The 72,089-nt window shown below is 43.7% G+C and overlaps 1 long non-coding RNA gene across 1 annotated transcript; it reads left to right on the top strand.

Annotated features, from left to right (window-relative positions):
• Nucleotides 1-35,927: 35,927 nt before the first annotated feature.
• On the top strand, nt 35,928-63,698 carry LOC117354122. Its single transcript, XR_004538124.1, has 3 exons — nt 35,928-36,039; nt 59,995-60,104; nt 63,525-63,698. It is a non-coding gene; the product is annotated as an uncharacterized LOC117354122 (long non-coding RNA).
• Nucleotides 63,699-72,089: the final 8,391 nt, after the last annotated feature.

Genomic DNA, 72,089 nt, shown 5'->3' with positions numbered 1-72,089 from the left:
GGATAGCTTGTTTAATTACTGCTTTGCTAGCACTGGTCTGGATGTCCTAGTGTCCACTGAAAAGGAGGATAAACATCTGTTATTTGTGCAATGGAATATTAACAGCCTCTTTTACAAAGCCGTGCTAGCGGCTGCCATGCGGTAACAGCCCCGAAGCCCTTTAAATCTCTATGGGCTTCGGGGCCTTTAGCGCGGCTTTGTAAAAGAAGCCGTAAGTGTTGAAAAATCATTAACAAATCAAGCACAATAAATCACAACACATCCAGTAAATTGAGAGGTGCTAAATTTCTTGCAGTTTGGAATTTTGCAAGTTTAGAGCCAATGCCATTATTTTTAAATTGTATCTAGAGGCAGGTCTCGTCAGACAAATCTGATCAATTTCTTTGACTGAGTTACCAGAGAATTAGATAGACGGAGTGTACTAGATGTGGTGTATTTAGATTTTAGCAAAGTCTTTGACAGTGTTCCACACAGGCATCTAATAAATAAATGGAGTGTCCTTGGTATGGGCGCCAAAGTGACAGACTGGGTCAGGAACTGGTTGAGTAGAAGGCAAGAGAGGGTAGTGGTCAATGGAGGTTCTCTGAGGAAAGGGATGTTACCAGTGATGTGCCTCAAGGTTCAGTTCTTGGGCCTGTTCTTTTTAATATTTTTGTAAGTGATATTGCTGAAGAGCTGCCAGGTAAGATTTGCCTCTTTGAGGATGATACCAAAATCTGCAATAGAGTAGACACCCCTGATGGGGTGAATAGAACAAAGAGGAACCTAATGAAGCTTGAAGAATGATCTGAAATTTGGCAGCTAAGATTTAATGCTAAGAAATGCAAGGTCATGAAATTGGGATGCAAAAAACCCAAGGGAACGGTACCGTTTAGGGGATAAAGAACTTTCGTGCATGAAAGAAGAGTGGGACTTGGGTTTGATAGTATGTGATGATCTTAAGTTGGCCAAACAGGTTGATAAGGTGACAGCAAAAGCTAGAAGGATGCTAGGGTACTTATGGAGAAATATGGGCAGTAGAAAAAAGGAGGTATTGATGCCCCTGTATAAGACACTGGTGAGACATCATTTAGAATATTGTGTACAATTCTGGAGACTGCACCTTCCAAAAGATATAAATAGGATGGAGTCAGTCTAAAGAAAGGCTGTTAAAATGGTCAGTGGTCTTCATCATAAGGCATATGGGGACAGTCATAAAGATCTCAATACTTTGGAGGAAAGGTGGGAGAGGGGAAATATGATAGAGGCATTTAAATACCTATGTGGCATAAATAGGCATGAGGCCAGCTTCTTTCAGCTGAATGGAAGCTCCAGAGTGAGAGAGCATGGGTTGAAGTTAAGAGGTGACAAGCTCAGGAATAATCTAAGGAAATACTTTTTTACAGAAAAGGTGGTAGATGTGTGCAATAGTCTCCCAGTAGAGGTGGCGGAGACAAAGACTGTGTCTGAATTCAAGAAAGTATGAGGCAAGCACATGGGAGAGGAGGAGATAGTGGATGCTGCAGATTGGCAGGCTGGATGGACCATAAGAACATAAGAAACGCCTTCACCGGATCAGACCGAGGTCCATCTAGTCTGGTGCTCCGCACACGCGGCGGCCCATTTAGGTACTCCTTCCTGGAGACCCGACTTTACCATATCCCTCAATATGATATGCCAGAAGGTGTGCATCCAGCCTGCGCTTGAATCCCAGTACAGTAGTCTCCGCCACAACCTCCTCCGGGAGTGCATTCCAGGCACCCACCACTCGCTGTGTGAAACAGAACTTCCTGACATTTGTCCTGAACCTGCTGCCACTCAGTTTCAGGCTATGACCTCTTGTCCCTGTCACATCTGAAAATGTTAGCAATGCTGCTTCTTGGTCTATTTTATCAAATCCTTTCAATATTTTAAAAGTCTCTATCAAATCCCCTCTCAGTCTTCTCTTCTCGAGGGTAAACAATCCCAGCTTCCTGAGTCGTTCTTTGTAGCTCAAACGCTCCATTCCTTTGACAAGTTTTGTGGTTCGCTTCTGCACTTTCTCCAGCAGAGTTATATCCTTCTTAAGGTATGGAGACCAGTGTTGGACACAGTATTCCAAGTGCGGTCTGACCATTGTTCTATAAAGAGGCATTATGACATCCTCAGATCTACTCGTGATCCCCTTCTTAATTATGCCTAACATCCTGTTTGCTTTCTTCGCCGCCGCCACACATTGTACCGATGGCTTTAGGGTACTGTCAATCAGTACCCCCAAATCCCTTTCATGATCGCATTTTGCTAATGTCACCCCCAACATCTTGTACTCGTGTTCTTTGTTTTTCTTTCCTAGATGCATCACCTTGCATTTGTTTATGTTAAAGTTCATCTGCCACTTTGTCGCCCACGTTTCCAGCCGGTTCAGATCTTTCTGGAGGTCCTCGCAGTCTCTTTGAGAGCTAACCGCCCGACATAGCTTTGTATCATCCGCAAACTTTATTATATTACATGTTGCTTCCTCTTCTAGGTCGTTTATAAAAATATTGAACAAGATAGGCCCAAGAACCGAGCCCTGGGGCACGCAGCTAGTCACTTTCTCCCAGTCCGAGAATTTCCCATTTATGCTAACCCTCTGCTTTCTGTTTTCCAGCCATTTGCCGATCCATCTGTGCACTTCTCCTCCTATTCCATGGCTTAGTAGTTTCTTCATAAGCCTTGCATGTGGGACCTTGTCAAACGCTTTCTGGTAGTCCAAGTAAATTATATCCACTGGAACTCCACTGTCCATTTGTTTGTTCACTTTCTCAAAGAATTGTAGTAAATTTGTCAAACATGACTTCCCTTTTCTGAAGCCGTGTTGACTAGCCCTTATTAGATTGTGATCCTCCAAGTGTTGTACAATGTTATCTTTTATCAGTGTTTCGATTATCTTCCCTGGAACCGATGTTAGGCTCACAGGTCGGTAGTTTCCTGGGTCACCTCTTGATCCTTTTTTGAAAATTGGGATGACATTTGCTATCCTCCAGTCTTCTGGTATTTGCCCAGTTCTAATAGACATGTTAGCTACGGATTGTAATAATTCGCCAATTTCCACCTTAAGTTCCTTTAATACTCTTGGGTGAATTCCATCCGGTCCAGGGGATTTGTCGCTTTTTAGTTTGTCAATCTGATAGTATATCATGTCCAATGTCACATTTACTGTTGTGAGGCTTTCCTCTATGCCCCCGGTGAATATCTTCCCTGTGGTTGGCACTGTTGAAATGTCCTCATTTGTGAAGACTGAGGCATTTAACCTTTATCTGCCATTGTGTTTCTATGTTTCTAAGTGTAACAAAGTGTAGAAATTCAGAATAAGAGAGTGCCTGTAAGAATAACAAGAGATAGTGTGCATGTGAGGATTCTTAACAGTGTTTTGAAGAGGCAGTTGAGATCTTTTTTCAGAGCTGTATTGTTACTGGTGATTTTACTGGTGTAGTGAGTAAATATTTTAGGTTTATTGGACAGTAAATTGAAATGTTTAAGTTTATTTGACCAGGAAGTAATTTGGTTGAAAGCTGTGTAGAAGAAAAGTTACTGGATGAAGAAGAATTTTCATGTTCTTTTGTGAGAAACTTAGAGGAACTGGATAGAGAGGCTTCTAGTTTTAAAACAGAGACTGAATAAATTTAAAACAACTGTTTAAACACTGTCCTGTAGATAGTGACAAATTAAAAATATTTTTGGTAAAGCTTTAAAGGAAGCCTTATTTTAAAATTGAGAATTTTTGTGGACTGAACTTTAGATATTTATGGTTAATACCAAAAATAGAGGCTAATTTAAAATTGTCTCTGGAAAAGCTCATTTTGGTATGAAGTTTCTGGACTAGTGCTCAGGGAAGAAAAGCTTTAAAGTAAAACTGTCATGGAATGTTGGGGAAGCACTACTAAGGTTTTAGCTGTGCTGCAGTGATGCTGATACCAATTGAAGCTGTGTTTCAAGCCATAGCAGAAAACTGGAAAAGAAGTTTTATAACATTCAGTTAGGTAATTTTTGAGTAGCTGAAAAGCTGAGGAGATTAGTATCAACTGGACTGAGTTAACAAGACTTGAATGTGCGTGACAGTGGTGACGGTTCTCAGGGTAGGAGATTTATAATAGAGAACATCCATTTTAATTTTTTATACAATAGCAAGAGATACACAGCTTCACTGCCTAAGAAGATACTGATTAAGATTTGCACACAGAGAAAGGGGTTTCGCCTCCTTTTAAGGAAACATAGGCCAGATCCTGAGGTCCTAGTATCCAGTTCCAGTGCAGCATCCTGGCAGACTTCCTGGTACCCTATGCATCTGAGGGCATGAAAAGAAAGAGTTAAGACTACAGTTCCAGTTCCAGCTGCTGCAAGTGTTCCTTTTCCAGCTTCAAGGTGCTCCAGTACCAGCTGCTAGCCAATTCAAGAAAGCCTGCAATCAAAAGAGAGGTTTTCTTTAGCTTTATTTTTTTTTCTGTGTATACACAGTGGGTTAATTTGATTTTTTTATATACTTACCTGGGACATTCTCAGTAGACACCTACTAAGAAGAGAAATAGTTATTAAGTATTAATAGTATTACCTGCAATACTCTTGATTGTTTATTTGAATAATTTTTATGTTTAATTTTGTTTTGTACAATAAACTGTTAGCTTATATATATTATTAAAAGTATTGGTCACTTTCCTTACTGGTATTTTGCTGGAGACTACACGTACCCTGAAGATTCCTAAAACCTCAGTAGCAATTTGGTGGAAGTGAGCCTTGTTTTAGGGATGTCAACTCAGAATAAACCACCATTGTGACACATTTTCTATTTCTGTGTGATAAGACAAGGCTGCGCTGAAACTGAGGGGTGCTACATAAGCAGGGAGGACCTTTGCCTACTTTTGCTTCTTAGAGGCCTTATCTGTGGCTCACTGAATTGATGCAACCTGGATTTGTCATTGCATCATAACTTCTGCCCAGAGCATTCTACCAAGGTAAAGTGCCTCCTTTAAACATTGTGGTGCCTGAACATGCTGGGGACTACCAGGAAGGAGTCAGGGTTCCTAGAATTCCCTTGAGGTGACGTTAAGGGGATATTTCTGAAGATGTTCTTCCAAGATAAGCCATGGGTCCAGAGGGTATATAAAAGCATTCTCGGAAGACTCAAGGGTCCCTGGCTACTGCTCTCACTGAATGGCTATTCTGCTGGTTTCTGTTCCTGAGACCTGTTGGCTAGGCTTTGCCAGAGCTACTAAAAAGGGTATATGACAAAGGACTGAAGCTATAGCTAGACCCAGGCTGCAAGTGTTCCAGTATACATGTGCTCCTGAGCTCCTATTGCCCAAGAGACTGGGTTGGGCAGTGATCCAGGTGTCATGCATTGCTCCAGAAGCCTGAGAGACATCTCTTCTACACTAATCTAATCTAATCTTCTATTTGTGCATCACTCATACCTATACAGGCTCAGGAGAGGAGAGAGGGGAGAGGAGGGAGAGAGGGGAGGAGAATAGGTAGGGGGGAGAGGGAGGGGAGAGATAAGAGGGGGAGAGGAGGTGGGAAGAGAAGGGGAGGAGAAGAGGAGAGGATGCAGGAGATTAAGGGCTCCTTTTACGAAGGCGCGCTAGCAGGGTTAACACGCGCAACTTATAATCACGTGCTAACCCCTGCGCTGGCTGAAAAACTACCGCCTGCTCAAGAAGAGGCGGTAGCAGCTAGTGCGTCCGGCGGTTTAGTGCACGCTATTATGCACATTGAACCGCTAACACGCCTTCGTAAAATGAGCCCTAAGTGTCAAACAGATGGGTTTTCAGTTCTCTTTGGTAGATGATGTGGCAAGGTTCAATTCTGGTCATTTCTGTAAGGCCATTCCAAGTTTTTACTCCTAGAATGGTAAGCATGGAAAGCTAACAGGTTGTAGCAGCTCTTGTGTATTCCGTGTGTTTACTTCCCAAGTAATTAATACAATAGTGGGTTATTGTATTTCCTATGCATCCTAGCTTGTCCAGTGTTGAAGTCTCATATCTAAATTGCATTACCTGATCATTATATTCTGCCACTTGCTGTTATAATAACTATTCTTTTTTCTAATACATAGCCTGGTTTATTGCTTGTTAGGCATTATATTTGCACAGGGGATTTTAGATTTGGATATATTGGGGGAATATAGATAAATACAGTTTCATATTCCAGAGTATTACTATATCAGAGACTCTGTATCCTACATGCCCTGGGTTTCCAGGTCACATAAGCAACCCCTGGACCACCAAGTTTACACACCCTTGGAACACTAGAATTGCTGATATATTGAGCAGCATTTTAGAAAGGATGTCAAATTCCATCTGTACTCATTCCCTCAGTGCATTGATCTCTTCCCATGGTTTTCAGTATCGCCTCTATGCTAATGAATCACAGATCAGCCTCTCTACACCAACAATTTCTACAGGAATCCTAGCCAAAGCCTCAAGCCTGCCTGCCCGCCCGACATTGCTGCCTGGATGTCTCATCACCATTTAAAACTGAACACGGTCAAAACTGAGCTTCTTATCTTTCAACCTAAACCCACCTCTCCTCTTCTCTATTTGCTGTGGATAACACTCTCCTTTCCTATCTCATCAGCTCGTAACCTCAGAGTCATCTTTGACTCCTCTCTCTGTATAAATCCAACAGACCGCTAAAGACTGTTGTTTCTTCTTCTATAATATCACCAAAAACCAGCCTTTCCTTTCTGAGCACACTACCAAAACCCTTATACACACTCTTATCACCTCTTACTACAACTTGCTTCTCACAGGTCTTCCACTAAAACATCTCTCTCCCCTTAAATCTGCGCAAAATTCTGCTGCACAAATTATATTTCACTAGAGCTGCCATGCTCACATTAATTTTCTCCTCAAGTCACTTCATTGACTTCCTATCCATTTCCGCCTACATTTCAAATTCCTCTTATTGACTTACAAGTGCATTCACCCTGCAGCTCCTTAGTATCTCTCCTAATACTCTGTTCATTGGGTAAGTGTCTCTTATCTGTCTCCCTTCTCCTCAACTGCAATCTGGATTCAAAAGCCTGAAACAGACTGCGTGAGTCAGTATGTCAAGCTCCATCTCTGGCAGTATTCAATTCTAGGCTAAAAACCCACTTTTTTTAGAGGCTGCTTTTAACTCCTCCCACTCACTTATAATGTACCCATGTCTCTTTTATCATTCCCTCTGTAAGAACTCCCCTAAACCCTTTTTTTTTTTCAATTTGTCTGTTTTAATTAGATTGTACATTCTATTAAGCAGGATTGTCTCTTGCATCTCTAATGTGCAGTACTGCGTATGTCTAACAGCGCTATAGAAATGATAAGCAGTAGTAATATGGATTCCAAGTCTTGTATGTCTACCTCATACAGCCTGTTCTAAAATACACTCTCGAGGAACGTAGGGAGAGGGGAGACATGATCGAAATATTTAAGTACCTCACGGGACGTGTCGAAATGGAAGATGATATTTTCTTTCTCAAGGGACCCTCGGCCACAAGAGGGCACCCGCTCAAACTCAGGGGCGGAAAATTTCATGGCGACACCAGAAAGTATTTCTTCACAGAGAGAGTGGTTGATCATTGGAACAAGCTTCCAGTGCAGGTGATCGAGGCAGACAGCGTGCCAGACTTTAAGAATAAATGGGATACTCATGTGGGATCCCTACGAGGGTCAAGATAAGAAAATTGGGTCATTAGGGCATAGACAGGGGATGGGTAAGCAGAGTGGGCAGACTTGATGGGCTGTAGCCCTTTTCTGCCGTCATCTTCTATGTTTCTATGTTTCTATGTCCAGCATGAATATCTATTTTACAAACATTCAAATATTTGAACGGGGAAACAAGGGACATGAAACATATTTGTGGCAATATAGGAACAACCAGTTATAAAATGGTCAAAAAGAGGTCAATATAGAGCAGACGGGGCTTAATGGTTAGAGAAGTGGGCTAATAACCAGGGGACCTATGTTCAAATTCTACTTCATCCGTTTGTGACGTCTTTTACACTGGGGGCTTTCAGGCACAGAAAAATACCTACGCATTTGAATATACAGTACTTTTCTTCAGTATCCTTCAGGCTTACAGGTTCCATATATATTAAACAACCTGTCTTTGAAGGGTTTCCAGTTAAAATAAAACGCACAAAGTGCTGAAGAAGGATTTGAACCTGGGTCCTTTGGTTTTCAGGTCACTGTACTAACCATTAGGCTGTCCCTAATCTACCTGGGAATCTTCTAAGTTAATTAAAAAAATTAAAAATAAAGATTTTTATTGCCATGAATGTCCATAGTTCCTCAAGTTGTAATAGAGCCCCGTCCGTATCCCTTCGTAGTTTCACATTCAGGGGAGGGATGGGGACAACAACCAACAGGGAATTAAAGAGATGACTTGCCTCAATCCCTCCAGCAGTGTCTCTCAAACTTTCTTGAGCCGGGGCACATTAAAGGTAGTGACCAGGGCTCGAGGCACCCAGAAGTGCACGGACGTTGCTGTGATGACATCACACACATGCATGACATCATCACGTTGATATCCACGCATGCGCAGAGGCCCTCCAGACAGGCCCTGAAATGCCAGTAGGGAGTGCCCACAGGGAAGTCTAACAAATATCAACTGAGTACCCCCAAACACAGACCTCCCAAGCTCCATCCTAGACCCACCCAAGCTCTTCCCTAGATCCCACCCCTTTACTAATTGTAATGCCATTTTTTCCATTCATTTTTCATATACACACAATATACACAGCAGATATAAATTCTTGAAACTGACACATTTCAATCACTATATTGAAAATAAAATCATTTTCCCTACCTTTGTTGTCTGGTGACTTATTTTTCTGTGCTTTTAACTATGTTTCCAGTGCCTTCTTATCTACTGACTGTTTTTCTCTCCATCTTCACTTTCCGCCTTGCATCCATCTATGGCAGGGGTAGGGAACTCCGGTCCTCGAGAGCCGTATTCCAGTCGGGTTTTCAGGATTTCCCCAATGAATATGCATTGAAAGCAGTGCATGCAAATAGATCTCATGCATATTCATTGGGGAAATCCTGAAAACCCGACTGGAATACGGCTCTCGAGGACCGGAGTTCCCTACCCCTGATCTATGGCATTAACTTAACATTTAAATCAGTGGTTCCCAAACCTGTCCTGGGGGACCCCCCAGCCAGTCAGGTTTTCAAGATATCCCTATTGAATATGCATGAGAGAGATTTGCATATAATGGAAGTGACAGATATACAAATCTCTCTCATGCATATTCATTAGGGATATCTTGAAAACCTGACTGGCTAGGGGTCCCCCTGGACAGGTTTGGGAACCACTGATTTAAATTTTCCATTTTTCTGCTTTCTTCTCAAAATCTACTTTTCCATGTCTTACCTTCCCTTCCTATTTCTCTCTCCTTCCCTCCCTATTTCCATGGTCTGACATCTCTCCCCCCCTACTCCCCCCCGTGGTCTGACATCTCTTGCCTTCCTTTCCCCCCTTCCCAGTCTGGCGTCTCTCTCCTCTCCTTCCCATAATCTGTCATCTCTCTCTACTACTACTATTATTATTTCTATAGCGCTACCAGACTCCCCTCCTTCCCTTCCATTCCCTGGTCTGATATCTCTCCCTTCCTTTAGTCATCTCTCCTCCCCCCACCCCCCAGTGTAACATTTCTCTTTCCCTTCCTCTTTTCCTCCAGTCCAACATTTCTCCCTCCTTTCCACCAGTCCAACATTTTCTCTCTCTTCCTCCTGCATGCTTCTCCTCTGGTCCTCCTTCCCTTCCCCAACCAACATCTCTCTCTCTCCCTCCATGAATCCAACTTTTTACTCTCTGCTCGCTCCCCCTTCCCCAGAGTGTAACATTTCTCCTTCCCCCCTCTCTGTCCTTCCCATCCATCTCGCCTTCTCCATGAGTCCAACACTTTCTACCTCCTGCATGCTTTTTCATTCTGTCCTTTCCTATTCCCTCCAGTGGCATCCCTCCTTCCCTCCCCCCAAACCAACATACTCTCTCCCCATGCACCATCTTACCCTCCCCTCCAGTGTGAAGCACCTTTCCTTTCCCTGCCCTTTCTGCCAGGTCCATCAGCACCCCTTCTCCCTTCCCTCCTCCCCTGTCCAGCAATACCTCCTCTAGCCTAGCAGCAGCTCAATGTGATTTTTAACTTAGCCACACAGCTGCCGCAAGCATTGGTTTAGCCACGGTTTCAGCAAGCAGCCTCCGGGGTTTTGCTAAGCAGGCTCACCTCGCATCATCGAAGTGGGCCAGCCTAGCAAAGGCCCCTCGGTTGATTGATGAAACCGTGGCTAAACTAGGCCAGCAGCAGCTGTGTGGCTAAGTTAAAATCACACTGACCTGCTGCTGCTGATCCAGAGGTGGAAAGAGAAGAAGAGGAAAGCAGGAGTCCCGGCAATTACCTCTTTGCAGTATTTTTGCTGTCACAGAGTTCCCCTTCCTATTGTGGGGTTGTTTCCTTCTCTCCCGTGAGGCGTGCACCGGACAATTGATGCTGACGGAAATTGCTCTTTTTGTTTGCCCAGAGCCTCTTCGCAGCGTCTAACTCCGGCTCGAAGCTCAGTACTTCTCGAGAGGTAGCAGAAGGCAGGGGCCTGGAGAGTACAGAGCCAGAACGCATGGGGTTGGCGGCTCCTCTTTTGGTGGGAACCACTGCCATTTTGAATGCAGCAGCCAGGCTGCTCTCCTGCTGCATGTGGAATCGGCCCTGCCCTCTGCTCCTCCTCAAACAGCCTCGAGTATCTTCAGAGTGGATTTTTCACCCAAATTTGTTTTGGCAATGTATAAGATGTTTTTCCTTTGTCAGGCAGGTGCTGCAGCCTCTTCTGCTGTGGAGGGGCAACAGGAGTCTTACGCCTCGCTCCCACAGAAGGCAGGAAGTTGCAAGTTAACTGACGCAGGAGCCTCTCTTCCTGCCCTGTATGCCGCGGCACACTCAGGGATGGATTAAAGGATAGGCCCAGGAGGCACGTGCCTAGGGCCCGGAATTGTCAGGGGGGGCCCTAGGGCCGGCATTAGGGGGGAGCAAACAGGGCAGCTGCCCTGGGCCCAACAGATCCGGTGGGCCTCGTGGTCTGAATTTCTTTGATTGAACTCCTACAATGTCCTTTCAGAGGGGCCCCGACACGGCAGCTGTTCTCACAAGCTACTGGCGACTGCCCCAAAGTTTTCCCTCTGCCGTGATCTGCCCTGTCCGAAACGGGAAGTTGCGGCAGAGGGAAAACTTCGGGGCAGCCGCCGGCAGCTTGTGAAAACAGTTGCCTTGTCTTTGCCCCTCTGAAAAGGACAATTTTGGCTGCAGGGGAGAAGCAATCTCTTGCCTCGCCTCCGCCTCCCCCGTACTGTCAGAAAGCCTCATCTTTCACCCCAAGGAAGGGCCAGCGTTAGGAGGGAGCAAGGAGAGCAGCTGCCCCGGGTCCTTGCCTTCTCTTTTGAGCCGCGATGGTTGTCTGATTTTCCCCGATGCAGAGGGCCCAAAAGCTTTCTTCCTCCCCCGCCTCCTCCCCATATCAATTCTGAAGTTCCGGGCCAACCAGGCAGCGATTGGCTGGCCCGGAACTTCCTCTCCAATGTCAGATTTGATGTCAGGCAGGAAAGCTTGTGGGCCCGTCACCGTCAGGGAAGCAGGAGGAAATCGAGGGCAGTGGCTTGGCGGAATCAGCAGCAGCGGTGGAGAAAGAGAAAGAAAGGGGCAGGGAGAGAGAGAGAGAGAGAGAAAGAAAGAGGAGGCAGGGAGAGAAAGAAAAAGTTGGGCTCATGGAGGGACATAGAGAGATGTTGGTTGGGATGAGGTCTGGAGGAGAGGAAGCATGCAGGATGAAGAAAGAAAGGATGCACAGTCAGAAGGAAGTGCAACCAGAGACTCATGAAATCACCAGACAACAAAGGTAGAAAAATGATTATATTTTCAATAGTGATCAAAATATGTCAGTTTCTTCAAATTTACATCTACTATATTTATATTTTGCAGAGTATTAGGGGGCTATGTGTCATTGTTTCTGTGGTGTTTCACTGTTTGCAGTTTGGCTTCTTGGCGGTTCAGTTTAACCTTTATCTACATATTTCTATTTTAGTTTGTGATTACTTATTCCATACTGGGTGAGGGTGTATCTGTATTCCATGTGTATGAAAGACATGGTTTTCTGTTAGCGTTGACTAGCCTTGTTTGATGAAATGCATCGGGCATGGTTCTTGGGATCACCTGATTTGAATCTCCTTTTTATCTTTTGATTCATGTTGGATTCTTTGGTGGACCGCTTGCCTTGTTGTTTCGTTACAAGTTAACATACATGGAGTGGAACATACTAGAGGGGTTACAAATTTGGTTGTTTATATATATATATAGGTTACAGTTGGTTGACGTAGAGTGAGGCGTTGTAAACATGATTATTAATATAGACATATTTTGGATAATATTATTGCTTTACAATATATTTGAACACTTTTATATATGTATGGAAAGAGTTCAGAGTTAAAGTACTGGGTAAGTAGGTGGGAAGGGAAGGAAGGGGAATTTGTTCAGAGATGTTTGGGGATGGCATAGAAGAAAAACTGTGCACTGGTATGCTAATCTTTGCTTGTTTTGAATTAAAAAAAAGAAAGGAACACAAGTGGAAATAAAGAAGTAAATAAGAAAACAGATAAATGGGGGTGGGGCAGGGGTGGAGCAAGGCCAGGGAAGGGGCCCAGTGTACTTGTGTGCGATACATTGCTCCAGTGGATAGCTATTCTATCAGAACGCCTTTCTGAAACCTGGACATGCCAAATACCAGGTCTAAATAACAGTGTCCCTCTTTTTTGACATAGATATCCCTTTCCCTTCTCAAATTGTAGCTGGATGTCCAGATTTTGACTCTTCCTTAGTCCCGCCCAAAAGTATGTACATCAGTTTTAGATGTTCATATCTTGTACAGTTCATCATTTGTGTTTTTTGCAGCTTCAGTTCTTTTCACTTTTGACCTTCTTTCCTTGCTTGGCCTGAAGGAGATTCTCCTGGCGATGACACCAGTATTTCTGCTACCAATATATTGTTTAATGTTTATTGTTAGCTTCTATATTGCTACTAATGACTGGGATGTCAATTCAGAGCGGTTTGCATGAGCTTCTGTAAAAGGTGTTACAATACTTGAGCTTCTGTGGAGGTGTTATAATACAGAGTTACAAAGAGCTTCTGCGAGGTGTTACAATATATGGGCTCTATACAGAGTTACAGGGGCTTCATGCCCTACCCAGGTCTTAGATTCCCAGCTAGGATTTCTTCGACATTTCGTCCATGATTCATTCCAACCTTGAATTCGGCTACTTCCCTAAACAGTGGAAGAAAAGAAGGATTAGAGCTTTAATTAAACTCTTAATCTGAATGCAGCCTTCTTTTCTAACTTCCAACAACAATAGTTCATCTGCTTTACACATTTGTATGCATAGGAACAGTACTTGTATAGTCTTTTTATCATTTATCACAAAGAATGGATACATCCTTGGATATTGTGACAAACCCGTAGCCAGCTTTGTCCCTGTAATGAATAAAAGCAGAGCACAGTCCCTGGTCAGGAGAGCTGACCAGGTTAAAAATAAGGATATGGAAATGGCTGACTACACCTCAGACAGTGAGGTATAGCAGGAAGATTTTAAACCTAAGGTTATTCAACACAGCATGCCATATCAGAATAAATACACCAGAAAGCCTGATAGGACTTTTACTGAGAAGTGGAGACCTAGTCCTACAAGGTATTCACACTATCAGCCTAGGAGAAACCAGAGTTATTTCCCTAGGGATTTTCAGCCCAACCCCCCTGCTCCTAGGAGAGAGAGGTGGGGCTATGACACATGTAAAAACAGAGCCCTGAATCACACGGGGGGGGGGGGCAGGAACAGGAGACACAGAAGATAGACAAACAGCAAGGCAGGAGCAGCAGAGGAAGCAGGAAGGTGAGGAGAGAAGTCTCCCTCCTCAGCCCCACAGCAGTGAGGATGTGGATATGGCAAAGGACTTCCCAAGCCTGAGCCCAACTGCTGAGAAAGCTGAGGCAATGGACACCACTGAATTGTGTCTGGAAGCTGACTATAACCCAGAGGGAATGGAGGTTAGTCCATGAGGTGAAGTGAAACCAGGAAACTGTCTTCCTAAGCTGTGTTTGTGTGCTGGCTCTCTGTAACCTGAGACCAGCTGGCCTTGATTAGGGAGAGAAGGAAAACCTCTCTATTATGCTCAGAGACAGCTCAGAGGTTGTTGTTTGTTTAAGAAGCTGTATTTCTGATCATGTGAAGCCACTGGGATAAAGCCTTTGTAAAGCTAACAGCTTATCTAATACCCTGCTGTGCTCGGACGGCTGGAAAGCTCAGTTGATGCTGATGAGCCCTATTGTAAGGCAGAGCTCTGAATGAGTTGGAGCTGGGAAGCTTGTGACTTTATTTTCAAAGGTTGCTGCTTTATTTGCCTGCTCTGTTTATGCAGTTTTGCTTTCATTGTTTGGAAGTTTATTTTCATGGCATTTCTGTTTATTTGAACCCTGGTGAAGAGGACTACCTTTAAGCAGAGAAAGTCCAGGGAAATGCAATTGTATGCCATACTTGGATTTTAAGCCATTCTGACAATTCTGACAACTGTATGATTTATTTTTACCTTTTTGCCTGACTTATGCATGTCTTGAGGGTGGCTGACGGTGTTCAGACCCCCTATCAAATAAAGCCTGAGAATGAGATTTTGACCATACCTGAATTGCATCTCCCTTTATTGGCAAATGTATCTCAGTGTGGCCTGGGCAGATTAGGCAGGAGCCTAGGTCTGTTTTACCTGAAAAGCCTTCCTCTTTCCTGGGGAAGCCATGCTGACAGGTCAGGATTCGGCACAGCTAATCCGCCTGACGGTCAGAGCAGGGGATAGCTGTGTGACAATATTCCCCCTGGTAATCTATATAATTTGGTGTGAATCAATAACTCTATGGTGGAACCAAAAACCGGACCCAAAACAGACTGTGTTTTGGCTACAGAGCCTGCATCAGGAATTTGTAGCTTATTCCACTAATTAGTTGAATGAAGAATCAAATAACGCAAACCAGTCCTTAAGATATTCCACTAATCAACTGAATGAGAAATCGTATAGCACAAGCCAAGCTCGGCTGGTGTCTACCACCTAATCAGGAGGCAGCATGTGCTTCCTCAGTAATTTTTTTTTTTTTAAATTGCCAGGCACTAATGCTAACATTAATGTATGGCCATTAATGAAACGGATTGAAAAAAAGCCCTTTTTGATGGCTGCACTAGAAATGGGATTAGTACATTAGAACCAAAAACCGGACCCAAAACAGACTGTGTTTTGGCTACAGAGCCTGCATCAGGAATTTGTAGCTTATTCCACTAATCAGTTGAATGAAGAATCAAATAACGCAAACCAGTCCTTAAGATATTCCACTAATCAACTGAATGAGAAATCGTATAGCACAAGCCAAGCTCGGCTGGTGTCTACCACCTAATCAGGAGGCAGCATGTGCTTCCTCAGTAATTTTTTTTTTTTTTTAAATTGCCAGGCACTAATGCTAACATTAATGTATGGCCATTAATGAAACGGATTGAAAAAAAGCCCTTTTTGATGGCTGCACTAGAAATGGGATTAGTACATAGGAAAGGCCCACATAAGGGCATGCTAAACCCATCTCTTACTACAGCATAGCAAAAAGATCCCTTAGTTAATAGAACATCATACTGTCTGAGCTGGGAGTGAGGCAGTCATATCTTAAGTTTAAAAATGGTCTGGGGGAACAAGATGGTTAATTGACCACAGTGTTGGCTGGCTGCTCTGTGTTCTCTTTGAATTTTTCTCTTACGTTTGAGGATTACCAATGTAAAAGCAGAGGGGGAAGGTTAGGGCGGCAGTTCCTGCTGTGCTCCTGCCCAGTCAGGCTTCTTTAACGCACTTCAGTGTGGTTATACAGACAAGAGCTGGAAGTTCCTTGACTTCTGTGTTGGTGCTGGGAGATCCGTCACACTTTGAAGGTAGCATATTGCTCTTCCTGCCAGCCTGGGTACCCTTGTAGCCTTTAGCAGTTAGTTTTCCTGCCTAGTAAGTTAGAGTTGGGCTCTTTGCTCCTCCCATGGGAGTTCAACTGGGAGTAGAGCTGAGTAATGTGAGTACTTTAACATTGGGGCAGGAGTCTCCCTGCCCAAGAGATGTGGGGAAGGGAGCAGCAGCTGCAGTAGTGCAGGCACCAGAGTCAATGAAGGCTTTAGGAGCCTTGATTTTGCAACAGGAAACCATCAGTATGCTGTCTGCTGGAGCACCAATAGAGGTATCTCACTTGTCTATATGGAAGGCTATCAAGAGTCTAGATTTTAAATTGATTAAAAGACTTTTACTAGTGGAGCAGACAGTTGAAATACTTAATTTTCATGTGTCAAACCTGGAAAATCAGATAACTTCTGGTTTAGGAGATAATATTGACATAGGTGATAAGGAAATTCAAGCAAATCAGTTGAAAAGCTTCAAGTATGTACTGGCCTACAACATAGACTCTAACAGACTGAAAATGCCCTGAGAAGGTGTACTGGTAATTTGTGAATCCTGAATTTCCCCAAAATGGAGTTATCAACTAGAGAGTTATTTAAGAGAATATTTGGAGGAAATTCTGAAGATTCCAATGGAAAAACATCTACCAATTCATAATTTGTACTATCTGTCATATAAGAAGAGGCAATATGTGAATCATCAGCCAGAAGTTAATGGTTGGAAGAGTGGTAGATGTATCACCAGATAGCTTAAATGTATATTTGAGAATGTGGATGCACGAGCTACTCTACTGGTGTCTGTGGATTTTGAGGATGATAAAAATGTTGTTATAAAGATGTACTTCAAATATTGTATGGAAATGTTTTGGGGTCCAAGAAAATGGTGTTCTTCTGATCTTTGCAGGGAGACCTAGGAGAAACATTGGTCTTTTCTAGAACTAGGAAGGATGATTAAAGTTGGTGATGAATTTTTTTTGAGATTTCCTTCTAAATGCTTAATGAAAATACAAAATGTTCAATATATACGAGTATTTTATGACCTTTAACAGTTAAAAGATTTTATTGATGTTAAGTTTGCTGTCCAGTCAAAATAATTGTGTATCCCATGCTGGCAAGTGAGGTTGTTTGATGAAGGCATTTAGATGGCTATACTTATCTGATTTCAACTCTCAGTGATTTCCTTTCCCCTTCCCTCATGTTGGGGACTAAAGAGGAGATGTGAGAAAGTAATATTGGGCTCTTTTTACAAAGTCGCGGTAGACGTTTCTACCCTGTGCTGATGAGGTAAATGCTCTGACGCTCATAGGAATTTTATGAGCGTTGGAGCATTTACCTCACCTTTATAAAAGTCAGTGATTTTTATTCTGGAAATTTAATTCGCTTATTTTTATGGTTTTTTTTTTCTTATATCTCATTTACTGTACAAATTGAATGTTTCCATTCATTTCTTGTAATTATTTTCAAAATTCTTAATAAATATAAAGCAAAAAAAAAAAAAAAGGTTCCTCTCTAAAGTTTTTAGTTAGCTGGTGGTGGCCAATGTGGCTGCCAATGAATTCCTCCAGCATTCAGTCCTCTTCAGGGTTGAAGGTTCATTTCAAAATGCAGTCATAGAAATTCAATAAAGTAAACTAAGCTATATCATTTCATAGCATGACCCTTAGGGGCAGTACCAGTACCATAGACTATTATTTAGGTCAACTACACTATTTTGAACCTGTTTGTCTAATGGGGCAGGAAAAACTGGGACTCTTTCCTATCTTACCCACTAGAAACCAGGAAAACCCCTGGCAAGTGTCACAAATTGGGGGTGAAAGAAGGTACGTATGCCACAGGGATACTTGAAGGGGTTTAGAAATCCCAAGGGACTCAGATGGTGGTAAGAGATGCCATGGGGAATTGAAGATGTTGGGGTGGGAGAGGGATGCTGGAGTATAGGGGGCTTTTGAAGGGATAAGAAAGATGTGAAATATTTGAGGAGGAGAAGATTGCTGGAGGGCCAGGGGAATGTCTTTAGTTATTTTTAGATGTCCCCTTTAAAAGGTAGCCAGATCAACTTGAGATCCACTATCTGCATTATTGCAATCAGGAACTCACAAAGTTCCCTGTTGTATTGACTCCCACACAGATTGACTCCTGCATTACATATTGCCCCAGTAAAATGCATTATGTCACCACAGCTTTGTAACCCCTTTAAGTATGCTCAGTTATATTGCAATAGAGAAGGAAAATGCAGGACTTGATATGTCTGTTGGTCTTTATTTGCCATCACTTTGCGCTTTGATAGAAGTCACTTTCACCTCTGTCATCTCTCTCAATAGCTGTAATTTTGTTCTTAATCCTTATATTTCAGTTAATCTCAATAAACTGTAATAAAATGAAAAATATTACTGCATAACTTTGAGTTAGGTTGTGTTTGGAAATTTGATCTGTACAGAGATGTCTTGATATTTCAAAGAGCTCTAAATAAAAACTGTATAAACTATTTTGCCTTGAAACACAGTTTTCACAATGTATAAATGATCAAGCTTCATGATTTTATAAATATTTAAACTCTTTTAAATATTTTATAGGAATGAGATTTAAATAGGGACATGTATTTTCTCATAAGGAGGCATAAGGGAAATGAGTGCTATACTACAAAATTGAAATCCTGACTGTATTTGATTTTCAAAAAGACTAATAGCTTCCATTATAACTTTTTATTTTGTGCATGCCTTACCTCCAAAGGAACTTTGTCACTTCTTTTTCAATACATTTTTAAAGATTTTATATGTGCTTGCTTATTATTGTCATTTGCAATGTTCAGATGTTTCTCACACGTACAAAATGGTCTGCTGCACAAAATTGCTAGGTTGCAGGACCTAATGCAAGATCATTTTTTATGGCAGTTCATAGGTAGGAGTGATATGTACAGAGGAAAAATTTCAGTTTATTTAGATTTTTCCCCAATTTGGGGGGATCTTTTATTCATTTTACACATTTGTTTTATTAAACAATTTTAACATGTGTTAGATCTTTTTTAACATCAGCCAGTCAATGAAGTGTATGTACATTCATAAGTTAATAAACGCAAAATAGTTTTTATGTGCACTAAACCAGTGTTTTTCAACCTTTTTTGGGCAAAGGCACACTTGTTTCATGAAAAAAATCACGAGGCACACCACCATTAGAAAATGTTAAAAAATTTAACTCTCTGCCTATATTGACTATATATAAAGTAATTCTCTTGAATAGGAATCAAATAAACACAAAGAAAGTATTCTATAATTACGAAATAAAATTTTATTATTACGAAATAAAAATTATAAAATACTTTATTCAGTGCGAAACCTGGGCCTGTTTGGCTGAACACAAAGCTGATATTCTGGCTGGAATCGAAGAAAGACACACACGTAGCTCTTCGTCAACAGCTCTCAGTCTCTCTCTGTATTTGGTTTTTATAGCATACAAAAATAGACAAATATACCCTCCATTCTTTTTATTAAACCACAATAGCAGTTTTTAGCGCAGGGAGCTGCGCTGAATGCCCAGCGCTGCTCTTGACGCTCATAGGCTCCCTGCGCTAAAAACCACTATTGCGGTTTAGTAAAAGGTGACCATATTGTAAAATATAGACAGCAGATATAAATTCAGAACTGTGCATAGTAAGTGAAGGGAAGTTTTCATCTCTGGGAATTTACCCAGTTAACTATTAAGTTATTTGGGCAAATTCCTTTGAAAACTGTGGTAATACTGCCTCCACTTTGCTAAATTTAAAATAAAATCATTTTTCCTACCTTGTCTGGTGATTTCTGGTTGCACTTTCTTCTTCTGACTGTGCATCCAATCTTTCTTCCCTTCTATCAGCCTGTATGCTTTCTCTCCTCCACACCTCATTCCCTCCCCCAACTTTTTCTTCCTCTCTCCCTGACCTTTCTTTCTTTTTTTCTGTTTCTCTTCTTTCCTTCTGTTTCCCTGCTTGCCCCCTTTCTTTCTTTCTCCCTGCCGTTCCCCAAGCCACTGCCACTGCAGCTGCCATCGGGGAACAGGACCCACCAATGGATAACAGGCCCCAAAGCCGACGCCGACGCATGCTCTCCCTGACGTCAATTCTGCAATCGGAGAGGAAGTTCCGCCCAGCCAGGCAGCGATTGGCTGGCCTGAACTTCCTCTCCGACTGCAGAATTGACGTCGGGGAGAAGACTTATCGTCTCGATAGATTAGATCGCCAAGACAAAGTGAGTCCTGGGTGATCGACTCACTTTGCCTTGGCGAGCTACTGGCGCCCCTGCCTCGGGCCCCCTGTCAGCTCCGGGCCCGGCGGCCCTGCGGCACACCAGGCAACATCTCGCGGCACACTAGTGTGCCGCGGAACAGCGGTTGAAAAACACTGCACTAAACCATGTTAAGCACTTAACTCGTGGTGTACCACAAAGTAACTGATAACAAACAACCATGTTAAGGGGTTTTATGGTATTTTTGCAATTACTGCACAGTAAATTGCACACACAAAAAAAACAATGAAAAAACTAAAGAGTGGAATGTACAAGGTGCAGGAATCTTTATTGAAAGTCTATACAAAATTGTAATCCATAAAAATGGCTCTTGTATACATGGAGTATGGACCCAACACGGTCCGTGTTTTGGAGAAACACTCCTTCCTCATTGAAATGAAAAGTGCCAAGAAAAGTGTTGAATAACTTGTAAGTTTCATGACTCCACATCATTCTCTTCTTGGTTGGGCTGAGAACTTTTCAGCGGCCCCTCGTATTGTGATGTCATAATGCCTCATTCCACCAGTGCCTAAGAGCCAACCTCCTCGGTGATGTCACAATGGCTTGACTTCCCTATAATTGTGCCCAATTGCTAGATGCATTTGCCTCATTTAAACAAAGTGTCAAGAAAAGTGTGGAATAACTTGTAAGTTTCATGGCTCCACATCATTCTCTTCTTGGTTGAGCTGAGAACTTTTCAGCGGCCCCTCATATGAAGGGTGTTACGGATTGAGCCTCCTTTATAGAATAACGCATAGAATCGATTCCAATGACCAAATCTGGGTGTGAATATTTACACCAGCTGAAACCTGGTGTAAATGCCGATGTCCAACTAATTTTTGAATAGGATGAATATTATATGCGGGGGAACACAGAACACCATTCAGCAAACCCCCAGCGTAAAACATTTTCAAGAATATTTACATCAGGCAGTTGGGTCCATGCTTTTGCTAACAGATAAGTACATATTTTTGAATTTATATGAAAAATAGCACTGCATATTGTAATGAATGTTTTTGAGAATGGAAAAAGTTTTAAATGAATTAAAATTATGGACCAATGATGAGTTTTAACTGGTATGATATGCTATATGTTATCTGAAAGACCAATAGGATATGCTATTTCCTATATGATAGATGTGTCTCTGAAGGACCTAAAATGTTTTTTCTTCTGATAAAGGATAATACTGGAATAATCCATAGTGTGCTGGTGTCCAATTCATGGCATTTGGGTGCAGAAATGGTGTGTGGCTTGTCAGAATGCCCTTCCCTTCTCCTTGTCATTCCCCCTTTTGAGTTGCATGCTAGGAGATTTAGATGCCCAGTCTCATAGAACAGCATGCATACAAACCACACTACTGTAATTGTTAGCATCAATGAATTGCTAGTTTTAATGGCCCATTAAACAATTTATTTGTATATGCATCTTTGATCTGCACTACAATTTTGGCACTATATATATAATTTCATGGTAAGTGCTTCTGCAGTAGCTCCAAGCACAGTGCCACATGTTTTCTGTAAATTTAACATGGCACCTATAAAGACAAAGCGTGGGACTGCTCTAAAGGTTGCCATGTTATATTGGTGGAAAAAAGGAAGAAGGGGGAAGACTCCACATAGATCAAAACATGATATCACAGTGAGGCAATAAGTCTAATGATGGGAAAGTAGATGTAAAGTCCAAAATCTTTATGCTCAAGTAAAATGCACAAAAGGTGCAAAAAAAAAAAAAAAAGCTACTCAGCACAGCCATTTTTCAGCAAAACAAATACCTTCCAATAGAGAGTACTAATTTACACATTGCAATTTTATTACCATTTGTCATACAGCTACATGTAAACTGCTTAACATATAGTGGCTGCATGTATAAGAAATGTTTTGTATGGACCTTCAGAATGCAGTTGGGCAATGAGGCCCTGATTCTACAAAGTGCGTCCCGATTTTAGGCAGCTGTAGGCGTCCTACAGCTGTCTAATCAGCCAATCGGGATGCACGTTTTTTAAAAAAATGCTCCCCAGGCAGGCCGCCTATATTGAAGGCGAGGCCCGCAAGACACCTAGGCCCTGATTCTGTATAGGACGCTCGGGAGAGGTGTCCTATTCAGAATCGGCCTACACTAAACCCCGATTCTGTAACCGGCGTCCATGTTACAGATGCTGGTTAGAGAATCGGGTTAGATTAGACACGGCCCGCTACACTTATCGCGGCAAGGGATCTCTCTGCCGCTATAAGTATAGCGGGCCGCGGCCCCCTGTCCGATTGCTGGCAGGAGGGTGCCCAAACCCTCCTGCCAGAAGATGCCCCCCTGACACTACCGCCCGCCCCCCCCCCCGACACTACCAACCGCCCCCCCGACATTACCGATCTCCCTCCCACCCCAACACTACCGATCGCTGGCAGGAGGGTGCCCAAACCCTCCTGCCAGAAGATGCCCCCCCTGACAATATCGATCGCTGGCAGGAGGGTGCCCAATCCCTCCTGCCCGAAGATGCACCCTCCCCCCCGACAATATCGATCGCTGGCAGGAGGGTGCCCAATCCCTCCTGCCCGAAGATGCACCCTCCCCCCCCGGCGCTAACAACCCCCAAACATCCACCCCACCAAACTAACCTTTTCTTAAGGCCAGATGGGTCTTGCCCGTCCAGCCGGCAGGCCCGCCTCGTTGAAATGAGGCGGGCCCGCCCCTTCCCGGCCCATCCCGCCAAAGCCTAAGGCCTGATTGGCCCAGGCTCTAGAAGCCTGGACCAATCAGGCCTTAGGCATAGCGGGTCCGCCCATCCCCACTTAATCTAAGGCCTTAGACTTAGTGGGGATGGGCGGACCCGTTATGCCTAAGGCCTGATTGGTCCAGGCTTCTAGAGCTTGGGCCAATCAGGCCTTAGGCTTCGGCGGGATGGGCCGGGAAGGGGCGGGCCCGCCTCATTTCGACGAGGCGGGCCTGCCGGCTGGACGGGCATGACCCATCTGGCCTTAAGAAAAGGTTAGTTTGGTGGGGTGGAGGTTTGGGGGTTGTTAGCGCCGGGGGGGGAGGGTGCATCTTCGGGCAGGAGGGATTGGGCATCCTCCTGCCAGCGATCGATATTGTCGGGGGGGGGAGGGTGCGTCTTCGGGCAGGAGGGATTGGGCACACTCCTGCCAGCGATCGATATTGTCGGGGGGAGGGTACGTCTTCGGGAAGGAGGGATTGGGCACCCTCCTGCCAGCGATCAGTAGTGTCGGGGTGGGAGGGAGATCGGTAATGTCGGGGGGGGCGGTTGGTAGTGTCGGGGGGGCATCTTCTGGCAGGAGGGTTTGGGCACCCTCCTGCCAGCGATCGGACAGGCCGCGGCCCGCTATACTTATAGCGGCAGAGAGATTACTTGCCGCAATAAGTATAGCGGCCGCGTCTACTTACAATGTAACATAGAAACATAGAAATAGACGGCAGATAAGGGCCATGGCCCATCAAGTCTGCCCACTCCAATGACCCACCCTATTTATCTTTGCGGATAGATCCCACATGTCTATCCCATCTGGCCTTAAAATCTGGCATGCTGCTGGCCTCAATATCCTGGAGTGGAAGACTATTCCAGCGATCAACCACCCTTTCAGTGAAGAAGAACTTCCTAGTGTCACCGTGCAGTTTCCCGCCCCTGATTTTCCACGGATGCCCCCTTGTTGCCGCGGGACCTTTGAAAAAGAAGATATCTTCCTCCACCTCGATGCGGCCCGTGAGATACTTGAATGTCTCGATCATATCTCCCCTCTCTCTACGTTCCTCAAGTGAGAAGAGCTGCAACTTCCCTAACCGCTCCTCGTATGGGAGCTCCTTGAGTCCCGAGACCATCCTGGTGGCCATTCTCTGGACCGATTCCAGTCTCAGCACATCCTTGCGGTAATGCGGCCTCCAGAATTGCACACAGTACTCCAGGTGCAGTCTCACCATGGATCTATACAGTGGCATAATGACTTCCGGTTTACGGCTGACGAAACTCCTGCGTATGCAACCTATGATTTGCCTTGCTTTGGATGAAGCTTGCTCCACTTGGTTTGCAGATTTCATGTCTTCCCTGACAATCACCCCTAAGTCTCTTTCTGCTTCAGTTCTTGTCAGGATCTCGCCATTTAGGGTGTAAACCTTGCATGGATTTCGGCTCCCCAGGTGCATGACTTTGCATTTTTTGGCATTGAAACTGAGTTGCCAGGACCTAGACCAGCGCTCCAGTAGAAGTAGGTCATGCATCATATCGTCTGCCATTGAATTTTTGTCTGTTGTGCTTTTGCTCACTACATTGCTTAGTTTGGCATCATCGGCGAAAAATGTTATTTTACCTCGGAGCCCTTCTGTCAAGTCTCTTATATAGATGTTGAACAAGATCGGGCCCAGGACGGAGCCCTGTGGCACTCCACTTATCACCTCTGACATTTCGGAGGGGGTGCCGTTCACCACTACCCTCTGAAGCCTACCTCCAAGCCAGTTCCCAACCCATTTGGTCAATGTGTCACCCAATCCTAAAGAACTCATCTTGCTCAGCAACCTACGGTGAGGTACGCTGTCAAATGCTTTGCTGAAATCCAAGTAGATGATGTCCAGGGACTCGCCAGCATCCAGCTTCCTCGTCACCCAGTCAAAGAAGCTGATCAGGTTGGATTGGCAGGATCTCCCTTTAGTAAATCCATGTTGGCGGGGATCCTGTAGATTCTCCTCGTCCATGATCCTATCCAATTGGCGGTTGATTAGGGTTTCCATTAGTTTGCTCACTATTGATGTGAGGCTCACTGGTCTGTAATTTGCCATCTCCATCCTGGAGCCTTTCTTGTGGAGTGGAATGACAGCCGTCTTCCAGTCCATCGGGACGTTACCTATACTAAGGGAGAGATTGAAGAGCGCGGATAGCGGTTCCGCCAAGACATCACCCAACTCCCTGAGCACCCTAGGGTGTAGGTTGTCAGGCCCCATTGCCTTGTTGACCTTGATTTTTGACAGCTCGCAGTAGACGCTGCTGGGTGTAAACTTGAAATTACTAAACGGGTCAACTGATTTAACCCTTGTTTGTGGCTGAGGGCCGATTCCCGGCGCCTCGCGGGTGAAGACTGAGCAGAAGTATTTATTTAACAGTTGGGCTTTATCCGAGTCTGTCTCCACATAGTCTCCGTCTGGTTTTCTGAGACGTACTATCCCGCCCAAGTTCTTATTTCTGTCACTGATATACCTGAAGAAAGATTTATCCCCTTTCTGGATGTTCTTTGCTAGAGACTCCTCCATGCGGAATTTGGCTTCCCTAACTGCTGCTTTGACGGCTCTTGACTTGGCCAGATATTGTACTCTAGAGTCCTGTGTCCCTGATTGTTTGTAAGAGATGAATGCTTTTTTCTTCTCTTTGATGAGATCCGAGATCTCCATAGAGAACCACTGTGGCTTGTTGTTCCTACTCCGTTTGCTTACTGATTTAACATAGCGGTTTGTTGCTTCCTGTATGGTGGCTTTCAAAGTTGACCACATTTCTTCCACGCTGTCGGTGTCTGTTTGGCTTTGTAGTGCCTGGTGAACGAAGTCTCCCATGTCTTGGAAGTTTGTGTCCTTGAATTTGAGAACCTTGGTCAGTGTGGTAGATTTCGTGAATCCTTTCTTGAGATTGAACCATATCATATTGTGGTCACTGGAGGCCAAAGTTTCACCCACCGAGACCTCTGTGATACTTTCTCCATTGGTAAGTACCAGATCCAGAATTGCCTGATCCCTTGTTGGTTCAATTACCAGTTGCCTGAGTCTTGCTCCATTCAAAGAGTTTAATAGCTTCCTGCTGCTGCCGGAAGCAGAGGAAAGTGTGACCCAATCCACATCAGGCATGTTGAAGTCACCTACCAATACTGTATCCCCCCGCAAGGTGATATTCTCTATATCTCCAATTAGTTCCATATCTAGGTCATCTTGATGTTTTGGGGGTCTGTACACTACGCCAAGATACAGGCATTTGTCCTTCCCTCTGGCCAAATTTACCCAAAGGGATTCCCCAGTGTACTGTACATCTGTGATTCTGGTGACCTTAATGTTATCTTTAGTATATAATGCTACACCACCCCCCATTTTACCCTCCCTGTCCCGACGAAGCAAGTTGTAACCTGGTATGACCATGTCCCACCCGTGGGAGTCTGTGAGCCAGGTCTCAGATATCGCCACCACATCCAGGTCGGCATTCCTCATTTCTGTTTCCAAGTCTAGGATCTTGTTACCCAGACTGTGGGCGTTGACGTACATAGCCCTCCATGTTGTGTGTTTGTTGTATATCAGTGGGGACAATCCCTCTTTATCAGCTAGGACACCATGAGCATTATTCGCGTGTCTCTTACACTCCCTAGACCGAGCGCTACAGCGTGTACCTGTCCCTGACTCCCCATGACTACAGTGTGCTCCTATCCCAGACCCGGTAATGTGTGTACCCTGTGGGAGTATTCCCGTTTGGGCTACTTGAGCTTTTTTAGTGCAATTTGCAACGTGTGCACTCTCGCTGGGCCCAGAATTACAGTGTGTACTCTCTCTAGACCCAGAATTGCTATGTTTACTTCCCCTAGACCCAGAAATGTAGTGTGCCCCAGAAATATAGTGTTTACTTGGCTCAGTCTCTAAAGAGTATTGGTAGCTTAGCTCATCAGGTGGGTTGTTTGTGCCCGTACCCTCCTCCAACTTACCTAGTTTAAAGCCCTGTGTAGTAGGCGGGCTAGACGGTGTCCAAGGACGTTCTTCCCCCTCCTGGTCAGATGTAACCCGTCTGGTCCCAGCAGTCCTTGCAGTGCCTCACCGTGGTGCAGGAACCCAAAGTTCATCTCCTTGCACCATCCCTGCAGCCAGTCGTTCGCCCTCTGGACTCGATCCTCCCTAGCACTGCCCTTGCCCCTCACTGGGAGTATTTTGCTGGCCTACATTTTAAGCGTTTCTTCCTCTACTAGGGAGACGCGTAGGGCCGCCTAGGTTCGCCTAAGGCCCGCCTAAGGCCCTTAGGCGAGCTTAGGCGTCTTCGAGTCTCCCTAGGCTCCCGGAGGCGCCTTCAATATAGGCGGCCTGCCTGGGGAGCATTTTTTTTAAAAAACGTGCATCCCGATTGGCTGATTAGACAGCTGTAGGACGCCTACAGCTGCCTAAAATCGGGACGCACTTTGGAGAATCAGGCCCTAAGTGTAATTTCCTAATTGCTCATGCCTAAACTGTATAGAAAATGTCTGTTTACAGGATAGTCAAATTTTGCAATTTACCTATTTAAAACAGAATTGATATCGGGAAGGTTTGTGGGTCGGCGCCTGGACCTTACTTTTCTTTAGTTGCGGCAGGCGGCAGCGGATGCGGACCGGGGGTGGGAGGAGGTTGAAGCGGCGGTAGACCAGGCTTCGGTGGGTTGGTAGCAGCAGTGGGGGCCGGTCCGGGGAGCGGGGGGCATGCTTCAGCTTCGGCGCTGGAGGGAGGCAGGCTGGCTTTGGCATGGCAGGGAGGGGATGAGATCGTCTGTCCCGTTGTCCCCCTGCATATCTTCGGGACGCTGTCCCTGAAAACGGGACATTTCGGCATCCCAAAGCTATGTATGGGGACAAAGGGACAGGGGATCTAAAAAGATGTTTTGAAGGAACATGAAGGCTGACATTTCTAGAGCTCTGACAAATTATTTCTTTAGGCCGAGTTTGATGTATAGTGGTGGTATCAGTATTTTTCATGGGTCCACCAGTGGTTCTCATTTGATGTTGTTTCTCCTCACATAGAACTCAGCCCACTGTGGCCATTCCTGCTTTTGGTAGTGTGCCTTTATGTCCCTGCTGTCCCAAAGGAAGAGAGATCAGGAAAAACATGCTAAAACAGCCTTGGAGACCAATTAGGAATGCCACCATTTTGAAGTCTTCAATGACTTCCTAGCCATACTCATCATACATCAAGGCACCTAGTAAGGTCATGATGCTGTTATGATCCTCTTTGAGGTGCACTGAGTGAATCAGTGGAAGAGAAGGGTACTTGTTCCCATTATGGAGCAGCATGACTTTGATGCTCTTAGATGAGCTGTCAATGAAGAGATGCCACTGCTGTGGCTGCTGCAGGTTTCTTATTTTTGGATATTTAATGTAGGGCTGAATCCAGATATTGGTGCATTTATCTTGGTAGGAACAGATTCAGATAGTGGTGGGGTGGTCCAGGGAATAGAGCAAGGCAGACCCAGGAATGTTTATGTTATTGATAGGACACAAAAAGACTATTAATTTTATCTAGTACCCTATTGTGCCTTAGTAAAAGGGCACCTAAGACTATTCAGCTTGGAATTAATTTGGAATGTCTGCAAAAAAGGTAAATTTCAAAATATCAATGTCCTGATCATAAAAAATTTGAGGAGAATAATAGACATTTTCTATATTTTTGTGACATAGGCAATTAAGAAAAAACATTTATTACCTAGTAATAACAACAACAAAAAAATTGTTTTGTGGAGGGACATTTTCAATAGGACATCTAAGTCAGATTTTGGATGTTTTGAGAAAAATCCAAAAATCAAGTGGAGAAAATGTCCATTTCAAACTCATTTCTTTTTTTTTCAAAAACAGCCCAGCTAGATGTCTATCTTTAAATGGTGCAGCTAGATGTTTGTCCAGCAAGACATCAAATTAAAACATTCCAAACAAGCCATTTGCATGTAGGAGGGGCCAGCATTTTTAATGCCAGCAGAGTAGTGGACCGTCCTAGGGGGCACTGCTGTGAACTTCACATTAAGGGTGCCAGGTCTATATCTCAGCATAAGCCCCATACATTATATGGTGAACCCTTTAAAACATCTCCAAAACCTACTGTACCTTCCTATCTACCACCCCAACAGCCCTTATGCCGGCAGGTGTCACCTACATGGCAGTACAGTGGGTTTTGGGTGGATTTTGGTGGGCTCACACTTTTCACTACTAGTGTACTAGTTAGGGTGCCCTGGATCCCCTTCTCTGAAGTCCACTGCACTGTCTACCAGGCTATTCCAGGACCTGCTTGCAGCTCTGCTAGGACTGGCCATAGTATCTGCAGCTGTCATAGAGACAGATATATCCTGTTTCAGAAATTTGGGGGGTATGAGGAGGTTAGTGACCACTGTGGGAGTGTGTGGAGGGCCATATTTTCATCCCTCTAGTGGTCATCTGGTCAGTTTGGTGTACCTTTTGGCCCTTATTCATTTTTAAAACAGGTCTAGCCCAAAATGTCTAAATTGTGCCCTGTACGTTTTATAAAATGTGTGATTATCACTGTAAAACATTCACTTGCTATGCCCACCCTAATCCCGCATATAACATGCCTCAAGATTTAGGGCTCCTTTCACTAAGCTGCGATAGCGGTTTTAGTGCATGCTTAGCGCGTGCAGAATTGCTGCACACGCTAGACGCTAATGCCAGCATTGAGCTGGCGTTAGTTTTAGCTGCGTAGCACGGGTTTAGCACGAGCTAAAATCCTACATGCGCTAAAAACTCTATCGCAGCTTAGTAAAAGGAGCCCTTAGACACAGTGGAGACAAAATGACCAGAAAGATGTCTAAAAAGTCAGTTTCAAAATTGGACGTTTTGACTAGTAAGCTGTCTAAGTGCTGGTTTATGCCATCTTTTTGACATCTTATTTTTTTGAAAATGACCCTCATAGTGTGTTTATTGTGGATATCTTGAAAACCCTGATGGAACTAGGTATACCCCTAGGACTGTGTGGGCTTGGCTGCTCTAGATGTGTTCCACAAGAGTGAAGAGCATATTTTAAGCCTCTGATCTTGGAGGACGCAATTCAATTTATAGATAAGCATACTGGGCTTTCGACAAAATTTCACTGTGTTATTTGGGCAACTTTTATTATTTTTCAAATGAAAAAGTTATTATGCAATGCTCTTTCCCTGAATAGAAATGACTTAACAAAATGAAGAAAAAAAAAAAAAAAGGATAAGAAATTCCTTAGGGAAATTTAGAACCAGAGTAGCTCTGATCCAAGATATATGTGTTTCATAAAAGGAAAAGCATTAAGCTGCATAACAAATAGGTAACAGGTGATGGTTAGACTAAAAATAGATCAATCAGAGCTAACATTATAGAGAGAGTAATTTTACAGTAATATTCCAGGTATAACAATTGTTTTCTCATGGAAATAGGGTGACTGAAAACTGACCTCACCATTTACAGCATAAAGTATCAAGGACATTTCATCTGCAATTAACAGGGACAAGACTAAAGGGCAAAGAATGGAAATGCAACCAACCCATACTTGAGAATTTCAATTTGGAATTCCAACAGGTGGATTTTAGCCATGATCTTTATCCCAGCCGAAAATCAGATGCAAATTCCAAGACTGCTCATGTGCTCACGATGAAGGACAGATAGCCCTTTCATTTTCACAAGGAAGTTCCTCAGAGGGGTTTCCTTTGAAAATGGGCTCACAGTCCCCTAGAGATTCTATAAAATGGATCAGCAATATTACAAGCTCTCGAGCTTTCAATATTTCCCAAAAATGCAAGATGATGTGGTAAGAGCGGTTAAAGTAGCTAAAGAAAAAGTCCATAGTCTGCTGTTGAGACAGACATGGGGGAAGCCCACTACTTGCCCTGGATCGGTAGCATGGAATGCTGCTACTATTTGGGGTTTTGCCAGGTACTTGTGACTTAGATTGGCCCCCATGAAGATGGGATACTGGGCTAGATGGACCATTGGTCTGTCCCAATAAGGCTATTCTTATGTTCTTATACTCCAGAGATTTTGTCATTCAATAATGTAAGTCTAGAGACAGAATAAATTATTTAGGTACCTATTTAATAAGGTGTGCCGAGAAAGTAATTCTATAAAAAGGTGCCTATTTACCACCTATTCTATAAAGGAGCATAAGTGTCTGCATTCTTTTAAAGAATACTATTGTAACTGTGTATATAATATGTTCATATACAGTTAGGCATGAACATTTACTGTAGCCATAGAACTGATGCACATACTCATGACTAGATTCTGGAAAGATGCATATAACTTATACCGCCTGATATTCAGCAGTATTTAGTCTGTCAGGTATGGCTCCCTGCCAATTAAATGCCCTTAAGCAAGCTAACTGTTGATATTCAGTGCAAAACAGCTATCTTTTGCTGAATATTCCAGTCAGTGGGTTGGCCGGTGACTGGCTATGTCGCATAACATAACCGGCCATTGTCAATATTCATTGGGTTATCAACTAAGTCTAGCAACTAGATATACTCGCTTTAAAAACAGGTCTATTTTTGGCTTTAGCCGGCCAGCTGATGAATATCGTCTTAACTGGCTGTTTTCAGTGGCTGAAATGAATCTGGAAATTCAATGCCAGTGGTTGGATAAAGCCTTGACATTGAATATCCGGGTTCTTCACTGCCCATGGGAGGTTATCATGCTGCCTCCCTCTGTCTGAATATCGGGGCCTTAGGCCCAGATGCACTAAAGTCAGCGATCATCTAATGATCATTGCTAAATTGGTTTTGACTGGTGAGATGGGGGGGTCAGTTAAGAACCCCCCAGCTCAAGCAACCCCCCAGCCCCTCCCCCATACCTCATTGTAGAAGCCAGCAAGAGGGATGCCCACTCCCTCTTGCCAGCAAGTCCGCCTCTTTGAAATGGCAGGCCTTCCCCTTCCCAGTGCATTCTGGGATGAACTGGGGCGGGGTCTAAGGCCCTAATTGGCCTGGATATCTTAAGCCCCTCCTATGAGAGGGGCATTAGGTATGCAGGCCAATCGGAGTCTTAGGCCCCTCCCCAATGCATCCCAGGATGACAGATCAACTCTTTCAGTTGAGGTTAGAGAGATCCTGAAAATCATGGATAAGGAATTCTCCAGAGATAAGCCCAACAACTGGGTGACTCGTTTAACCTTCGGACACCCAGAATACAACTTCCCAATAACAGGGAGAAAGTTCTATCTTGACTCTCTTCACTGCACAGTATCCCTCCCACTCCACCCGTTTATGTCCAATAATTATTTTTCTCTTCCCTCCCCCACAAGCAGCATCTCTCTTTCCCTCCCTTCTCACCACCCCACCCATGCAGCAACTCTTTCCCTCCTATCCTAAACCCCCAGCCTGTGCAGCATCTGTCCTTCCTAACCCCCTCCCAGCCCATGCAACATCTGTCCTTCCCTGCCTTCCCAACCCTCCAGTCCATGCAGCATCTGTTCTTCCCTGTCTTCCCAACCCCCAAAATATGTGCAGCATCTATCCTTTGCTCCTTTCCCAACCCCCCAACTCATGAGCATCTGTCATTCGCTGCCTTCCCAACCCACCAACCCCTGCATCTGTCCTTCCATGTCTTTCCAGACCCCTCCAAAACCCCTCCCAATCCATGCAGTATCTGTCCTACTTGCCTTCCCAACCCCAACAGCCCATGCAGCATCTCTCCTTCCCTCCCCTCCTAAACCCCCAGTCCATACAGCATCTGTCCTTCCCTGCCTTACCAAGGCCCAGATGTACTAAAGCCAGTGATCGTCGTTAACCCTGTTTTAACAGCTTTAGCGACGATCGCATTTGCGATCTCGATGCAGAAAACAACTCACCACCTGGTTTTCTGCACAATCGCTCATTCCCCAATCTGAACATGCAAATAAGCTGATTAATATTTAAATGCTATGAAAACTTCTAGAGCGACTGATGTTCTAACATTGCTTTCCGATGCACTAAAAAAGTAATCGCTTTTAGCGATCCATAAAAAGCAACTGGTCAAGACCAGTCACTTACCTGTCTAACTTTTCTTTTTATGGGCACAGATGCGGTGCATATTACTCATGCACAATACCTGCCCCATTAGAGAAAAAGAAAAAAAACACCCCCCTCTCCCACTGATGATGGCCCTCCCTGACGAACTAGTATGGGAACTGACCCCACATGCCAGCAAAAATGGCAGGAGTGCCCACTTTCTGCTGCCATGCTGACCCTACCTCCCCTGCATGAGAAAAAATGGCAGAAGGGATGCCTACTCCCTCCTGCCATGATGACTCCCTCCCCCTCCCCCCTCCGCAGTAGCAAAATGGCAAGAGGAATGCCCACTCCCTCCTGCCACTAAAGGTTCACTCCCATGTCTGGTGCCCTGCCAAACATCCCCTACCCTCCCCCTTCTCCCCCCAAAAGGCAGGAGGGATGCCCACTCTCTCCTGCCACCAGAGGTCCCCCAAAATCCCATTCCACCCTCTGAACCTCCCATACCTATTTAGAGAAGTTGGAGCGGGAAGGAAATTCAGTCGGTCATGTTCATAGGCCCGCCAGTTCATAATTGTGGGCCTTTCCCTCCCCAGTGCATCATGTGATGCACAGGGAGGGCCCTAAAGCTCTGATTGGCTCAGACACCTAAGGCTCAGTCAAGCTAATCAGGGCCTTAGACTCATCCCCCTTGAATCCCTGGATACTGAAGGAGGAGCCTAAGAACCTGTTTGGCTCAAACGCCTTGGGAGGTGCCTTACTAATCGGAGGCTTAGGCCCCTCCCCATAAATCACATGATGCACAGGGAAGAGAAAGGCCCACCATTTTGAACTGGTGGTCTTATGAGCGGGATAGACTGAGCTTCCCTTCCAATCTAACTTCTTTAAAAAGGTATGGAGGAATTCGGGGGGAGGGGGGGTTGGGGGTCTTCCGGTGGAAGGAGGGAGTGGACATCCCTCCTGCATTTTTTGGGGAGGTGGAAGAGTAAGGGTAGGGGATGTTTGGGGAGTGACTGACACGGGAGAGGGCCTTCAGTGGCAGGAGGGAGTGGGCATCCCTGCTGCCTTTTGGCAGGGGGGGGAAGGGAGAGGGTAGAGGATTTTGGGGGCACCTGGCACGGGGTGGGGGTGGGCCTTTGGTGGCAGAAAGGAGTGGGCATCCTTCTTGCCATTTTTTTCTCTCCGGGGGCAGCCAAAAGGCAGGAGGGAAAGGCCATCCCTCCTGTTGATTTTTGCTGGTGTGGGGGGGGGAAGGGAATCATGGTGCCGTATTCATTGGGGGTCATTGGGAAGGACATTCATCAGTGGGGGGGGGGGGGGGTTAATGGGGCAGATTTTAATGGGGCATATGTGCCCATTTAAAAAAAGGAAAGAAATAAAAAAGTGTCCTTCCCCAAACAGCATGGAAGGAGGCTTTCCTCTGCCTCTCAACTGTTCGGACTTCCCTTGCCAGCTCTGCGCATGTGTGAGAGTCACTCTTGCAGCAATCCATCAAATCGGAGAGTCAGAGATTACAGTGAACATCCATGTGAATCATTTGCATGCAAACTTTTTAGTGCATCAACAGCTCTTTCTGAATTGGACAAAAAATCAGATTGGTGCAGACCCACACGGTCATACCGATTCTCTTAGTGCATCTAGGCCCAAGTCCCTCAGCCAGTGCAGCATATGTTCTTTCCTCCATTCCCAACACCAGCCTCCCCCCCCCCCCTTGTGGCACAACCTTTCTCCAGCTCCCAACTCCCCCATCTACCACCACCCTGCTGCTGTAATTGTAAATCTTCAGGTAGCCAGTGGTGGCAACGAAGTGAGCCTGCTGCCATCGGCCTGCCCTAGAAGTCTTCATTCTGCAGTGACATCCTCTTCCTGTATAGGTAGGACACTACAGAATGAAGGCTTCTGGGGCAGGCTGACGGCAACAGGCTCATCTTATTGCTGCTGCCAGCTGCCCTAAAATTAAAAATTGCAGCAGCTGGGGAGGAGGTAGGTGGGGGAGTTGGGAGAGCCATAGCTGACTCTTCTGACTTCCAAATTTTAGGGAGGCCTGTACCACCTTACCCCCCCAGTTCTGTTTGGAAACAAGATACTGGGCTTGATTGACCTTTGGTCTAATCCAGGTCTAATCCAGGCAACTCTTATTGTGCTTAATAAAGTCTATCAGGCTGAAAATTCAATTGACAATTTTGTCCCAGATCAAAGAACTAGTGATATAATTCCTATATTATCTATTTAAGACAGACTGTATGTATCTCCATTTGCCAATAACAGCAAAAGACAGAACTAATAAGGTTATTAGCCAGTTGCAGCTGTCTCTTTGAAGCATTTGATAAAAAAGAGATAGGCACCCTTTGCTTTGGAGAAGAGGAGGCAGGAGAGACTAAAGTCTGATGTTACCAATTAGGATGACCAATAATTTGCCAGTGATCCCTCTGTAGGGTAAAGGTAAATACATAGCTCCATCCTTCGACTGTGTAATTTAAAATGCACTTACGAAATTTGCCTACATAGCTAAAGGATTTCCCTGAAGTGGAGAAGAAAGATTTAGGCTCAGTGGCAGTAGTTAACGCAAGCCTAAAGGAATGAAAAAAATGGCAAATACCTCCCGCTGCTGGATGGAGACATCTAACAGCAGCTGGAGGTTTTTGCTGCCATTTTTGGTTTTGAACAACTGTTGGTGAAGACAGTCTCCATGTTGTCACAGGGAAGCCCCTGTGAACTCTGAGCTGCCCTCAGAAATGCCAAATCCTAGCTGAAACACCTTCTGTTGCAAAGCCTAGGCATTTGTCAAAAGGGAAACCAGAGGTTATATCTTTCTCCAGAGGCACAACACGCAGGTAACATTAAGTTCCTAAGGGTAAAACAGAAGGGAGAAATATAATCAGATTATTTAGTGCACAAAGGGAGCCCAAATCCTAGGCAAGAAACTCTGAAGGATCAGATGGACACACCTCCTAGCACTGCTCCAATCAGAGACAGGCATGCACCTGGAACTGAGTATAAATATTACAGCACTACTAGCCAAGAGGGAGGACTAGGAGGAAGGATTCTAAGCAGGCCACCAGTTCCCAGCAGAAACTACCAAGGAAGGCAGCCCCAGCCCCGCTGGATTCAAAGCAAAAAAGAGGACCAGTATCTGCCACAGCCCGGGTACCAAACTGAACTTGAAATTCCTTACTCAGAGGCAGTAGATGAAAACAGTTTTGAATTAAAGGAAGTAGAAATGGACTCAGAGGCTGAGGCCATGGAATGTTCTAATAATGGAGTAGGCTGTGATTCTATGGAATTATAAAGGGGCTGAAAACGTGCAGGAATGCTGTATGGAAGACTATTTAATGGCTGTGCTGCAATGCAGATGAAAAGTATAGGATAAGCCTAGGATGGTTTAAAAGTTTGCAGCTGTGAACACAGTCAGAAACTGGGTGTTTGGCTTGAAGGAGAGCTTAAAACGGACAGGCAGTGATCTCCAGAAGGTAAAAGTTTTCTTATTCAAAACTAGTGCAGCAAGGGTCTGAATCTACAGGGGGGGGGGGGAGAAAAACCTTAATGAAAGGAAGCCTGCTATGCAACATGAATACTGCTGTAAATTCTGAAATGATTTAATGAAAGACTTTAATACATGACCTGCAGGGTTCTTGGGTGGGTCTAGTCCATCAGATTTATTCAGGGAAGCTGAACCCACTCCTCTGTGCTAAGTGGATAGGGCACAGAGGAAGTATTGGCAGGTTTGTTTTTCCTGCAGTTTGCTAAGGGAATATAGTGGAAACAGTTGAAAGCTAACATCTCCATTTTTTGTATTTTGTTTGAGGCCTATGAGAGAGGCCTGAGTTTAAACCACAAACTAAAGTTTGGAGAACTGGGGAAAACTGAGGCCTCTTCCAAAGCAGAAGGAGGGGCAAAGGAATTGAACTGTGGAACTCCTACCCCAGGAAATATAAGCAGTGGCTTAACAAAGCTAATCACTAAGGGTTTTCTCTATTTTGGTTCCTGGCTGAGTTGGTGGGGCAAGTGCCCAAAAGGACAGAAAGTCTGAAGCTGGAAGCCAGAGGAGCCAGACCCAGTGGGGTGGAACTGAGAGTAAAGCCCTTGCATGAAGACAAAAGTTGTGCTGGCCATGATTGGTGTGGTGTTCTAATAAGCATGTTTGGTTTATAGTTTACAATAAAATACAGTTTTGAGCAAAGCAGAAGTGAATGGAACTCTTTTTCCTTTACTGGTGCATACTAGTTTTACACTTCCCTAGCCTCCCAGACTAATCGCTCGGTCTGATTTACCTGTGATCAACCCCAGGCGGGGCTGTGCTCTGCCTTTATCCGGTCACAGCGTGTTGAGGCTAAGTGGAAGCTTTTCCTTTTTCGATACCTTGTGCATAGTGGTGGGCTTATGCCGGGTGAGAGATTGTCATTAAACAGTGTGTGGAGTTTTTTTTATGCCAATGACAGGTTGAAGAGCAGCTTAAAATCATTATTGATTGCTGCCAAGTTGTTATATTTGAGGCTTTTTCTCCACACTTTTTTGATTAATGAGTCTCACCTTGGTAATTCCACTGCTGGCTGGTAACATTTTCTAATATTTTTGAATTATTAAGGTATGCCCATGTTAGAGGTGTTATGATTGGCAACATTAAATGCATCTCTCCTTTTTGAAGGAAATAAGCTTTTCATTTTGCAAGATTTGGCCAAAGCTACAGTGCAGCGAAGGAAGAAATTTTTGATGATTTGTGACCGTTTGAAAAACTTGGGGGCACAATATGATCTGCTATTTCCAGCAAGAATGAGGATAACTCTTTTCGACATCACAAAGACTTTTGAAGATTCTGATGAGCTGAAATCTTATTTAGACTCTGTGATTACTTCTTGAAGATCAGATAGGATTGTTTTATACAAGTCTGCTTGTGACAGTTTAGAATTTGTAGTAAGATTTTCTCTGGAATGTTTAACTGTTTATGTGACTGTATGGTGTGTGTATGGGAGTAATATCATTTATGTGTAAGTGACTGTGATGAATGCTGGATTATTGGGGGGGGGAGGTTGTTCAGGGCTGTTAGGTAACAATATTAAGCTCGTTAGTCAAGGGTTATTTCCATGCTTTAGTATGCAGTAGATTGGCACTATGTTGGTGAATGGTTAGGAGATCTTTTTACAGGATAGACTGGGGGGTTATTAGGGACAGGGTGGAGTGTTAGTATTAAAGGTAATCTTGTTATGCTTCTGCTTTTTGCTACGGTGGGCAGAGTTACCATATTACATCTTTACTCATCTTAACTGGGATCTGAGACTCACATTGAAATATGAGACTGGTTAGTTTGAATGTTAAGGGGCTGAATAATCCCCTTAAAAAACAGAAGATGCTATTATATATTCAACATTTGCATGCTGACTTTGCATTTCTCCAAGAGACTCATTTATCTCATCAAGACTCTGTTTGTTTTGGAAATTTTTATTGTGAGACTGTGGCCTTTTCAACTGCATTGGGGAAAAGAAATGGGATTTTACTTCTTGCTTTGAAAAATCTGCATTTTGAGACACTTGCTCATGCATCTGATCGGGAAGGGAGATGGGCAGCTTTGCATTTTAAATTAGATAGTGTTACCTTTGTATTTGTCACTGTATATGCACCTAATTCAGACCAGTGGCATACCAAGGGCGGGGTGAGTGTGGGGTGGTAGACTTGGTCCAGAACTTCCCACCTTACTCTGCCGTGGGACATTCCTGCACCTCCCCATGGCTACCGGTCCACCCCTCCAACATCACTTACTGGTTCTGGAGCGGAATCAGCAGCTGTGGGGAGGTACAGCAAGGTCCCGCAATGACTGTGTCTGCCGGCTCTGCTCCAGAACCAGTAAGTGACGTCAAAGGGGGTAGACCGGTAGCCATGGGGAAGTGCAGCAAGGTCCCGCGATAACTGCATCTGCCGGCTCTGCTCTGGAACAAGTAAGTGATGGAGGGGGTGAACTGGTAGCCGCAGTCATCGTGGGACCTTGCTGCACCTCCCCGTGGCTGCCGGTCCACCCCCTCTAACATCACTTACTTATTCCAGAGCAGAGCCCAGCAGAGCCGGCAGACGCAGTCATTGCAGGACCTTTCTGCATTGCATTGGGGTGGAGGGAGAGAAAAAGGAGTAGGATACTTGTATGGCAGGGTGGTGGAGGGAGAGGGAAATGGGGTGGAGGGAGAGAGAAGGGAGCAGGATACTGGTATGGAAGGGTGGTGGAGGGAGAGAAAGAGGGCAGAATCTGATGGAATTGGTGTGCAGGGAAAGGGAAGAGAGACATAAGGGGAAAGGATATTGGATGAAATTGGGTTGGAGGGAAAGAAAGGGGGCAGATGCTGATGAAAGTGGGGGGAAGGGAGAAACAAGGGGCAGATGCTGATGGAAGAGGGATGGATGGAGAGAGACAAAGGGCAGACATTGGATGTTAGTGGGGAGGGTAGAGGGGGAGCCTTTGCAGGATGGAAGTGCAGATGGGAGAGATAAGGTAGCAGATGCTGGATGAAAGAGGGGAGCAGATGCAGGAAAGAAGAGAGAAGGGACAGACGCTGGATGGAAGTAGACAGAGAGAGTAGAAGATGCTGGATGGAAGGGGTAGCGAAAAAGAGCACATGATGGAAGGCGAGCATAAATAAAAGGAGGGCACATGATGGGGGGAAGAGGATTAAGTTAGTGAACTACTGGAGAGGGAGATGGCAAGCTGTAGATAGACAGTGAAAAGAGGTGGCAAGCTGTAGATAGACAGTGAAAAAGAATATTGATGACAGGATAGTAAGAACTTAATCTAGACAGATGCAGAAAATAAATTGAGAAGGAAGATGAGGGAAGAAAAGGGAAGGGAGAGGAGAGAGTGAAATGCCAGACCATTGGGGTATGGGAGAGGGAACGGAAGAAGATGAGAGAGATGCCAGACCATTGGAAGAATGGAGGGAAGGGAAGAAGATGGAAGGGGGAGGCATACAGTTTCTGGAAGGGGCATAGTAGGAAAGAAGATGCCATATAGAAGGGACAGACAGTGGATGAAAGGAGGAGCGTGACAAGAAGATGAGGAAAACAGAAACCAGAAAAGACAAAAGTAGAAAAAAAATTATATTTATTTTTTTTCTTTTGGATAAAGTAGTATTGTAGCTGTGTTGATAAATATTTAAAAATAGTAAATGGAAATAAGGTGATCCTTTTATTGGACTAATTGTAATACATTTTTGACTAATTCAGAGACCAAGACCCTCTTCCTCAGATCAGGACAGAATACTGTAGCAGGAGTATACTTTACTGACCTGAGAAAAGAGGTTCTGGCCTCTGAAAGCTAATTCAAAAAATATATTAGTCCAATAAAATGATATTATCTTATTTTCCATTTTTGTTTTATTCCCCCCCCACTTTGGCCCCCTTCTATGAAGCTGAATTAGGCTTTTTTTATCACCAGCCATGACAATATTAGCTCCGACACTCATAGGAATTCTTTGAGCGCCCGAGCATTTATTACTGCAGCCTGCAATAAAAAAAACCTAACACAACTTCATAAAAGGGAGGGGGGGATATTTGTTAATTTATAAAGTGATGATCTCTTAGAGAGGAAGAGATAGTGATTACTGTGGATGGGCAGACTAGACCTACAGCGCATTCCGAAAATCAATCAAAACCATTCTGTTTGACAAATTTGTCTCCTAAACAGAAGCCTCCAAATTATATATTCTCCCCCTCTCTACCTCGATGTAATTTCGCTGTTTATTTTTACTGTTCCTTTACTTAATTCTTATGTAACCCTCTCTTCTTACATCCTGTATCTCGCTGATTGTCCAGCCTTCTTCGAATGTGAACCGCCTAGAAGTCTTTCAACTATGGCGGTATAGAAGAATAAAGTTATTATTATTATTATTATTAAATGGGCCATTTGGCCTTTATCTGGCATCATGTTTCTATATTTCTATTTCTGTGGGGTTTTTTCAAATTTACATCTGCTATCTTTATCATTTGCACAATATTAGGCAGTGGTCTCAAACTCAAACCTTTTGCAGGGCCACATTTTCGATTTATAGGTACTTGGAGGGCCTCAGAAAAAATAGTTAATGTCTTATTAAAGAAATGACAATTTTGCATGAGCTAAAACTCTTTATAGTTTATAAATCTTTCCTTTTGGCTAAGTCTTAATCATAATATTGTAATTTATAGCTAAAGAGACATATGATCAAGAAACTCTTTTATTTGACTTTTGTGATTATGATAAACATACCGAGGGCCTCAAAATAGGACCTGGTGGGCCGCATGTGGCCCCCGGGCCGCGAGTTTGAGACCACTGATATTAGGGAACATACATTACTATTTCTGTTTCTGTGGTGTTGCATTGTATGCAGTCCAGCTTCTTGGTGGTTCAGTTTAACCTTTGTCTATGTATTTCTATTTTATTCCCCTTTTTACAAAACCGTAGAGCGTTTTTTTAGCGCCGGCATTGGGGTAACAGCTCCGATGCTCGGAATTCTATGAGCATTTGAGCTGTTACAATCATGGTTAAAAACCACACTACAGTTTTGTAAAGGGGGGGGGGGGTTAGCTTGTGATTATATATTCCACACTAGGTGAAGGTGTTTTGTGTGTTCGACAGACATGGTTTTCTGTTAGCATTGACTGTGCAGGATTGATCTTTACTAGTCTGGCTTGTTTAGTTTTACAGTGGGTATACTGTTGTTCTACTGCTCACTGCAGTGTGTAAGATGCTGCCTTTTCCTTGGTACACTCTTATTGTGCGATGTGTGGATTGTTACTAAAAATCATGATTTTCATACAGATTGGGACCCCGGATGTCACATATGCTAGGTACCCAAAATGACTCAGATACAGTGAAAAATCAATGATAATAGATAGTAACACTTTCACTTCAATTAATGCATGATGTCAAATTGTGTGATAGCAGAACAGCACAGGCTCTACAAAAAGTTAAATAGAAGGAAAAAGCCTCAGAAAAGGGCCCTCAAACCTCCACAATAAGTGGTTTATTAAAGGTGGTTGAGTGGTCACCTCATTGGCAAAAACCTTCATCAAAATTGAGAAGACTCTGTGCTGAGCTGTAGAAAACTCAAAAAGAAAGAAGAAAATATTATTCAACTTATCAATCAGCTAAAGATAAGTTGAATCATTTTTTTCTTCTATTTTTTTGAGTTTTCTACAGCACAGCACAGAGTCTTCTCAGATTTTTTGCCAATGAGGTGACGTTCAACCACCTTTAATAAACCACTTATTGTGGAGGCCCTTTTCTAGGCTTTTTCCTTCTATTTAACTTGTTATTATAGAGCCTGAGCTGTTCTGGTATCACACAATTTGACATCATGCATTAATTGAAGTTAAAGTGTCACATATGCTCGGTACGCCGCTGATTCAGACACTCCAGATTTTTTTCATAAACTGGCAAATTATCTTGGCAGACTAAGTGGAGCTCACATAATTGGGGGGTGGAACTTTAATCAAATTCAGGATGTTTCTTTGGATAAGCAGTCTAAATAAATCATAGATTGTTGACTAGGTCCAGTTGGCTATTGCTTCTGTTGGAAAACATTTAGGCTTTGTTGATCCATGGCAGATGCAGCATCCACAGATGTGTCAAAATACTTTTTTCCTCACCAGTTCATATGTCCTATTCCCGTATAGATTACTTTGTAATATCAAAAAGACTTTTGCCTTTTCTGAGACAAAAATCTGTGGAATTATTGTTTCTGATCATGCAGTTGTATTGATCAGGATAAAAGGTGATTTTCTTGTTAAACATCAGCCTCAGTGGCGATTAAATGTTTAAGTACTTCAAGATACAGCATTTCAAGATGTGATTAGAACTGCTACTATTGAATACTTTCAGCTGAACGTATTGACTGCTTATGCTCCTCATATATGGTGGGAGGCTTATAAAGCCACGATTAGGGGTGTTTTAATTAATGTGGCTGGGAAAGTAAACCAAAGGAGACAAAAACTGGAGAATATGGAAAGGGAAATTCTAGATTTAGAACAAGAAAGTCGTAATAGTTTCTGGTGATCAGATAAGTAGACTACAGAAATTGAGATACACTTATAATGCTATGTTAAATAAAGAGGCTGGCCAATTACTTTTTATGCGAGAAACCTTTATTACTCAGAGAATAATAAAGCAGGCCATCTTTTGACACATTATTTGCTGGGGAAACGCAGAACTAGAGTGCCATTAATACTGAGTAATTCAGGTGTTTCACTAATGGGTGATGTGGACATAGTGAAAGTTTCAAGAATTTTATAGCGGCCTCTATAGGTTGGAAATAGATTTTTCTAGTAAGCTCTGGCCAGGTTCACCCAGAGGGATTCCCCGGTGTATCTAACATCTGTGATTCTGGTAGTTTTGATGCTTTCCTTAGTGTACAGCGTTACACCTCCTCCCAATTTACCCTCTCGGTCGCAACAAAGTAGGTTGTACCCTGGTATAACCATATCCCACCCATGCGATTCCGTGAACCAGGTTTCGGATATCGCTATCACGTCAAGATCGGCGTTTGTTATCTCAGTCTCTAATGCTAGAATTTTATTGCCCAAGCTGTGTGCATTAACATACATAGCCCTCCATATCTGTGAAGAGATTCCCTTATGAGTTAGTGTGACTCCTAAATTATCATTGATAATTCTCCCTGAATTATTGTGGATATCATTGGTACCTACCTTAGACTCAGTAGTGTGGGTGCGACTTGCCTCCTCAGGGTGGTTTCTTACTGCTCTGGGATATAAGTATGTACCCTCCCCCAACTTACCTAGTTTAAAGCCCTATGGAGTAAGCGGGCCAGTCGATGTCCAAATACGTTTCTACCTCTTCTGGTTAGATGGAGTCCGTCTGGTCCTTGTAGTCCCTGGAGCGTCTCGCCGTGGTTTAGGAATCCAAAGTTCATTTCTATGCACCATTCGCGGAGCCATTCGTTAGTCCATTGAATACGCTCTTCTCTAGCTCTGCCTTTGTTTCTTACTGGAAGAATTGATGAAAAGACCACCTGTGCTCCTATCTGCTTCAACTTCTTTCCCAGTGCTCCAAAGTCTCTGGGAATGTTCTCTGTGGCATTCCTAGCAGTGTCATTTGTGCCTACATGGATGAGAAACATGGGAAAATGATCATTAGGTTTTAGAAGTTTGTCTAGGCTGGTGGTGATATCCTGGATCCTGGCTCCAGGGAGACAGCAGACCTCTCTTGACTGCAAATTAGGCCTGCAAATTGGTCCCTCGGTGCCCCTTAGCATGGAGTCACCAATGACTACCACTCTTCGTTCCTTCCGAGGGGGCCGGTCTGCGTGCTCTGGATTTGAAGTTGTGAGTTGGGTATCCTCGTGAGCCCCTTCTGCTATTTCCTCAGTGGTTCCTTCTTGTAAGATCTGAAATCTATTTCTGAGAGTGAGTTGTGGTATTGATGTACAGCTATCCTGTTGAAGAGAAAAAGAAGAAGAAGAAAGTGAGAATGAGGTGGGTTTACTTCGCTTGCCCGTAGAGGAGGTTACTAGTTGCCAGGGGCCGGCATCTCCAATCATCTCCTGTACTCCAATCGTTGTATTTAGGGCTGCAGGTTTGGGCGTGTCGAGGATGGACCTGTCGTGGGTTCTCTCTGTGATGTGTGACAGTTCCAGGATGGCATCGTCGATGAAGGCCTCGTCCTCCCTGATGCTCCTCAGGCGCTTTACCTCCTCCCTGAGGCTCAGCAGTTCCTGCAAGATATCCTCGTCTAAGTTTCCCAGCTCCTCTGTCTGCGTAGAGACTGTAGTGCACCTCTTCAGTGCTGCTGTACGTCCAGAGCTGAAAGGGGCATTATAGAAGGAGTGGCCAGGGCGGGATCTGGGTGGGACGTGGGCTGACCTAGTCGTACTGCAAGTATAACTGAAAGTGTAATGAAGTTGCCTGGATGGAAATTGTACATTATGACTTAGGCGATGTAAAAGCAGGTCTAAATGCCCAGAAGGTATCCAAAGTGACCAAATAACCACTGCAGACACAATGTACAGACCCCCACACACTCCCCCATTGATCACTGACCCCCCCCCCCCACAACACCATAAAAATCGGAATAAAAACATACATGCCTGCCTCCAGAACATCGGCACCTGGCATAGGAAAGCCTAGTAGATTAGCACAGAGGTAGCTTAAGTAGTCTGGGGCTATTGGGGTTATAGACAGGTGGGTCTAGTAGGTTTTGGGGGGCTCACCATTATTTATAAGGGAGTTCTGGTGAGATGTTTATATGGCACTCTTTTTGTAAAGTTCGCAGCAGTGCCCTGTAAGGTGCCCCACTACTGTGTTGCCTTGACTGGGTGTCCAGTCTATCACTTTGATGGCCCCTTCTATGTCCAAAAGACTTGTTCTGGGCGTTTTTGACTTGGACAAATTTTTGGACGAAAATGGAGTATAAAGATAGATGACTTAGCGGTCTGGCTGATCAAACGGCTGGTCATATAATTAGACAATTATCGAAAAAAGAAATATTTTGGACATATTTTTCAGGAATGGACTTTAGATACTGCCGACTTTGGGCGACTAGCGATTTAGTTCCAAAATGGACTTAGACATATCTTTTGATTATGCCCCTCATATTGTTTTACAATTTTTAGCTTTATCACATATTTTGCAAAAATCGGAAGCTAGGCTTTTAGATATTTTATTGGGAATAGTGATACAACAAATATTAGCAAACTGGAAAAATAACTCAGTTTTGGCTGAATGTGTTTGGTGGAATGCTGTTTGCTTAGTAAAGAATATGAAGAGATATTAAAATGCGCAATTTATCAAATTTTAACAAGGTTTGGAGACTTTTAGATGACTATTGTCAGAATTCAGTTTAATTTACAGGTACCTTTGCATTTGCAGTAAATATTATGTGATGTTAATTTGGTTCACATCTTTCTATATCTAATATAATAAAACCCTAAGCCGCGCATGCACACTCCCACCTGCGTGCTCCCGTTTTCCGTGCGCTGTAGGGTACTGCAGGTAGGAGTGCGCATGCACGCTTAGCTGTGGCAGTGGCCGATTGATAGAGGCAGCAAACACGCCGCGACTCCCCCTCCCGCCCTTACTCACCCACCGTCAGAGAAACATCGCTATGGCTGACCGAATTGGACCGCGAGGAGGTCATTGGGAGTGCTGGCGGCGGACTCGTGCACAGAATTGGTGCTCGGGGGCAAGTAAAATGGGAGACGGGCCTTAAACCGCTGGCCTACCTGCTATTCACCTCGCGCAAACCTAAATCCAGGAAAAGTGGCCCTACCGGTAGAAGTTTATTTTTAAGATTAAAGGTGCTGCGGCGGCTCCTCTCACGAGCCGCACCTGTGTCGGAGAAGGCTTCCGACGCAGGCAGCGATGGTGAGAGGAGCCGCAGCGGCAACTTTAAACTTAAAAATAAACTTCTACCGGTAGTGCCATTTTTCCTGCTGTGCCCTCTCGATCTCCTTGACCACTGTGAGTGCGATGGTAGGCCACACCGTGGGAAGCAAAGGGGAGGGGGGAGGTTGGGGGAATGCTGCTGCTCAGGGACCTGCTGCTCAGAGAAATGGATGCAGAGGGAAATACTGCTGCTGTTGCTGCACAGGGAAGTGAGGTCAGGGGAGGGAAATGCTGCACAGGGAAATGAAGGGGGAGGGAATGGAGCAGGGAGAGAGACAGATAGAAATAAAGACAGACAGACAGACAGCGGGAGGGAGGGAGACAGAAAGAAAGGAAGAAAGACACAGGGGCAGGAAGAGGGACAGAAAGACAGACAGAGAAAGGTGTTCAGGGAAAGAGAAATATAGCAGGAAGTAGAGAGACAGAAAGAAAGAAAGACAGACAGACATCTATTCTAGCACCCGTTAATGTAACGGGCTTAAAGACTAGTAAATTCAATAAAAAAATTAAAACATGAAAATTCTTTATGAACATCAACCACTTTGTCTGGCTGCAACCCTAAAGGTTCATATGCCAGGATGTTCCTTCGTTCAAGTAATCAGGCACTACTTGATGTTCCAGATTTTAGGCACATTAGAATGGAGATGTATAGAGATTCGATCTTTATGGTTGTGAGACCTTAGTTATGGAACTCCCTTCCAAAGGAATTGAGAGACTGAGGGCTCCTTTTACGAAGACGCGTTAGCAGCTTTATCACACGCAACTTTTTAGCGCAAACTAACCCCCACGCTAACCGATAAACTACTGCCTGCTCAAGAGGCGGTAACAGATAGCACGGCCGGCAAATTAGCGCACGCTATTACGCGCGTTAAACCGCTAATGTGGCTTCGTAAAAAGAGCCCTGGGTCTTTGAATTTATTTAGAAAACTTGTAAAAGCACATCTGTTTTCTCAGGCATTTTTATGAATTAAAACTTTGCTCATGTTTTTGAATACTGTATGTCTTAAAGGTATGTTTTAATGTTATATCCATTTTATGTATGTATGTTGTAAACCACTTAGATTTGTACATTTGTGGTATATAAGAAATTTTTAAATAAATAAAGGTATTCAGTTTTGGAAGGCTGCAACTCGCTAAGGATGTAAAAAGACTTGAAATGGTACAGAGGAAGGTGACACAAATGGTATGGAGCTTGCACCAAAAGATATATGAGAAGAGACTGGTAGACATTAATATGTATACCCCAGAGGAGAGGGAAGACAGGGGAGATATGATACAGTCATCTAAATTCTTGAAAAGTATAACTATAGAAACAAATCTTTACCAGGCAAAGGAAAAGACTAGGGTATATGAATTGAAGCTGTGGGGAAGTAAACTGATGAATAATGTTAGGAAATTCTTTTCCACAGAGAGGGTGGCTGATGCCTGGAATGCCCTCCCAAGAGAGATGGTAGAGACAAAAATTGTGGTGAAATTCAAAAAGGCTTGGGATGAACACAGAAGATTTCTAATTAGGAAATGAATAGTATAGAAAACAAAACTTAAATGGTTGCATTTGTGATTGATGTGTCAAATGATGCTTAGATGGCAACTCTACCTATGAAGAACTAAGGCCAGTACTGGGCAGACGTATATGGTCTATGTCCCATATATGGCAATTTAGTTTAGGATAGGCTGGAGAGGACATTGACAGACATTCGGGACATTAGGACAGTACTAGGCAGATTTTTTATGATGTGTCCCTCAAATGACAAGATGGTTCAGAAAGGCTGGAGTGAGCTTCGTAGCAACCCCAGCATTTGGAATGGACTATCGGGAGGACTTCTATGGTCTATGTCCCAGAACAGTGTCGGGAGGACTTCTATGGTCTATGTCCCAGAAATGCCAAAGATAGATAACTTAATCATGAATTGATAATGAGTGTGTCCATTGGGTAGACTGGATGAACCATTTAGGTCTTTTATCTGCTTTCATTTACTATGTTTGTATGGGTCTTATTTTGAAAAGAGAAAAAACTTTCAAAAATGGCATAAAGTGGCATTTAGATGTTTTGTTTGCTAAAATGTCCCAATTGCCATTTTCAAAACATATTTTTTTAGATGGTTTTCTATGGTGTTTGTGTGCAGTACATCTATATCTCAAGGAGGCATGTTGGGTCATGTTTTGGGCGGGATTTAGACATTTTTCTGCAGTAATAGAACATTGCATCTAGGCCCCTCCTTTCCTGAAAATTTTTCTTGAAATGCAAAATAAGACAAATCACAAGTAATTTCTAAATTGAATCCATGTTTTGAGGTTAGCATTAGTAGTACAGCTGTGCTAAATATGATTAACCCAATACTGTGTATATAGAAGTTTGCTAATCTATGTAGAGTAACTATAAATTTCATACAAGATAGCATTACAACCCTACTACCAAAACTTACAAATCACTCCTCATTTCCCAGTAAAACTTATCTGTGATACCCATCAGATCAAAAATTGCCATACTTCAATGATGCACACACCTGCTAAGCAAAGCTATTTTACCTCTATGTTATGCTATGTCTATACGGAAAATGCTGCAACCACCTTATGTTCATGTGAGTCTGTATTTTCATGTCTGTATGTCACCGCTATATTGTAAAAGCTGCAATTTAAACCACACTATGTCCACCAAGTCTGTATTCCCCACAAATTTCAAGTTTATTAAATTTTTGTTATGTACGCAATATCAAAAGCTTCAAAGTGTATAACATTTAAAAAATGGGGGGTAGAACAAAACTCTTGAACATAATTACAATCAAATTCTATCCATTCTAATACATAACTGGTACGGAAGGTGAAAGGGATAAACTACAATCTTTAAAGAAAGAAAGAAAACATTTAGCGGGGAACACATTTGGTAGGTAACACAAAAAGGGGGAAAAAAGAGAAAAAAAGATGAATCTATAATCTATACAGAAATCTAATTTAGATCTAAGAAGTTTGGTGATTTGTAAAATTGTGTTGTCTATTTTTCAAAAGTGTCCTTGAACAAAAATCTTTTTAAGGAACGTTTATATTGTGAATTTACTCTTGTGACCCATTCTGGGCTCCTTTGGGAGGACGGGCTAAATAAATTAATAAAGAAATAAATATATCTCATGGAACTGAGGTATAATAAGAAAAAAAACACCCCACCCATCCTACCATATGGGCCAGGCCTGTGTCTTTCTTCATGGTGTTATGAACTTCATTTGTGTAAAACAAGGCTTACCACAGAGTGGAGTGATTCAGTCATTTATTAGCACTGCACCGTTTTGTTTTGTTTTTACATCTGATCAGACACAATGAGAAGATGGATTGCATCTGTGATGACCACATGGTAGTTATAGATGCTGATTAGTTTATACTTTGCTTGCTATTAAAGGTGTAGCCAAGATCAATGTATCTTAGAAAGAAACTCCCTTACCTGTTACCATGTAAGATGCCAGTTGCCAGATGGTCTAATCTCTGTAGACTTTTGTTTAAACTCCATATGATTCAGTAAACTGGAAAGGTTCCATTATATTATAGTCCCTATTCCCCTGTTTCCAGATGGAAATAATGACCTGGAAAGATTTCTAAGATTCCTGTTTATAAGCTTTCAGTCACTCCTATATTTATTCATTGATCTATTATTGCCTCATATCTTGGAACCACAGCTTATGCAAATTATGTGTGCACCATGTTCTTGGCTTAAGAAAGCATAGCGTTCACTCCATTATGTACAAATGTAAACTTGCTTTCTTAATTTACTTATTAGGACTTGATATACCGCTCTTCAAAGCAAATCAGAGTTGTTTACTAATGACAAATACAAATTACAGAAGCAGAAAAGAGCTAAAATCTCAGTACAGAACAGTATAGAGAGGAAGAAAAAAAAACCCCAAACTAGTGACAGGGCATTTTATAGTGTCTAATCAGCCAGGATGGAACATAAAAACATAAGAACATAAGAAGTTGCCTCCGCTGAGGCAGACCATAGGTCCATCCTGCCCAGCGGTCCGCTCCTGCGGCGGCCCATCAGGCCCATTGCCTGAGTAATGGTCTATACCTATCTATACCCCTCTATCCCTTTTTCTTCTAGGAATCTATCCAAACCTTCTTTGAAACCATTTAATGTTTTCTTGTCTACAACAGCCTCTGGAAGCGCGTTCCATGTATCCACCACCCTCTGAGTGAAAAAGAACTTCCTAGCGTTTGTTCTAAACCTGTCCCCTTTCAATTTCTCTGAGTGCCCCCTTGTATTTGTGGTGCCCCATAATTTTAAAAATCTGTCCATGTCTACTTTTTCTATGCCCTTCAGGATCTTGAAGGTTTCTATCATGTCTCCTCTAAGTCTCCGCTTTTCCAGGGAGAAAAGTCCCAACTGCTTCAATCTGTCGGTATATGGGAGATTTTCCATTCCCTTTATCAGTTTAGTTGCTCTTCTTTGTACTCCCTCAAGTACCGCCATGTCTTTCTTGAGGTACGGCGACCAGTACTGGACACAGTACTCCAGATGTGGCTGCACCATTGCACGATACAGCGGCATGATGACTTCCTTCGTCCTGGTCGTAATACCCTTCTTAATGATACCCAACATTCTGTTTGCTTTCCTTGAGGCCATGGCGCATTGCGCCGATGCCTTCAGTGTTGCGTCTACCATCACTCCCAGGTCTCTCTCCAGGTTACTGACCCCTAGTGGTGTTCCCCCCATTTTGTATGTGAACATCAGGTTCTTTTTAGAGAGTTGCGCGGGGACAGAAATCCCACCCGTCCCCGCCAAAATCCCATCCGTCCCCACCCGTCCCCGTGAGGAATCCCTCCGTCCCCACCCGACCCCATGAGGAATCCCTCCGTCCCCACCCTTCCCCGCGAGGAATCCCCTCCGTCCCCACCTGTCCCCGCGAGGAATCCCCTCCGTCACCATCCTTCCCTATAAACTTCAGAAATAGTTATTTTATTTAATTATGCTACTGAATTAAAGGCTCTGGTAGAGACCCATTTACAAATAAGCAAAGAGACTTTATTAATTTGGAAATATTAATTGGGAAAAATACATACTTTTTAAATGGGTTTCTACCAGAACCTCTAATGTAAATATAAAATATAAATACTCAGCTGATGAGAACCCACAAACTGTCAGCTGAGGACTTCCTTTGCAGTTGGCTGGGGGTCCCTTTTGCCAAGCTTGGCAGGCAGCAGTAGCGTCCCTGAGTCACAGATGCTGGCACCTCAGTGGCTCATGGATGCTGCCAGCGACTGCTGCGCTTGGTGGAGGGGAGTTCTGGCCATCTCTAGAGAAGGTCCTCTGCTGGCGGTGCTTGGGGATCCCCACCAGTCACAGCAAGGGTCAACAAGTACTTCAACACTGTAGAAATAAAACCAGAAATGCATTTCCTTTTCTTTTGAACACAAAACAAAGACATCTGCCATATACATTTCCCAAAGCTAACATATTTTAGTCAATAAATTCCGTTTTTTACCTTTGTTGTCTGGAGACTTATTTTTCCATAAAGTTGGTCCCAGTTTCTTTTTTCCGCTTTCCCATCTTCTGTAAATTCTTCTGTTGCTGTCCATTGGTTCCCCCTACCATGGTCCAGCATTTATCTCTTTCTTATCTTTCGTGCCTGCCCACCAGCCCCATGCCCAACATTTCTCCTTCTATCACCCCTCTCCAACACTGTGCCACATCTCTCCCTCCATTCCCTTCACCACTGTCCAATATTCCTCCCTCTTGCATCCCTTTCAATCTGTCCCATTGTTCCCTTGCCACATTTCTCACTCTCATCTTTTTCTTCCCTATCACATTCTGTACCTTCCTCCCTACGACCAAAAATTCTCCTCTTTCTTCCATTTGCCGTGTGTACACAACTATCTCTCTTTCCCGCTCATTGACACACCCACACCCAATTCTCTCTTTCTATTCCCTCCCCCACCTCAGCATCTCTTTCCCTCCCTTCCTCTCTCCCCAGTTCATGACTTCTGTGTCCAAAAATGCATTCCCTTCCACCACTTCATTCGAGTCCAGATAATAGCAGGGGTTGGAGGCAGCCTGCAGCAAGCCATATGTAGCCGACCCAGAAGTCTTCCCCCGAAGTCAGAGCTGACATCGGAGGGAAGGCTTTGCATCAGTCTGGCGGTGGCTGAGGTGTCAGGTGGGAGGGGGTAGATACTGGATGTAGGAGGTGAGAGGAGACAGACTGTAGATAGGAATGGGGAGGGATCAGACACACTGGATGAAAGGGGAAAGATAAGACAAGCTGGAATGCCTGGGGAGAGAGAAAAAGACAGATGATGGATGTAAAGAAAAGGAGAGGGGAGGAACACATTGAATGGAAAGGAGGAGAAGGGGAGGATACGGATGGAAGGGAGGAAAGAGAAAGATGGAGCAGACACTGAATAGAAGGGGGAGAAAGAGAAATGAAGCAGATGCTGGGCTGAAAGGGGGGGAAAGATGGGCAGATGCTGGATGGAAGGGGGAGAAAGAAGGGTGGATGATGGATGGGATGACAGAGGGGGCAGAAAGGAGGAAGAGGAGACAGATCAGATGCTGGGCAGAAGCAGCAGACAGAGGGGCAGATGCTGGATGGAAAGAGGAGGAGGGGCAGATGCTGGATGGAAAGGGACCTCAGGTCAGCATCTGAATGGCCGTGCAAGTCTACATGGGTCCAAATGGTGCCACACACTGCTAGACCCCTCCCCCCAGTCCATTGTGCTTTCTAGAAGTCATTGTGGTGCAGCCCGGTCCCTGCTAGGTTTTCTCCCCCTAGATTGGGACAGACTGTGCTTTTGCCAGCAGAGGCAGAGTGGTGAGCCTGCACGATGGCGCAAACTAGCCCCCCTCCCCACCCCACCCCACAAGTGTCCTCCACCCAGAACAGGACTGAATCTGGGTTCCCAGTGGCTGAGCAGTGAGCCTACCAAGGCATCCCCTACCGAGAATGGAACCAACTCTGCATTCCCGGCCTTTGTATGAGGGAGGTCTGGTGCCCCAGAGTAAGAAGACTTAGAGCAGGGGTGCCCACACTTTATGGGCTTGCAAGCTACTTTTATAATGACTAAGTCAAAATGATCTACCAACAATAAAATTTAAAAAAAACACAAAGCACAATGAAAGGCAGAGAAAATGTTAATTATTCATATTCCGGGTTTTTTCAAAGAGGTCATGGCAGATGACTCTATGCAATGTCACCTCGGTAACAAAATACAAAAATAGACAAATACACCCCCTCCCTTTTTACTAAACCACAATAGTAGGTTTTAGCACAGGGAGTTACGCTGAATGCCTCGCGCTGCTCTCAATGCTCATAGGCTCCCTGCGCTAAAAAACGATATTGCGGTTTAGTAAAAGGGAGCCATAGTGCAAAATATAGACAGCAGATATAAATTCTCAAAACAGACACATTTTGATCACTAAATTGAAAATAAAATCATTTTTCCTACCTTTGCTGTTTGGTGATTTCATGAGTCTCTGGTTGCACTTTCTTCTTCTGAATGTGCATCCAATCTTTCTTCCTTTCTTTCAGCCTCCTGTATGTTTCCTCTCCTCCAGACCTCATTCTCTCCCCCAACTTTTTCTTTCTGTCTCCCTGTTCCCCCTTCTTTCTGTCTCCCTGTCTGCCCCTTTTCTTTCTTTCTCCGTGCCCTCCCCCAAGCCACTCGGTTTGCTGCCACCGCTGTCCCAAGCTTTCCCTGCAGAAGCGTCGCGCTGACCAGCATTCCGCTCCCTGACGTCAATTCTGACGTAGGAGAGGAAGTTCCGGGCCAACAAGGCATTTCTCCTCATTCCATCCAGCCTGAGCCCCATCTCTCCTTGATCCAGCATTTCCCTTCTGTGTTTGTCAGAATTACCATTCCACCTATTTTCCAGCATCACCCTTCTTTGTGTCCATCTCACCTATATCCCTATCTCACCACTTTTTCAGAATCTTCATTTGTCTCTGTCCTTGTCTTTACCCCATGTTCACCATTTGCCCTTTCAATGTCTTTATCTCCCCCCCCCCCATTTTTTCAGCATTACTTCTATGTCTCTATTTCACCTCCTCTTCATGTCCCCTCTGTATCTCTATCCTTATTCAGTAGGTCCTGCTTACCCTTTCTCTTCTTTGTGTCACTATCTCCATTTTCAGCTTTCCTCCATTTTCCTTTGTTACTGCACCCGGTAGCCAGAATCTTTCCACCCTCCCTCCACTCCGGCCCAGCCCAGTATGAAATATTTCCTTTTGTTTCCCTCCCCTCTCTCTTTCTCTCTCTCTTCTCCTCCCTCACCCACGAATCCTGCATCTGGCCCTCTGCCTTCTACCTGCACCTGGCAACATCCCCCTGCTCCGCGGCTCTCTTCAGCAACTCGTCAGCAGCGGTGATCAAGACAAGCTGCCGACATCGAGGCCTTCCCTCTACGAGTCCCGCCTTTGTGGAAAAAGAAAGTTGAAACAAGCGGGACTCACAGAGGGTAGGCCCCGACATCAGAAGCTTGTGTCGATCGCTGCTGCTGAGTTGCCGAAGAGAGCCGCGGAGCAGGGGGTGTGGCCGGAAGCAGGGAGAGGGAGATAGGAAGGCTGTAGAAGCTCCGGAGCATGACACCGACCCCGGCCAGGATGATTTCTTTTTCAGGCTGCTGCTGCTGCTGCCGCTGCCACCCCCCATCCAAAATGACAAAAACAGCCTAATGCCCGCGTCGGCGTCTTTGACGTCGGGGAGAGGAAGGCTGATAGGCCAGGTAGATCGGGACGGCAACACGAGTCTATCACGGAGCCCGGGATGGGCTCTGCGGTCGACTCACGTTGCCTTCCTGAACTACCGGTTGATCACGATCGACGTGTTGGGCACCCCTGACTTAGAGCCATAGCGCACGAGAGAGACTCCCACAGGGATGAAAACAGCCTACCTAAATTCTGGCGATGCAGGCATGCAGCTTACAAGTCCGGCGTCGCGGCGGGAAATAGCCATGCTGAGCAGTGAGCTCAGCACGTACACAGATGAAAGCCTTGCTTGCTGATTGGTCTGGCGGCACGGCGGGGCGGGGCCGCCAGACCAATCAGCAAGCAAGGCTTTCATCTGTGTACGTGCTGAGCTCCCTGCTCAGCATGGCTATTTCCCGCCATGACGCCGGACTTGTAAGCTGCATGCCTGCATCGCCAGAATTTAGGTAAGCTGTTTTCATTCCCGTGGGAGTCCCGTGGGCCAGGGGGCGTTCCCGTGGGAGTCCCATGGGTCAGGGGGGCATCCCCATGGGAGTCCCGTGGGCCAGGGGGGGAACCCGCGGGAGTCCCGTGGCCCAGGGGGGGAACCCGCGGGATCCCCGCTCCCATGCAGACCTCTAGTTCTTTTTCCCCACGTGCATGACCTTGCATTTCCCTATGTTGAAGCTCATTTGCCATTTTTCGGCCCACTTTTCCAGCTGCGTTAGGTCCTTTTGGAGATCTTCGCAGTCTTCCCTGGTTTGATTCCTGCTGTATAGTTTGGTGTCATCTGCAAATTTAATGACTTCACACTTGGTTCCCGCCTCTAGGTCGTTTATGTAGATATTGAACAGGAGCGGTCCCAGCACCGACCCCTGCGGAACTCCGCTCGTGACCCCTTTCCAGTCTGAGTAGTGGCCCTTTACGCCAACCCTCTGTTTCCTGTTTGCCAGCCAGTTTTTGATCCATCGGTGGACCTCTCCTTGTACCCCGTGGTTCCATATCTTTTTAAGCAGTCTCTCGTGTGGTACCTTGTCGAAGGCTTTTTGGAAGTCAAGGTAAATGATGTCTATAGATTCCCCTTTATCCACCTGGCTGTTCACCCCCTCAAAGAAGTACAATAAGTTTGTGAGGCATGACCTACTCTTGCAGAAGCCATGTTGACTCGGTTTTAGCTGCCCATTTTTTTCGATGTGTTCACAGATGCTGTCTTTAATCAGTGCCTCCATCATCTTTCCTGGGACTGAGGTCAGGCTCACAGGCCTGTAGTTTCCTGGGTCTCCCCTTGCGCCCTTCTTGAAGATGGGCGTGACATTTGCTATTTTCCAATCCTCCGGGATCTCTCCGGTTTTTAAGGATAGGTTGCATATCTGTCGAAGTGGCTCCGCTATTTCGTCTTTTAGTTCCTTGAGTACCCTTGGGTGAATGCCGTCCGGACCTGGCAATTTGTCGCTCTTTAGTCTGTCGATCTGCTTGAGTACATCCTCTTGGCTTACCTCTAAATTGACCAGCTTATCATCTTGGTCTATTATGATCTCCTCGGGTTCCGGAATGTTGGTTGTATTTTCCATCGTGAAGACTGATGTGAAGTACTCATTTAACCTGTCAGCTATCTCTTTCTCTTCTTTTACTACTCCCTTTCTGTCTCCATCATCCAATGGTTCCACTTCTTCTCTCGCCGGTTGTTTCCCCTTGACGTATCTGAAGAACGACTTGAAGTTTGTTGCTTCCTCTGCCAGTCTGTCTTCGTATTCTCTTTTTGCTTTTCTAACCACTCGGTGACACTCCTTCTGGTGTTCTTTGTGCACTTTTTGGTTCTCCTCTGTTTGGTCTTTTTTCCATTTTCTGAACGATGCTTTCTTGTCGCTTATCGCCTTCACTGCATTTGTTATCCACACTGGGTTTTTTGTTCTATTTTTTTTGCACCCTTTCCTGAACTTGGGGATGCATAGGTTTTGCGCTTCGTGCACAGTCCCCTTGAGTAAGGTCCAGGCTTTTTCTACGGATTCCGTCTTCCCTATGTTGCCTTTGAGTTTCTTTCCCACCATTTCCCTCATGGCATCATAATTTCCTTTTTTGAAGTTGAGTGCCGTCGTTGTGGTTCTTTTCCCCTTTGATGATCCAATTTCAAGCCTGCACTGGATCGTGTTGTGATCGCTGTTACCTAGCGGGGCTAATACCGCCACCTCCTTTGCTGGCCCCCCTAGTCCGTTGAAAATTAGGTCAAGAGTGGCATCGCCCCGTGTTGGTTCCGTGACCAGTTGCTCCATGAAACAGTCCCTCGTGACCTCTATGAATTTGGTCTCCCTTGCGCAGTTTGAGTGCCCAATAATCCAGTCTATCCCAGGATAGTTGAAGTCCCCCATCACCACCACATTTCCGCTTCTGCATACCTGCCTCAGTTCAGCCTCCTGCGCCTGGTCGATTTCTTCTGGTTGTCCAGGTGGGCGGTAGTACAGACACAATTTAATGTCTGCCCCTGTTCCTCCCTGTAGCTTAACCCACAGTGATTCCAAGCCATCCACCCGTACTGTTGTTTCCATCCTAGCTGATGGTATGGAGTCTTTTATGTACAGCGCTATTCCTCCACCCTTTTTATGTGTCCTGTCTCTCCTGTATAGTTTGTACCCTGGTATGGCCACATTCCATTGATTGTCCTCAGTCCACCACGTTTCTGTGATTCCAATTATGTCTAGGTCCTTTTTGCTGGCAGTGATTTCTAGTTCTCCCATTTTGGCCCTCAGGCTCCTAGCATTTGTGTATAGGCAGTTTAAGACCCAGTTTTTTGCCCTCTCTTTTTGTTTTTCTCGTGTTTTGGTACTCCTGCAGTTTTCCTCATGGTTTGCCAGCCCCTGAGCTTCATCCTCCTCCTGCTGTGTGTGTGTGACATCCTCAGCCTGTTTCCCCTGCGCCTCCTGCTCTCTTAATTCCCACTCAGTCCTGGGCTCTTTTTCACAATGTCTTTGCCCGTCTGGCTCCTGTTGTTCTGTGTTGGTGCCGCTTACCAGTTCCATTTGTGCCCTCGATCCCTGCAATGTGTCCTTAGGTCCTTTTTCAAAACATACACACTCAGTCCCGAGTCCTCCTTTACAATGTCCCAGTTCAGTATCCTTGTCAGGTACTGATGTCCGATGTGTCGAGGTCAGGTCGACTATCGGCTTTCCCCTTCTCCTCAGTTTAAAGCCAAGTCTATGACGTTCTGGACATTGCGTGCCAGCATCCTCGTCCCAGCTGTGCTAAGGTGCAGTCCATCTCTTCTGTAGAGCTTGTTCTTCCCCAAAAAAGTAGTCCAGTTCCTAACAAAGTGGAAACCCTCCTCTTCGCACCATCTCCTCAGCCAAACGTTAATTGCTTGTAGTTCGCTCTGTCTCTTTGTGTCCGCTCTCGGTACTGGCAGGATCTCTGAGAAGGCTATCTTCCTTGCCCTTAGTCTCAGTTTCCTCCCCAGGATCCTGAACTGGTCAGTTAGTGTAGTCCTGTTGAAGTTTCTCCTGCTGATGTCGTTGGTTCCGATGTGGATCACTACTGCTGTCTCCTCCGTCTCGGCTCCCTCCAGGATCCTCTCAATATTGTTGATGATGTCCTTTGTTCTTGCCCCCGGGAGGCATGTTACCAGTCTGTCCTCTCTCCCTCCGGCTATGTGACTGTCTACTCCTCTCAGGATTGAATCTCCAACCACGATAGCCGATCTCCCCTTCTTCAACTGTCTCTCTGGTCTCAGATCTGTGTCATATGTGCAGTCCATTTGTCCGTCCTCTGGGTTCTGCTGTGTCTCCGCCCCTGGTCTCAGGTCTGTGTCATCTGCGCAGTCCGCTAGTCCTTTCTCCTGGCTCTGATGGATCTCCTCCTCCTCTGCCTGCCCAGGTCCTCCGCAAGGTCCTAGTCCCATGGTGTCTGGTGGTTCCTGTCTTCCAACTGTCGGTTCTCTCCTGGTGTGTTGGTAGTCCTGTGCCTCCACCATCCTGCAGGCCTCCTCAATGAATTTCTAGAGCTCCCTAACTTGTTCCACGATGTGGCTCTCTCTGGTGGTGTCTTCTGTTGCCCAGCATTGCTCCTCCATGGTGCAGAGTCCCTCCAGCTCCTGGACTCCAACCTGCAGTCTCCCGACCTCCTGTTTCAGGCTATCCAGTTCCTGGCATCGACCGCACATGTACGCTTGTCTCCCGGAGGGGAGGTAGTCATACATATGGCACCCGATGCAGTATACTGGGTAGCTCTGCTGGGTTCCCACAGCCTCTATTGCTCCTTTCTCGTTCTTATGTCCCAAGGTGTGTATGAGTGGTGCCCAGCGCTCAGCTAGCTGAAGAAAAAGAGAAAGAAGAGAGAGATGAGTACAGAGAGAGTACCTTTAGCTGTTTAGATGTTAGATGTTGCTGCTGAGCTGACTGGGCTCCTTCTCAAGGCTCCTTCGTAAAGGCCGAACGGCTGCGCGCCGTTGGCTCGCTTCCTTTTAAGGAGGAGCTCGGCGCTGACTGTGCCTGTGACGCGGTTGGGGTGGGCGGAGCTCCCTCTCGCCGCTACCCCAGCTACCACGATCTGCCTCCCCGCTCTCCTCCTGCGTGCCTCGTGGAGGAATGGAAAAGCCTGTGTAAATAAGTGCATTTTAAGCAGAGCATGAAAACGAAGGTGAGATTGCTCAGTGTAGATTTCTAATGGAAAGGCATTCTAAAGGGCTGATGTAAAGCAGAAGGAAGCTGAATGACGAGTTCTTTCTAGGTGAGAAAGGTGGAAATGGGGGAGGGTAAATGAGAGGAATGCGATGAATGCAGTTTCCTAGAAGGAACATAGGGAGAGGATAAGCGCTAAAAGATGTTGACTACACAGGGGATTATATTATGGAATGTATTGCCTATTGAAATAAAAAAGGCATTGTGTGTTTTACAGTTTAGGAAACTGTTATTTGAGCATGTGTTTTCTTAACTGAAACAGAATATGTTTTAGTTGGTTTGTTTGCTATCTTTATACTGTATGTATTGTTGAGACTCGCAAAGAATTGTGTGTTTTTTTAAATGAAATAATATATATTATTTTAATTTGTTTGATTATTATTTTTATTATGTATCTACTGTTACCTGCACAGAATTTTGGGATGTTGCGGGACATCAGCAGTAATGCGGCAGAGTGAATTCATGGGCGGACAAGGCCGAAGCAGCCTGTTAAAGTGCTGCCGGCCCGATGCTGCTTAGGGAGGTAAGTAGGGCTCGCGGCCAGGTTCCGATGGGAGGGAGGGAAGGATGGGGATTCGGCTTCGTGGCGGATGCCGGTGCGGGTGCTCGAGGGAGGAGGGAGGGCTCGCTCAAGGGTCCTGCTGCACAAGGGATGGGAGGGAGGGGAGGAAAGATGCTGCACATGTGGGGGAGAGAAAGGAAAGAGGAAGAATTGGGGTGAAGGAGAGGAAGGGAGAGATGATCATGTACATTCTCCGAAAATAAGACCTAGTGCCTTTTTTGGGCCTAAAATTAATATAAGACACTTTCTTATTTTCAGTGAAACGCATTAGGTAAGAGGCATTGTGTAAGTAGAGGATGTTTTCCATGCCACAGCCATGTTTCAGTAAGGAAAAAGGAGGTTAGAATTAGAAGAAACCAAGTCAGCAATAACTGCAGTTTTAGGATGAATGAAACAGCATTTTTCTCTTTGTGCTACTGTAACTTTCCTTTTCTCTGCAATGTAATTTTTGCTTTGCCTATGTATGTCCTTGTCATCTTTGCTCTTTTTTATAATTTTATTACTCTGTAAAGTGCTTAGCTGCCAATTCAATATGCAAAATATTGATCTTGATCTTAACACCAAAGTTCTCCTGACGTGTATCCTTTTTATACTGAAGATCCAGGGAACACCTACTACTCAAAGAAATTAATATTAATAATAAAACCCTATCTCCCCATCCTGCTGTATGAATTCAACTATGTGTGCCTCATTTTACAGGAACTAATACTGGATGTTATAGGTATCTCCAAAATAAAGAAAAATTTGAAAAAATGTTTCTAACTGCATCCTATCTTTTACAGCTTGCTTAAATTTCTTTCAAGTCTGTACCCACTCAAGATTATAGCCCTACTTCTTCACTTCCATCTGAAAGCACTAGTCCTGCTTGTTCCTAGCAGGGATGTTTGATAGAACAGATCCTCTTTTCCAAGCCAAAGCGGAATACATTTCTTTTAGTTTTCAGTTTTATTTAGGATAACAGCTTGGCTGCAGTCAATTTCAGGAGAAAAAGAAGTATAGTAAAACCTTGGATTACGAGCATAATTCATTCTGAAAACATGCTTGTAATCCAAAACACTCGTATATCAAAATGAATTTCCCCATAAGAAATAATGGAAACTCAGACGATTCTTTCCACAACCCAAAAACTTTAATACAAAATACTGTATGTACTTGTATTGCAAGACCTCATTCATTTAGAACAGTCACTACACTCCCACAGTGTCAAAGGGAGAAGAACCATCAGCTCAGTTATGATGATGTGATGTGTGTATACTGTATGTACTTGTATTGTAAGACCTTGCTTGTTAAAATTTAATAAAATGTTTTGCTTGTCTTGCAAAACACTTGCATACCAAGTTACTTGCAATCCAAGGTTTTACTGTACTAGCAATTAGAATATTTTCTGTTAATTATAGGTCAGACAATAGAGAGAGCAGCATCTCAATAGTAATTATCATTTTGTAATGCTCACTTTTCTCACCACTGCTTTGCCACTTCAGTTACAATCAAGCTTTTCTCACAAGAGATTCTTTGAAAATGTACCTTTCCAAAAAAAATGGTTTATAGCAGCAGTATGTCACCTTTCTGCACACATATCATTAAGGAAAATTCTCTTTCTAGTACAGTATTTGCATTACTTCCAGCTTTCAGGCACCCTTCCGCATTCCTCAGGGCAGAGTGTAAAAGTGCTCTTTCACATAAGCACTTTACATCTGCAGTGTCCTTTTCACAATGCAGTATATAAAGGAATTACTTAAGCACACTGCTGTTTTTCAAATATAATTTGAGTTTCTCTCGCAATCACAAAGCCTCTTAACCTTTCTAGCTTCCAGCCATACACAGAATTCCACCCAGAAAACAACTTTTTCTTATTAGAGCATTAGTCTGTTTCAAATTCTCCCATTGTTACCCAAGAATATTTCTCTTCCTACAGAATCTTAGTTAGAGGCTTCTGCTGAGTCTGGCTTTATTTTCTTTAGAGCTTTCTGTCACACAGCTAAAATAAACAGCATAGTCTGTCTATACTGGGACTTATGTGTCTCCCAGCCCCTACTGCCAAAAGGAAAAAGAGAAGGTCCAAAAAGCAGTGAAATTAATGTTATGGGACTTAGAAACCCCTCAGAACATTTTTTTATAGAGGTTGAATGAGGCTTTAATATGTTGACTGCTGTAAATGTCATAAATGAAGACAATTTTCACTGAAAATACTCTACCATCACTTTAGCTGAATTCAAAACCTGGTAATATCCTGAGCTAAACACCACCTCTTGGATACTCCATTATTCAGCCAGTTATAGTAAGGGGCTTGTAAGCTGCTCTCAGCTACAGGCTGAGTTAACCCCAGACAATCAATGCCAGAGCATGTCTAGCTTCCAGCATTGAATATCTGAGTTTGTCAGCAACACAGAAGCTAACCATATATCAGTCGATATTCAGATCAGCTAGCTTGGTGGATAAAGTTAGGACATCCTTTTAGCTAATTTTAGCAGCTCATTTAGCCAGTTAGCTTTGATTATGCCTCAGTAAAGCGTAAGGTTATCATATGGCCCCAGAAAAAGAAGGACAGATTGAGACATCCAAGTTTTACTTCCATTGAAAGCAATGGAATTAAAACTCAGATGTCATATGTCATCTTTACTTCCCAATGGAAGTAAAACCCGCATGTCAATCAATTCTCTTTTTTCTGGAGCCAAAAAGGAAGGAAAGCAACCAAATGATTTGAAAATGGCCATAGTAAGGATGTAATTAGTCTCAGTCCATAGTCTCAGCACCTATATTTTGGTCTTTTGGGATATTTCAGTTTCCATCAATACAGTAAGGTATTCTACTGTACCTTGCTGGATCAGCTTCAGAGTCTTGGTATTTCTGGACTTGTGCTGGAATGGTTTTCGTTCAATTTAAATGACAGGAAAGAAGAAGTAAGAATAAAGGAGAAGTTTTCTGCTCCTGCTTTGAATATCAATCCCATAGGCGCTAGCATTGAATATGGCTGGTGCCTGCTTAACTTCTGGCTCCTCCCTGACTCTGGCCATGGTCAGTCCTGGCACCAACTGCACAATGCTACAAAGGTCAGAAAGGATGCTTAGATGCACTGTGTGGTTAAGTGTCACTGAATATCCAGGTACAGCCCACTAGGCTGGTTCTAAGCAGTCAGGAACCTCCTCCGCCTGCTTAAATCCCATTGAATATCTATCCACTGGTAAATGAGGAGAGATTACTTTAGGCAATCTTAGTTTTAGCTAGTTTCTGTAGTTGTTTTATTGTTCTAAGTTAATGTGACAGGCCCTCAAGGCAAGAAAGACAACTTCATTCCCTGTGATAAGTGATATTATAATTTTTAAAATTGAAGTTAGTACATGACAGCTGATCTCAGGCTTTGCAGTTGTAAGGCTTTTGCAGTTGTAAGAATGAAAAATTACTATTTATCTGAGGTATTTTCTGCAGAAGCTGACAGGAACTGAGCAGCTACAGGAAAAAAAAAACAAAGCTCTAAGCTGCTAGAAACTACAGTAGAAGCATGGTTATTAAAAATGTAAAGGCACTTATCTGATTTGACTTCTTTAAAATACTGAAGAATTAAGCTTGAAAAAAATAAAAATAAAAATGAATGTGTATAACATCATCTTGTCATTATTGATATTTATCTTTTAAATTGTATTATGTCAAATTATTAATTAATTTAAGCCACCTTTAATTCTATTTATTTGTAATAACTAAGTATCACAATTATCTTCCTTTGTGAAAACTAAGGACGCCTTTTACAAAGCTGCGGCAGCGAGTCCCGGCATGGCAAATGTGATGCAACCCACAGGAAATGAATAAGCGGTGTCGTATTTGCCATGCAAGAATCAATGCCACAACTTTATAAAAGGGACCTTAAGTCTTTGGGTATAACAGCTAGCAAGAGCCTTCAGAGATTCCTAGAAATCCTTTTCAATTGGCCACTAAGAACAAGGAGGTTTACGCTAGCATTAACTGGGCTGCAACAGTTTCCCATCTGGTTAAAGGCAACAAGCCAGAGAAAAACTGGAACTGCATGCTTCCAGAAGCAGATGTTATAGACTGTTTTACACTCTTACAAGAAGCTTTATTGCATGAGAGATTAAATTAGAATATCCACAGGACTTCTTTCATCCCTGTTATGCTTTGATAACTTGCTGGTTTGATGCATCCAAAGTAGTTGCACTTCCAGGAGTATAAATAAATGATCCAAGCCAGTCATGCTTCGTCACTGCAAAGAAGATTGCAAAACAGCTCTTTGGAAAGGTAATGCTCAGAATTTGTTCATTCAAATAAGTATAATATTTTGTTTTAAGATTTGTCATAGTTAAAAGATACTGCTTTGATTCCACTTTAATAAAATGATTCATAAACTCTATTTAACTGGCTCCTAGCTGGTTAAATAGCACTTGGCTGGCTAAGTCCTAATAATAAGCATGAGGTGGCCGATAAATATTAGTGGTTAGTCTGGTCATAGACTATGTCACGTGACAAAGCTAGTTAGTGCCAATATTTATTGGATGACTGGCTAAATTGAGTAGCCAGACTTGCATAAATAACAGAAGTTGTCCCATCTCCTTTATCATTTTCACTGTCTTTCTCTGTACCTTTTCTAATGCCAATATAGTGCATATATATATATATATATACACATATATATATATATATATATACATATACATGCATATATATGTTTGTTGTTATTTGGGGGGTTTTAAAGATATGGTGACCAGAATTGCACACAATATTCAAGGTGCAGTCGCACCATGGAGCAACACAAAGGCATTATAACATTCTCATTGTTGATGTCCATTCCTTTCCTAAATAATTCCTAGGATTCTTAGCTGCTGCTGCACAGTGTGCAGAGGGCTTCAACTTATCAACGATGACACCTAGATCCTTTTCCTGGATGGTAAGTCCTGTGGAACCTTCCATCAATGGTCTGCTCCACGGAAAGGGTGGGGAAGAGGGCAAAATCCCTGCCTTTGAGGGAAGATGGGTGGGTGGAAGGGGCTTGGAAAAACTAGAGTGACAAAGGAGTGGCAAGCCAACTTTGGGGGTAACATCTAAATTTAAGCAAAACCAAGAAGGAACAAACCAGCAGTAGAGTCAACTCGCCACCAGTGGTAAAAAGGATGTTTGAGGAAGCCAAATGTTCAGTAAAAATGCCTTTATTGGATACTGTGAAATGACTCAACGCGAACCATGATTCAGCTGCAAGGCTTGCATCAGGAGTCAAGTCACTCTTGAAGGTGGATCACTTTTCCACTAAATGAAAGAATGCTCATAAAGCAATATAAAATACAAATCGTGCAGACACATCTGCTCTTGCTTCCACCAGGGGCCAAACACTATTGGTGAGCCAGTGAGGAAGCTTGTGGCCTTTGAAAAATCCATCGGGTGATTATTCCCAGGAAACAATCCACTTCTGAGGCTCCTTTGAGTTTAAACTGTATATGCAGAGATATTTATGACTAACCAAAGAAATAATAACTTAATATATATAACACAATTTAGTCTTTTGAGATGGTGATAGGTGATTTTGATCTGTGTTAAGATACTTTTGCATTGAACATTTTGCTTCCTCAAACATTCTTTTTGCCACTAGTGGGCAGTTGTCCTTGCTGTTGGTTGATCTCTAAATTTAAACACCACACACACAATTAAATTTATAGAAAACTGGCACTTAATGGCTGAAAGTACATTGCACATGTTAGCTGAGCACAGAGCTATTCTATAATTTAGGTGCACAATTCATATACACCCCCCCCCCCCCCAATTCTATAAATGTTGCTCAAAATTTTGTGCGGAATTTTGGGTGTTTAGCCAATTAGCACATGCAACTTAATTGTGCAATGAGCCTAATAATTGGGTGCTAACAATCAATTATTTGCACCTAATTGGCAACCATTTGGATTTATGTGTGCATCTTGCTAGGCATTATTTTATAAAGATGTGTGTGTAACTATTTTAATTCCGAGGGGAATGGGAGGTCAGGGGTGTTCACTAAAGATGTGTGCAGTATTATAAAATTGGGGGGCGAGGAATCTGCACCTAACTTACATGTGGGGACTTATACCAGGTTTCAGTTGCTCCCCAGTAGTGTCTGTTCTTATTAAATTAATCATGGTATATAAGAATTAAATTAAAATATATATATATATATTATTTTTTTTTAATAATTTTTTATTCATTTTTACAACTTACAACAAGTGTAAACAGAAATAACATTTTATATATATACAGTGGTGCCTCGCATAACGAACGCCTCGCACAGCGAACGCTGCGCACAACGAACTTCATGTCTTGCTTCCTACAACGAACTTCGTTTCACACAACGAAGTCGCCCGAGCTGCATCCTTCCGCGCAGGCACTGCGCTTAACTGCCCTCTCTCCGCCTGGCTCCCTGTGCAGTGGCGGACCGTCGGCTCGCAGGGGCCCGGCGCCTACTGCTGATGCGTTGGGGGGGGCGGAGCTACTCTCGCCGCTTCCCCGATGCTAGAAAAAAAAAAAAAATGAACAATTAAGTCCCAGTTTTTGCCGCTGAGACTCTGCCCTCTCTCACTGTAAAATTAGACTCTACTTAGTCTGTCTTTAAATTTAAAAAATGTGTGTTGTTTTAAAAAACAATTATGTTTTTAGATGTATCTAAATAAAAATAATAACAAAAAATGTATCTTTTTTTATGTCATCTTAGCATATTTTATGCTACAGAACGAATTATTTTTTTTAACATGTATTGTTATGGGAAAACGCGTTTCACATAACGAACTTTTCGCATAACAAACTTGCTCCTGGAACCAATTAAGTTCGTTGTGTGAGGCACCACTGTATGTATATATATATATATATATATATATATATATATATATATATATATATATATATATAAATTAAAATATATATATATTATTTTTTTTTAATAATTTTTTATTCATTTTTACAACTTACAACAAGTGTAAACAGAAATAACATTTTATATATATATATATATAAAATGTTTGCAGTTATAAAAGAATATAAAAGTTATAAAAGAACTGCATGATTGCAGTTATAAAAGAAAACTAATTTTATTAGAAATTTGATTCTGCACTGTCTAAATTGAAGAACAAATAACCTAGGGTGTTATAGAGATCATGGCAGGTTGGTCTGCTGGATTTAACATGAAGTATTTATGCTTAGAAAAAAAAATGCTCTGTGGATCTTAAAAGATTTTCCAGTCACAGGTGCCATCTTATAGTAGCTCCTGCCTGAGAGACTTTTCATTGCTCCCTTGGCTCTGTCTAGTTTAATGGGTGCCCATCTGCCTAACAGAGTTAAGGATTTTCAGGTTACTCAAGCGAGTCATATAAATTAAACAATTTAAATTCAACTTGCCAGGTGAAACAGGCTGGCACGCTCTGCACTCCTTCATGGTACAACCCCACATCAGTAGAAACATGATAAATTGGTTTGTATGTAATAAATGTAATAGGTGTTATTGATTTCATCTCCTTGCCTGCACTGCAGACTAAAATAGACTTCCCTGTTTCATAACTATTCAAATGGGCACATTATAAAGAGTCAGGATAACAGTCAAGCTTCCCAGATGGCACATCCAGACACCATTTCACACACCTGCCAGTATCCTGGATTTATAAATAGAAATGGTTGTGGACTAGGTCACTGTCAACATCCTTGTCTACCTGTTTGATGTAGTCTTTATATTTTACAATTCACAGAACATGCTGGACAAGAGGTCAAGATTTGTTAAGTTGAGCTTCTGACTTCTAAACAGTGTTGGAGCTGGATTGGTACATTCTCACCTCTTCTGTTTTATTACCCTTCCAATAAAGAATACTGGTTAAAAATTTGAAAAACAGTGCAAAAAATCTTTAAAATGAGTGAAGAACTTATAAAAATTTGAAAGAAATGCCGCTGCCATCTTAGCATAGTAGCAAAACCTGAAAGTGAATGGGAGATGAAAAATCACAGGAAAAACGAGAGCTCCCAAATCCCAAGAAATAGAACTGGATAAGGGGAGAGACAAGTCCAAGAATAGTAAATCTGCTCTAAGAACAACCAAATAATAGAAATTCGGTGATTGGGAGAGCCCTCAGTCACACAGCCTCCCGCTGGAAACTCCCAGAGGTAATGGCTGTCACTGGCTTACACTCAGAAGGGTGTTAACTGTGAAACATCCCCGGGCTCTCTCCGTGTGAATTAAGTGATGAAAGTGCACACAAATAGTGCTGAGTGTGAAAAAAATATAAATAACAAATCAAAAAACACACTCTACGATTCAATGAAATTGTCTCTACCCCTTATCCAGGGGGCCAAGGTGTAAATATCAAACGTCCAACTCCAACAAAGCAAAAACCAACTGGAAGTACTTAGCTTCTCCGTGGAAAAGACAGCCAGCAGATGACAAGTTCGTCCAACGGGACTCCGTTTCGGGGGTGAACACCCCCTTCTTCAGGAACGGCTGGACTGCGCTGTGACCCCCAAATCATCCGGCACAGCTTAGTTTGACAAAGCGGAAAATGGCGCTTGACTGGAATGAACGCCTCCAATTTAAACTGCAGACTCAAGAATGTCACTAGATTAACGTATCACATGACTGACACAAACCACGAGGGAGGGGATCACATCTCCCCACATGGGCTCCAAAGCAAAAAAATGAAAAATGAAACAAAAACAAAAAAACGACGAACAGGCAAAATGACTCCTTATATGAGAAAAAGAATTAAAAAGTGTGCTGCCGTTCAATATATTCATTATGTCCAGTGGGAACTAAAGCTTGGAGTTCAAAGATCCAGTACTGTTCCCTACGCTGTAACAAGGATAGTTTGTCCCCCTGATAGTTCTCATATATCTGTTCAATAATGAACCAGCGTAAGTCTTGAAAAGCATGACCTAATTGAATACAGTGAGGTACCAGGGGAGAACTCATCGATTGTGTGTTGATGCGTGAGCGATGCTCAATAAGACGTGTTTTTTGATGGTTCTTTGAGTACGTCCCACATATACCATGTGACAAGAGCATATAATAACATATATAACCCACTAAGATTTGCAGGTCGTGGCTGATTTGAAGGTATATGCTTTGTGGGTCATAGGATGTTTCCACGTTATTCCCTCGATAGTGGTTTTACAAATGTCACAAGTATCACTGCATTTTAAATGTTGCCCCTCCCGGATAGAATTACTCTGGTCCATGATGTACCTAGAATGAACCACGTAGTCTGCTATGTTCTTAGCATGAGAGTATGCAATACGTGGAGAATCTTGAAAAGTTGGGTGATGCTGGAGAATATGCCAATGCTTCCTGATGCTTTGGGCTACAGCAGCAGCATGATCTGAAAATGATAACACGCAAATAGTTTTGACATCCTCTTGAGGTGGAACATTAGAAAGCAAGAGGGTCCTATTAGCGTACAGGGCTCTATTATAAGCATTGTGAAGAACCCGATGGGGATAACCCCGCTCTTTAAACCTGGTATAAAGCTTCCGGGCTTGAATATGGAACTCGTTGAGATCCGTACACAACCTACGAATGCATAAAAACTGACTTATAGGCAGAGATTGTTTAAGCTTGGTAGGATAGCAACTGGTGTAGCTTAAGTAATTGTTGACCTCAACAGGTTTTCTATAAACAGTAGTAGTTAAAGTGTGGTCTGATTTCTGAACCCACACATCCAAAAGGGATACTTGACGCTGGTTATATGACATCGTAAATCTCAAGTTGGTGTCCAGAGAATTAAGCCAATCTAAAAAGTGGGATAACAACTCAGGAGGTCCCGTGCAAATGAGAACTATCAGGGGGACAAACTATCCTTGTTACAGCGTAGGGAACAGTACTGGATCTTTGAACTCCAAGCTTTAGCTCCCACTGGACATAATGAATATATTGAATGGCAGCATACTTTTTAATTCTTTTTCTCATATAAGGAGTCATTTTGCCTGTTCGTCGTTTTTTTGTTTTTGTTTCATTTTTCATTTTTTATTTTTCGTTTTTTATTTTCCATTTTTTTGCTTTGGAGCCCGTGTGGGGAGATGTGATCCCCTCCCTCGCGGTTTGTGTCAGTCATGTGATACGTTAATCTCTCTGCAGTTTAAATTGGAGGCGTTCATTCCGGTCAAGCGCCATTTTCCGCTTTGTCAAACTAAGCTGTGCCGGATGATTTGGGGGTCACAGCGCAGTCCAGCCATTCCTGAAAAAGGGGGTGTTCACCCCCGAATCTGAGTCCCGTCGGACGAACTTGTCATCTGCTGGCTGTCTTTTCCACGGAGAAGCTAAGTACAGTACTTCCAGTTGGTTTTTGCTTTGTTGGAGTTGGACGTTTGATATTTACACCTTGGCCCCCTGGATAAGGGATAGAGACAATTTCATTGAATCGTAGAGTGTGTTTTTTGATTTGTTATTTATATTTTTTTCACACTCAGCACTATTTGTGTGCACTTTCATCACTTAATTCACACGGAGAGAGCCCGGGGATGTTTCACAGTTAACACCCTTCTGGGTATAAGCCAGTGACAGCCATTACCTCTGGGAGTTTCCAGCGGGAGGCTGTGTGACTGAGGGCTCTCCCAATCACCGAATTTCTATTATTTGGTTGTTCTTAGAGCAGATTTACTATTCGTGGACTTGTCTCTCCCCCTTATCCAGTTCTATTTCTTGGGGTTTGGGAGCTCTTGTTTTTCCTGCTGCCATCTTAGCAGCATTTGAAGGAAGCAATGGGATGATAGAGGTGAATCTAGAGAAGTTTAAAAATAAATGAAAAACTTTTTGCTATAATCGAGTTCTTTTGTTTTACAGGGGACATTACCTTGATACTGTGTATTTGGAAAACATGATTCATGTTGGTAGACCATCCCTATCCGACAAAGCTAAGTACAAATTAAATATAAGTTAAATAAGATTAAGAGGTCCTTTAATCAAGCCGCGCTAGCGGGGTTAGCGCGTTGGACATTTCATCACGCGCTAACCCCCGCAGCAGCCTAAAATCCTAACGCCTCGCCAATGGAGGAGTTAGGTACTAGCGCGGCAGGCGGTTTAATGCGCAGTATTCCGTGCGTTAAACTGCTACCGCATCTTGATAAAAGGACCCCTAAGTATTTGCATATTGCTTTTGAGTCATAGGAACTTATAAATAGTCATACTCAGATCCACTCTTATGCAGAGAACAGTGCAAACCATTGGCATGATATTTTAAAAAGCCAAGCTCCAAAGCTAATGCTACTAAATTAAGCTCCTAAATTTGTGACTTATTTTCAGCCAAATATAACGGCCTAAGGGCCTAATATTCAAAATGATTTAAACGCGTAGGAAAGGTTCCTGCCTGCTTTAAGTCACAGGGTGCCAGCTGTCAATATTTAGTGGCACTTAACCTGGCAGTGCTGCTAAATATCAGCATTAACCTGTCATTCTAAGTCTGGGCAAGAGGGTGTGTTATTTATTTATTTTTAAAATTTGTAGACCGCTTACATCTAAGCGATTTCCATAAAAGCATACACAGTATTCAAACAAACAGCACATATCATAGATTATGACCATTATATCAAAAATTAACCTCTCATTATTCTAAACTAGAAATATATCATCATCATAAAGTCAGGCCCTTCCCTCCTTGTCTTTCATATAATCAAATGGCTCTTGTTATAACCATAACAGTGGAACAATGCATGTCAGAAAAACATAATATTGTAAAAATATGATGTCAAAATCCTGGTTCTCACTTTCTTCCCATTTCACAGGATCTTATTCTTCCCTCCTCCCATCATATATCACATGAAGGCATCCACAAATAATTGAGTTTTCAGCATTTTCATACAATTCATATGATTCATACATAGCCTCAAGATTCCAGGGAGGGAATTCCAAAGCTTTACTCCAGCTATAGAAAGCATAGATTCTCTCGATCTTGCATAGTGTTATATCATCCTTCTCAGTTACAGGGGAGGAACCAACAGTTATATGGATGC

Source organism: Geotrypetes seraphini, chromosome 2 (assembly GCF_902459505.1).
Source record: "Geotrypetes seraphini chromosome 2, aGeoSer1.1, whole genome shotgun sequence".
Taxonomy (NCBI): domain Eukaryota; kingdom Metazoa; phylum Chordata; class Amphibia; order Gymnophiona; family Dermophiidae; genus Geotrypetes; species Geotrypetes seraphini.
The sequence above is the reverse complement of the archived record's forward strand: the minus strand, read 5'-3'. Positions and strand labels throughout refer to the sequence as shown.